We start from the raw sequence: 71128 nt of genomic DNA on the forward strand, positions 1-71128 counted from the left end.
TTCTAAAGGAACTCAGCTCCATCTTTGTGCTAAGCCACAAAAAAAAAAAAATTGAATACAGTAGAAAAAAATCTTAAATGGGCTCCCTTCAACAGGAACCGAAGTCAGCCCCTGGAAAGCTTTCTGGAGTTTCCTGTGCCTCCTCAGAAACTAACAGCCGCACCAGTGTCCCCTCCAGCAGGACGGCGCCACCGGGGGCTCAGCCCCGGATCTCAGGCGGGGATGCGACGGGACAGCCACGACCAGCGGCCTGCCCGGAACACCCTGGCGGTGTCACCCGGCAGTGGGCACAGCAGGCGTTTCTCGGCCTTCATAGAAAAGGGCTGATTCTCCAGTCCTTAGGGAAGTGTGCGACAGCAATCCGCAACGGCAGGGTGGGCTTCTGAAGCCACCAAACTAGCCCGCCGGGACAGCAACGCTTTGGTCAGGACGCACAGGTGCAAACAGTGAGCTCGGCCGGGCTCCGCCCACTGCATCAGGCCGACCGCTTCCGCCGACCAAGTGGGCCGCCTCGGGGACACTGAGGCGCTGGGTCCCGCCATCCTGCGAGACCCAGTCTGCACAGTCTTTCGGACGAGGCCAAGAATGCCGGTAGAAAGCAGCGTATTATCTGTTTCACAAAAGACAAAATTCAATTCTGGATGAACACCTTTAGAAGATTTCAGTCAGCTTGCAGGATTTTGATAATCTGCTGTGATACTCCAGACAGAATTGTAGGGTATTTAAATCTGGTACAAATGAGATGCACAGCCTGTGAACAGGCAATGAATCAGCGGGACGTAGCCAGCACAGCCACGGCATGGACACATCCCCCACTACACGCACACCGTACACACATCCCCCACTACACACACCACACACACACTACACAGACACACACCATATACACACACTCGTACTACACAGACACCATACACACACCACACACACCATACACAACGTACACACACACTACAGACATCATACACACATACACATCGTACACTCACCACACACACACCATACATTCACTGAACACACACACACACACACACACCCCTATACACACAGGCAGCGCATACAACAGGCTCATCTAGAAAAGAAACACAAGAAGGAATAATTAAATTACAACTTGGTAAGGAAGGAAAATACAGGAGTGAAGAATCAAAACAGTCCCTTTAAATTCTGAGCTTCAAAAAGATTTAATTTTCCCAAATTAAAGATTTTCCTGATTAGGTACCAGGGAAGGATAAGGGCTGGTCACACCTCAAAATCCAACTTTTTTTTTTTGGGCTTCACAAAGTCCACAGAATAAAAAGGTACAAGATGGGCCGAGGATTTTGACCTGGGTTAAGCACTAAAATATATATCGGTGAAATGTCTGCTCGGTGACGAGCGAGCATTTTGGATTTTCAACAAGGAATAAGTTACTCAGGAAGAGAATTCTGTATAAAAACTCACCGAACAGAATGCCAATGGATTCAGGGCACTTTCTTTTCACAATTCTGACACCATGAACCCGAACCCGAACCCGAACCCCCGTTTTCAGCCCACCCGGTGGTTTAAGGAGTGGTTAAGTACACTTGTAAAGTAACGTTACTTGGATTTTCAGCTGTGTTACCTACGGTGTTACGTATACATTTAAAACCGGGAATCCTGGCATTCTCTGCATGCAGAAGAGAGGCTACAGAGATACTGGTGGGGGACAAACACCACCCCAAGCGAGGCTCACGGCAGCTCGGAGCCAGTGCATCAGGGGGACTGTGGGCACCGGCGCTCTGCTGGCTGCTCGTGTTTCCTTTGCTAAGCAGCGACCGGAGCGCGTCTAGTCTCTCTGCTCGCGGTCCCTGCTGGCCGTGGAGAAGTCAAGAGGATTCCTTCTCTTTCCTCCTCCCTCACTGGGCCTGTGAGGAGGCAGAGCTTGGTAACTCATTCCTCGGCCGCAGCCTCGGCGTGGAGCCCCGGGGGCCCTGACAGGTGAGACCAGGAAGGCAGGAGTTCGTGTGTCGCCCTGGCCGGGAGCAGGTTTGCAGGCCCCGGGGTCCCACGGTGAACCGCAGCCACAGGGCAGTGCTCAGCATCCAACACTCAGCAGGTCTCCAGCCCCCCGAGACGACGCACACATCGGCTCAGGGCTTAGTGTCCAGGAGCAGAAGGGCAGGGACGAGCGGGAGCCACGTGCAGCCTTGTGGGTGACTGTGGCTGACTTTCCCCGGCGTTGTGCTCAGGAACCAGAACTGAACGGGAATGGGGGCGTCCCCTCCCTAACACCAGTTTCCATTTCGGTGTTGATCGGGGGCCGCCACGGGCCGGGTGCCCGCGTGAGCTACACTTCACAACGGCCGTGGGGTAGGGCTCGCTCCTGCCGGCCCGTCCAGAACCTGAGGCCCCGGGCCCCGCCGCAGACGCGGGGGCTGAATTCAGTCCTTTTTAACTTCAGGTTCAATCCACACTTGGCTCTGTCATTCGAGAAAGTACAAGAGGTTTGGTCCCGATCCACACAAGTCCAGGAAGGAAGTTTCCTGGCATTGTGTCCTATCCATCCTCCCCTCCCTGGGGGCAAATCCTCTCTCCTGAAGCCTGGAAAAATATGACGTAAAAATGAATATTGGTGTACAGTCTGGGGTCCCACAAATCAGTCCACGTCCTCTGTTCGTCCCGGCCACAGCCCTTCCTGGGTTGCATTTCTAGTGCGGCCCCTCGAGTCCTAGACCGGCCACTCAGCAGCCTCTCCCCTTCTCAGCCTCCTGCAGGCGCCTCAGCCGGCAACCCTGGGACTCAGACCTGCTTGGAGCACAGAGGACAGGGTGCTCGTGGCAACAGGAGGGGCAGAGGGAAATGGGGGGCACCAGTCCCCTCTCCCCGATGGTGGGTCTGCAAACATCCCCCAACTCTTCCAGTTTTCTCAGCCAAGAATCCTTGGGCCCCTGCTCGGCGGCGCACAGGTTAAACCAACCCAGACAAACGGGCACGCACGTCCAGGAAGACGGTGCCCGGCAGGCCTGCTGGGCCCGCACTGACTAAGGGGAAGAACATGCATCTGCGAGGACGACTGACCCAAAGCAGCACAAAACCATGTGCCTTTGACAAGAGAAACCGGCAAAGTGGGTCTGATTCCTCGGATCACCATGCAGAGTCAACACGCAGGACCAGGGTCAGTCAGCAGGGAAGGCCATTCCCTCCCTGGTTCTCAGGAGGCCCCGGCCGCGGTCCCCACCCCAGCCGCGGGCCCCACCCCGGCCGCGTACACTCTTGCCACTAAGGTGCCGTTGAAGAGACAGACCTCAAGCCTTGTTCCAGAGCCAGAGAGAGGCTCCAGGTGGGGCGCAGGTGAGCCGTCCTGCCCAGGCCCCCTGTCCCCGCTCGGGGCTCAGCGGATGCTCGGCATCAGACCTACCACTGGGACAGCTTCGTTGGGGAGCCAGGACAGATGTGCCAGAGGTTTTGGGAAAAGCCGACTTACGTTTCCACCTTCACCTCTAACTCACACGGCACTTCACATTGCTGCCGTAACACGAATTTCTAGAGACTTCTGTCGCAGTCAGATGCAGCCTGGGCACCCCAGAGCCAACCACTGGACAGCAGCCTGAGGGGTGGGGACTGACCGCAAGGTTGGGCACTGAAGGTGGGCCATCGGTGCAGCGACCCCCACTTCCCTGTGACAAGCCACTCAGCCACTGCGACCCAGGGACACGCACAACCTGGAACGGACACCGGAGACCCTTCCTCTGTCCAACACCCGACGAGCTGAAGACGGAGGGCAGACACGTTACTGTGGCTTTTCCACTTCCATCCACAACGATCACCGTCCCAAAGAACCCAGAACCACTTTTCACGCCGTTAATGCCGCTTACAACCCCTCAGAACTTGAACCGCTACGCGTCTTGGTTTAGAATGCAGAGTTTGAGGTATCTGAGGTTGTTTCAATTCTGTAAAAATGAGAAGGGAGGCCAGGCAAACACCGAACCTTGGGACACAAACTCTCATTGCTCTGCTGAACCACCCTGCAAGGTGAAGACAAAAAGGCACAGGCCGCCCTGTGAGGGAGGCGCTCACAGCCAACTCTCTTTCGCGGTTCCTCGTCCCAGGCCCGACAGACGGTGGAGCTCCTGGCAGGGGCGGGGTTCGGGGGCCCACCACGCTTTACTCTGGGCCACAGACGTTCCTCAAAAAAACCAGCCGACACACAGCTGTTTGATGGGAAGGTTAAAGTGAAGACCAGATCATTTAATGAGGCAACCGAGACCACGCTCCTTCACGCCGGGATTCCCGGGCGTTCTTTCAAGTTCACATGCCGCGGAGGGAAGGTTTTCGGTGTCAGAAAGGACCTCTCCCTTCTGACACCCACAAGGAAAGCAGGACCAGAAACACCAGTCCATCACAGAAGGAATCCCAGAAGAGTCCAATTTGGAAAGAATTTAATTAACAAAATAAGATGGGGAAATGGTCCCAGATGGGCTCCAGGGAGAGAGGCTCCCCACCCCTGGCCGACGCCCGGCCCCGCCCGGGCAGAACCAGCCCCGCGCCGTGTGCCGCCGCCTGCTCGTGCCGCTCCTCATTACACATAGATTTAAAAAACCAAATGACTGCAGTGTGTCATGAAGTGGCTTCTAGGCCCCTGTGCTGGCTTGGCACACGGACACATGCAAAGCAAGATTTCAGGGCTTCACCAAACAGTTAATTTTGGCAAAAAAAGAAAACAAACAGAAAGCTAAAATTCATAAGCAGAATTAAAAGCCACTGAAGTGAAAACAATGTATTTCTCAACAGTATGGAATGAGGCTACAGCTACAATCTTTTTTTTTTTTCTTTTCAAGTCTCTGCCATCCTCTCCCCCAGCTCGGGTCAAAGTTCATAGCAGCATCACTTGAAGTCCTCTGTCAAGCCAGTGTTCTCTGCCTCAGGGGTCGAAAGAGTTCACAGGTGGAGCTCAGTCCGTCCGCAGAATCATTGGAGGATGCTCACTGTCCTCCTCCAGCCGCAGGGCGCTGGCTTCATCCTCCAGACACACGCCGCCCGCCGCGCCCAGCTCGTCCGCATAGGCTGCAGAGAGACAGCAGGGAGTTCACAGCCCACCCGGGAGCTGAAAATGTCACCTCTCCTCTGAACAGCGAGCTATTTGCAGCCGCACGGAGCTCGAGATGGAGCTGGTTCCTTCCTAAGACCCGCAATCGTCAGAAAGGACATTTCTGCACCGTGACAGGGGCTTCCCAGGGGACAGGCTGCAAACTGTCTTGTGAGCGGGGGCTTGAAGTGCTCAAGCTGCTCAGCAGGGTGCTCAGAACAGGGACGGGGACACTCAGAGATTCCCGTCACCAGAAGGGCCCTTCCCCTCAGAGTCAGAAAGGCGAGTGGCTACAAGTGCGCACGTGAGCGGAAAGACAGCACTGCCCGAGCGGGGTCATGTGGGTCTGGGGGAAGACGCCTCGTGAGGAGTCCCACCGTGTGGAGGGCGCGGCCCGTGGGGAGGTAAGCTTAAGGACATGCACTCGACAGGGCCAGGCTCAGGGCAGGGCCTTAGCCAAGAGGCAGCAAGCAGGGGACAGTCACGTGCCCACCAAGCCTGATGACTATTTCTGTTTGAATTTGGCCTTGAGAGGCCTCGAACACTGGGCTTTGCCACAGTTCCCCCGAGCACGGCTGCTGCCCCACCCAGAGCCAAGTGGCAGGTGGGCAACCCCAGCAGGACACATGAGAACCACTCGGGGGCCTAGTGGGCGTACCTTCTGGGCTGGCGTCCCCGCCCTTACCGAGTGTCGTGGGAGACGAAGGCACGTGAGCACCTTTGGCCGCGGCCGTGCTGTGGGCCTGAGTCACCAGGGGGCAGTCATGGGATGTGGAGTCCAGGATCTCGTTGGTTGTCTCCCCGCTGCCATCCAACCTGGGGACGAGAAAGACCCACAGCAAGGCCGGTCAGGGGCGTGAAGACAACACGGCCGGCGGGCAGCTGGGCCAGACCTGCAGCACAGCGCAGGGGCCCTCGTCAGAGGGACGGCCACGCGCGTGCCCTACACGGTGGTGACTGGGGGTCTGTTCACTGGGACTCTGATGTGCTAGGTCTGATGGAAAAACTTACACCTAGCGAGGCAAGTTATCTCGCTTCTAAGACTGATGATCATGATACAAACTACTGTGTACTGAATAAACAGCAAGGCCCCCTGTACAGTGCAGGGGACTACGCTCAACAGCCTCGGTGACCTACGACAAAAAAGAACATGGAAAAGAACATGTGTGTTTAACTAGAGCACTATGCTGTACACCAGGAACACATTACAAAAGTCAACTAAACTCCAATTAAAAAAACAACTAATGATCATAAACAGAATTCGCTATAAAAACCCAAAATCACCCCCATGTCCATTGTGATTATAGGACTATCACAGTACCACTGTTCAATAAAAAAGCAAAAACAAAATCCACCTGCACTGCCTCCCAATTAACAAGCATTAATTCCTTCTCTTCAAAGGGAGAAGCTGTACCCGGAGAGGCAGCCAGCTCTGGAAGACCGCACACCGCGTCGCGGGCGACCCCGTGTGGGCGTTGCGCTCCTGTCAACACTGGGCCGCATCCTTAGTGGACGCAGCCCCGGGAAGAGGGACGAGCGCTGCACCCGGCCCCTCCTCCTCCATCTCTGCCCAGCGACTGAGCTGGGACGTGGGCAGGCGCGTGGGCGAGTGGGGTCTGCGCCCGCCCCAGATTCTGTCTGGTGAAGCAAAGCTCCCAGCTGGGCACAGGCAGTGGCCCTGGGATCGTCCCTTTGCGCCCCTGGCGGTCGGGGAGCGAGCAAGCCTACGGCAGGCGCCATAGCAGCCGACACACGGAGGCGGCAGGGCCGGCGGGGCCCACTTACTTGTGCTGCTTCATCAAGGTGCACTCGCCTCCCTCCTGGGGGTCCAGGTTGTACATGTATAAGTACCCATCGGACGCTCCCACCAGCAACCGGGGAATCTTCTGGATTCTATGGCAGACAAAAAGTATCAAATTCTAGGACCAAAACTTTCACAAGGTTCTTACTGAACCAGCAGCCCTGCCTTTGGCCCGGCCAGGAAAACCCCAGCTCCTCCCGCCCGAAACGAGCACAAATCCAGTTCTGTGCACTTGATACGTCATCTCTGTGCGAGAGGACGGACGTAACGCCCGCGGTGCTGCTTGACGCCGGCACACCCAGACCACGGGGCGCCCGGTGGGCACACACACACAAGCCCGCAAGAGAACAGGTGGAGACAAAGTCAGCTCTGATCGCTAAGGGTAGACATCTTCCTAAACTCTTCAGCTACGCTAGCTGGAAAAGGAAGTGAAATAATGTCTCAAAGATTCATGGAATCACACACAGGTGCTGTCACTGAATTTCTGAGACCGCCTTTCCCCGCAGGGCTGACTGTGGACCATCCCAGGGAGGTGCATTCTGAAGCTGCCTCGGGCTCCTCAGAGAGCCTCAGACCACGTGAGGCAGCTGCTGCTGGAGGTCCCTGCGGGTTCTGTCTTGATGGTTTCTCATGAACCTTCTAAATGTTCTCAACAAAATCCAAAAGGAAGATCTGGGGGCTGAGGCAGAAGCCGGATCTACAAACAGCCAGGGCACGTGGTTTCAGGGTCCCTCTGCTCCCCTGTGACTCCCGATGAAATCAAAGGTCTAAGCTTTCGGGTTATTCTGAGGCCACGGCCCCCGTCCCCGGCACCCTGGACCTGCTCCTGGCCGGATGTGCGGGGGCAGGGGCGGGTTGGTGGCGCCTGCATTACTCACGTGGCCAGCGCACAGATGTTCTTGTGGCCACAGAAAGGCAGGCGGACCGTGGCGAAGGCTCTGCCCTGGTTGAACATTTCTGTCACTTGGGAGGGCAGGTAGCTGGTAGATGCCATGAGCACCTTCCCGAAGTACCCCGTCCAGGTGGTGGGCTCCTCCTGAGGTCTGGGGAGGGGGGAAACGCCACCAGATGCACAAAGCTGGACTCTTCCATGAGAATGACCACGTCCTGCTCATACAGAGACAGGTATGAGGCCTGAAACTCAAGGGGCAGTTCCCAGACTTCAGGGAAGAGGGGCTACAGAAAACGACGCCTCTCGGGACCCTGGAGACGTGACAGAGGGTCCTCAGAAGGTCTGCAGAGGGGCCCCCAGGTCCCAGAACCCAGAGAAACCGTGCTCCTCTGTAGTGGCCACCTTAGATCGGAGCAAGTGGTCAGCGCCCTGCTAAGTAGCAATTGTGAAGACAGATGCCAAATTCAGGACCTGTCTGCCCAATCCTTCCACGAGGAAGTCTCCAAGAACCTCCTGAGCACAATCTCGGTCGTTACTTTCCCGTAGCCCCACTCTGTTGTTGTTCACCTTGTGCACGTTTGTAAATTGTTCTGAACGCTCCTTAGAGTGACACACGGTACAAACAAACACCACCGACCCCAGCGGGATGCTCGCGCCAAGGTTCAGAGGAGAGAACCCCCCGCTTCACAGCGCACACCCACTGTGCAGACACACCGTAAAACGACTGCTGTGAAAAGGAAAGCGGCCTCTGGCAGGAGGGGACGAGCCTCCCCGCCCACGGGCAGTCCTGAGAAGGGCTCTGTGCGGGGGGGGGGGGGGGGGGGGCGTCGAGAGGGGACCAAAGACACGCGTCTCCCCGCTCCGTGCCTCCTGCTCCCCGCACGATCCCCACGAGAGCACCGCCTGGCCCACCGCGAAGCCCAGACTTGGGGACGCTCCCCCTGCAGCCAGCGCCGGGTCTTCATGGGCAGAAATATCCCCAGGCAGGAGCGCGCCTGCGCTGGTGTTTCCACCGTCAGGGAGACGAGCTTTGTGCTACACTGAGCGAACACATCTCTGCAACTCACTTTTCTTTCACAGTCTCGAGTTTGAAGATGTGCACAGTCTCAGTGTTGCTGGACGCGGACAGGAACATGCCATCCATGCTGAAGGCCAGCGAGCAGATGCTCACACACCTGGGGACGGGCGGGAGGGGCTGAGTCAGGCTGTGCCCTGCACACACAGCGAGGGCCTACCGGCAACCCTCCTGCAGGGGCTTGTTTTGAGGAAGGAGGGTGTCTGAAAGGTGATACCCTGTCCAACCCATTCTTTAACATAACCTCACAAGGCCAATTTTCTTTGCAACTCCAAGTAACACCCGACTTGGAGTTCCTCCTCCATGCCCTTTGGCTACCTGGCCACTGCAGGAAGTCAAGGGCGAGTTGCAGACAAAGAAAACCCAGTTTGCTTTTATGAAAGTGTCCCTTTACCTACCACGACCAGACTCTAAATAAAACCCCACCTTGGCCACCCATCTGGGCTGAAAATGCTGGTGAACTGGGGTCCCCAGTGTCTGGGGTGCCACTGCTGATCACAGAGAATATGGACCTGAAACCCAGACAGAAGCTCCAGAATTGATTCTGGGGATTTATATACTTTACCTCTTCACTCCTCTCCGGAACTCAAAGAGTTTTTGTCCCTCTGGAATGGAAAACACCCTAATCACGGTCCCCTGTGACAGGGAAAGAAGGAAAGACAGGAATTTGAGCCGAGCGACATCTGACTTGTTCTTCTTCCATGCTGAGAACTGAGTGGACAGTGTGGCTTGGACCCGACATACACACCACCTTCAGACCCTTGACACACACTTGCCAGAGCATCCCCCATTCCTCGTCTACTTAATGTTACATCAACCCACTGTAACTCACTACTTATTCTAAACACTATTAGTCTCAAAGTCAAAGCTGAAATATAATAGTTCTGTATTTCCTAAGTTATCTGAAGTTTTTTTCAAGAACTAACCATACACCCTTAAGCACTGCTCCACGTCAGGGAGCACCACCTAGCTCGACCCTCCTGGAGCTCTGAGGCCCTTCTGACATCCTTTCCTCCCACTTCAAGTTGAGCTCCCAATGAGAGCTGATTAACAACTGAGCAGCCGGCAATGTTACTTAATTGCCTAAAGAGTAATAAACCCAAACTTACAAAATGGAAAACCTATATAAGGTCAGTTCTACGACTGAGACACAAGAAAATGTGACTAAATGGCGAGTTACGGCATATACCCTGCACAGGCATGAAACAGTCTGAAGAAGGCGGTTTCCCCACCACGCCTCTATTTCCCACCTCCTCCCAGATCCGTGGGCGAGTGTGGATGGGGAGACAGGACCAGAACGTCTGGGAGAGTAAACAGGAGAAAACAGCCATGAACGTGAGAGTGAATACTTTCAACAACTGAACAGTAAAAGGAAGCTAGGGGCTAGACAGAATACAAACTTGTGGTTGCCGGGGCCGGGGGTGGGGGGCAGACTGGGAGTTTGAAATTTGTAGATACTGACTGGTATATATAGAGCAGATAAACAAGATTATACTGGATAGCACAGGGAAATATATACAAGATCCTGTGGTAGCTCACGGTGAAAAGGAATGCGACAATGAATATACATATGTTCATGTGTAATTGAAAAATTGTGCTCTACACTGGAAATGGACACAACATTGTAAACTGACTATAACTCAATAAAATAAAATTAAAAAAAAAAAAGAAAGCCAGGAGCTACGGTAATAAAGTGACACAAAGAGAAGCAGACTGACCGAGTGGAAAGTCTTCACATAGGTAGTGCTCTAAGCCTGCGGGGTAGGAAGAATTATTCAATATTTAACCTCATACCCTACAAATTTTAGAAGGTTCAAACCGTTAAATATAAGAACCATTAGGATTATGTCGTGTTTACAAATAGGAGAGAAAAAAAACCCTCATCTACAGACAGCGCAAACGCAGAGCAGCAGGAACTGTTCACAGAAGCCATGGTAAAGTCACACAGCGGGAAATGTGCAGCCATTAGGAATTAGGCTGGGATAAAACAGGCTCCTTTTTGAAAATATTACAGAAGACAGTGGTTCTCTCTGGCTTAGAAGGACATCAACCAAGTCTGTGATTCTTGAGAATTAAGGGGATAAAATAATTAGTGCATTCATATCCAAAAATTACCATGGCAAAGGTTTTGCCATTTGCAGCCTCAACTTTTAGGTTTAGAGATACTTTCGATGGCACCTGCTGTGCAATGTAACTAAGTAAGGGCTGCGGTCACAGCGTGACTGCTGCTCCCAGGAGGCAAGGCTAAGCCACACAGCTCAGCGAGGCCACGCACCCGGCTCGCGGCGGGGCTGAGAGCGCCGAGCCGCTCTAATGCCAGGAACTCAAAGTATTCTGTTTAAAAGCCAATCAAGAGTTTGCTTTTTATAGTCTGGGAAAAAAACTGTTCTATTTTTACTGGCCATAAACTCCATAAAGCACTTTAGAGCATTTTAAGATCTAATAAAAACCACAAAGATACGACTTCGATTAATCAAGGGATAACAGTCTCAGGGCCACTGTGACCCTCCCAGGGGAGAAGAGAAGGACGAGGTGGCACTGGCACCATCCAGCACAGTGTCTGATGTAAAATCAAACTTGGAGTCTAGTTCTTTGCCGCTGCCCAGATGGGTGACCCTGGGATGATGACTTAACCTCTCTGAGCCCTCAATATAAAGCAGGAGGCTTCCCGTGCAAGGGGGTCAGAGGTGAGTATCAAGGGGCTAGTGAGTGGTACGTAAACAGGTATCACAGAAGCTGCGGGTCAGTGGTGAGAAGACCCCACGGGAAAAGTAAAGACGTGAGCTGACTTTCTTGTACCCCACTGGGGGGCTGGTTCAAGGGCAGAGACAACTTAGGAGGGGAAGCCACTTTGGATTTTCGGTGAGAAAGCATCGAAGTACCACAAGGCAGCGGGTCCCTGAAGGGCAGGCACCACGCTCAGCGGGAGGGACAGGCCAGGAGAAGGAGCGGGAGCCCCAAGAGATGCCGGGCAGGGGCGGGGCCGTCTGGAGGAGAGCAGAGCCACAAGGAAGGAGAGGGGAAAGGAGGGAGCACCCGCCAGTGTCCCGGGGCTGAGGAGGGCCAAACGGAAAGGACTGTCAAAGCCACTCCGTCGTACGTGCAGGGAGCTTTAACGGGCCATGTCTTCTTAACCCAAAAATTCTCACCGGAACTCAAGCCAGTATTTAGAGATGCATGTGAAAAATTTACACATAAGACCTAAATCCACATATTGAACATACGCTCTATGTTCAAATTATTATTACTAATACGTATCAATATATCCTAAATACTGGAAACAATATAAATATCTCCAAAAGATGGTTAAATAGACGCCAGCTGAATACTGCACAGCTATTCCGAGGGCTTAACTCCGGCGCGCAGGGCTGTGAGCAGCCCCTTCTGCCTCTCCCCGGACACACGCTCCGGGCTGCACACCTGACAGCCTGTGAGTGGGCTGATACAAAACTGCCCTGGTGACTTGCCTGGGTGGACAGAGGGGAGAGAGTCTGTTGAAACCTCTGACCTGGCCTCCTCCCGGCTCCAGCAGACTCACCTTCTCGGAAGCAGTGGCGAGCTTGGTTCCACTGGCATCAAAGGCCAGCGCGGCTAACGGGCTGTCGTGGGCCGGGATCATGTTGGCAGCTCTCTGGAAGGTAAACCGACAAGGTGACTGCCGGCCGTGAGGCTGAAAACACCCACCAGCTGCTGCTAAGACACCAGAGCGGTTAATAGACCACTAAATCCATCTGACTTCCTTGGGGAGGGGGTCCAAGAAGATGCTGCTCCAAACCATAAAAAAAGTGAAGTGATCAGTCTCCGCTCCTTCCAGCACCCCGGTGGCCAGACGCTCGGGGCTGGGGGACACGGGAGCACAGCCGGAGGCAGGAGGACCCAGACCTGCTTGCCCACAGACAGCGTGGCCGTGAGCGCTGCGCGGCTGGGATGGGGAGCAAGGCTGCCAGAGGCCCCAGGGCGCTGGTTTTAGGAAACGGGAGGTTTTCTCAGCGAGCTCCCCAGGGGCGGAAGAAACCTCACCAGGTTGATGGTGTCGAAGACCTGCACCTCCCCGATGGTGGCGCTGCCGGGGTACGCCAGGTAGCAGTGCTCGTTGCTGATGGACAGGGCGCACAGGCCTGCGGGCAACGCACGGAGGGCACACGCGGGTCAGTGCCAAGGCCTCGCTCCGCACGTGCCGCATAACTCAGCGTTGACCTCACCGAGAATGCAGGAATCACGCTGAGCCCCGGTGCAGCGTGGTCGCTGCCCACCCCCCAAACTGCCACCTCAGGCGATGGCAGGGTCACAACAACACATGGAGGGCCTTGGGTCGGGAATGATCAGCAACCTCAGAACTGGAGGCCGAGCAAACCGACCTGTGTGGCCACAAGGCCAGCGTCAGGGGATGGCAGCCTGGTTTAAGATCAGTACTTCTAAACCTCTGTCTGTGGAACCTTAAAAAAAGAAAGCCTCTCCCCTACGCTATCTTTAAAGGCAGAGTCACGGAGGAGACTGCCGCGTCCCGGGGGCTTACCCGCGGGGTTCGGGGGCGTCTCCCGGATGGTGTGCAGCACCTTCATGTCCCGGATGTTGTGTATGTACAGGGACTCCTCCAGGCACACTATCAGCCTCTGGGGAAGAGACGAAGCACAGAGGGCCAGCCGTGAAGGAGGAGCCAGCGCCACACACTCGCCCCCGACGCGGCGCTCTGTGCCCCTTTAGAGCCCCGTGCACACTGGACCCTTGTGGCACAGGTACCGGGCAGGCCCCTCACCTACAGTCCAGTGGCGCCCAGAGCCGGCCCGGCTGCCCCCACAACTATTTCTGCCACTCGTACTAGGACATCTAATGATGCAATTTAATTCAACATAACAGAAACGAGTCAGCTCTGGCTAAGAAAAATTGGGCTTGTTTTTGTCTTGCTCTCAGCCCTCCCTGCATGAAAACCAGGTTGAGGGCTCTGGACAGACCCAGTGAAGGCGCACTGCTCTCAAAAACTGATGCTGAATGCGGCTCGGCAGGGCGACAGTAAGACCTGGGGATTTTTTTAACATATAAACATTTATTCTGCACTCAGATTACTCAGCAGGTGTCTAAGTTCTAGCTCCATGTTAGAGAAGAGGGACGTGCAGCTGACGAGCCACGGGAATGGTTCCCTGAGAGGGAGACCTGGCCCGCCGTGGCTTGTAATTTGCCATCCTAGCCCACCCCGTTCCCACCACGCCAGTGGGCTCCGCTGTGACAACTCCGCCAGACCCGACCTCTCAGACCCCTGGCCGTCACTCCTCGGACCCACGGCAGTGCACAGAACCCTGGGCTGAGGGCAGAAAAGGCTGAAGGCCCTTAAGGGCAGTGCTGTAGTTGTGAATAAGGAAAAGCCACGAGACCGTCTCGTGAAATAAACTCAAGGACTGGCCACCAAGTCCACACGCCCGGCCACACATTCTTGTGAGTTTTGAGAAAGATACAAAAAAGTAATAAATCCTCCATCTTAAATTAAAAGTTAAATTAGCAGTTGAAAAAAAGGGAAAAGATGCTCACAGATTTTTTAAAAAAGTAACCTTTATAAAAATGAAAAGTAAATAAATGATGATTCCACTCTACGGCTGAGCATTCAGACAGAGCAGCGGGGAGGCCGCGTCTGGAGGGACGGGGAAAGCACTGGGCAGAGGGGAGGGCAGCGTCAGGACGGAGTGGTCTGAGCAACACTCCTGAGACCAGGAAACAGCACCGGGTCAGGATGGGGTGAGGTGAGCGGGCACCAGCCAGAGGCCGAGGGCCCAGAAACACCAGCTCAGGACCATCTGCGTCTTCCGGAGAGGCGCTGGAGGAAGGGGCATGGCGGGGACAGCCACAGAGAGCCACCCCGAGACACCTGCGGTGGGCCGGCACCCAGCCGTGCGCAGGTCGGAGCGCCGCTCACCTGCCGGTTCAGCCTCACAGCCAGGATGGTGTTGGAATAGCTGTAGTTGCAGATCTCGGTGCCCTTCTTAAAGTGGCAGACTTTGAGCTTCCTGGGAGCTTTGAGGCTCACGATGGCCACTAAGCTGCTGGAGAACAACCTTTCCACGATGCACACGTCTTCAGTGTCAGCTGAAGGGGGAGAAACAGACACACGTATGTACCCGCGTCAACAGCACGACATGTTCGCGGGCATGGACCGTGTCACGTCCGCCAAGCAGAGCACGTGAGGGCCGTGGGGGCGCCGGGGACAGACTGGGTCAGGTTCACGGCACACAGCCCAGACAGGTCGCTCTCAGGTCGCCCTGCTTTCTGCAAGGAGGGCTGCCCCCCAACCTCTGTCATAGGGAGGCCTCCCCACTCCACGCCCACATCACCTTGTCACTGCCCCTGTGGCTACCTGTGATCACCTTCCTCCTCTGCTCACCAGGGGCTCCATAAACACTCCGGATGTGAGCCCCGCCAGGACAGAGGCCTTGTTTCCGGGTCCCAGCTGGACCCTGGCACTTAAAACAGCAGCTGACACGTGCCGGGCCCCCCACAGTCCTGGAAGGACTCAGTCCTGGGAGGCCTGCTTTCCTCGCCCGTCAGTGGGGCTCACGACTAGTCCACACCCTCTCGGGAGGGGCTATAGTCAGCACTCTACCCCGTTAGCTCCCTGCCCCCCGCTTCTGGTGGGGGGCGCCCCACTCAGAAGGCTAGGTTCTAAACCACATGTGTGCGCATCCTGCATGGAACAGAACAGATCCAGGAGACCCTCTGCTGGCAGGACTTTACCTGCCACCTTCGCTGACCGCCTGCACACACCCCACCCTCCCTCCTCCCCGTTTTGTTTTACTGATAATTAACCTGAGGCAAGTTCAGATGGAGGGGCAGAGAATTCCGGAATGGAGGAAACTAGAGCCGAGAATCTAGACTGCCCCAACACGTGGCCTGTCACCAAAGCTGCAGAGGGCTCAGCTGTGCCAGGCGCCAAGCACGTCCCCACTCATGAACCCAACAATGACCTGAGCGTGGCTCGGAGGACAGAGACACCCAGGAGGGCCAGCCCAGGGGTCCTGAGAGGTCTGACCATCCGGAGCCTCGGGAATGTTTCCACTGTGGACAAGAATGCCCCTCTGTGACAACTCACACGAAAGACAAAGGACGGAGCTACTCGAAAAGACTCCTTCCAGTAAGCCCCGACACTGAACTTCACGGTGTAACTTACAAACCAGCAGCATCTCGGCGGAGCGGCCAGTCCCTCCTGGGGTCTGACGCTCAGCTGACGAGCACGGCGCAGAGTGACCACGAGCATAGGAGGATGGGGACGGCCTGCTCGCCCTGGCTGATGTACTTAGAGCACCTGACCCGCAGCCAAACTCAGAAGAGACTGGCATCACCCAGGGTGCGACTATTTGCAGCAAAAGCTGCTTCCCTCAGGACCGACCCTTGCATTCTCTGATCAGCCCCTGCCCCTCGGGAAGCTGACAGGGAGACCCAAGTACACCCAGGGAGAGCCAGCTTGGTGAGCAGTGGATGCGGTGGCCTGGGTGGAGCCGGGAGGACCATCTGCGAGGCTGCAGTCCCCGGGTGGCCATGAGTGTTCCAGTGGGGTGGCCGATGCTCGGGCCCTGGGCTGAGGGGCCTTTCTTCATCACTGTCCAGCATCTCGCTCTGCTGGCTCTCGGTTTAGTGACCCCACCTTTTCTTTAGGATTAGTAGCTGTCTGGAGCTGCATGGACCTGACCAACCGCATCCTCTACATTCCCCAGGAATGTGGACCACAGCTCGGCAGTGTGCTCCCCTCAGGCCAGCCTCCAAAGACAGTGTCTGCCTGCCCACACGGCCCCCCACCAGGGCTCACACCACCTGGCACACTGAGTCTGGTCACGGACGTGATCTGGAGACCTGGACAAACTGACGGAACGGTGGAGGCAGAATGAAATGTGAACGGGGGTGAGAGAGAAGTGGGGGGAGGACTCGGGGAACCAGCAGCAGCAGCTGTGTCGTGAAGAGATGGGGCAGGGGCTGGAGGATGCGTGCGCTCCACGTGGACGGTCATGTGTGTGGCTTACGGTCAAAGGGAGCCTCTATCTGAAATAAATGGGCTACGAGGTGTACTGATGGAGAGACGACAAGGGAACAAGGAGTGAACTACTGAAAACCTGGAGGGCTGGGCTTTAACAGGACAGGGATCCCCCTTTCCCATCTGAATGGAGGGAGACGGAGGACGGGGCCGATGCAGGCGGGTGAGTCATCTGAGGGAGGAAACAGAAGGGAATTCCAGGCTGAAAGCGTCAGTTTCTCTCTGAAGCCCGCAGAGTGGGTGCTGCTTTGTGGGGCACAGAGGTGGAGGTTTACTGAGTGAGGACAGGATGAGCAGTCATCTCAGGGAGCAAGTGAACAGCTACAGGAAAACGCAGGACCATCAGCAGGCACTGGTCAGTCCCCACCGGAGGTCGTGGTAATAAATTAAAATGCAACTCAGTCAGGAAAATCGTATCGCTGCAACAGCTGCAGAAAAAGCAGAACAAAATCCAAAGCCTATTCATGGTGAAAACGCAGAAACCTCAGGATGGGAAGAAACGTCTTCAATTGAGAAAGGATATTTACGAAAAATCTCACTGCTGGTACCACACTCAATGGTGGAAATACTGAACCCATCCTTCTGAGGCTGGAAACCAGGCAGGCTGCCACGCGCCTCTCTTTGCACGGGACGGCGTACACACGGCGACAGGCAAGAAGGAGATAAAAAAGGCACAAGGACAAGAAAGGAAGATGTCACTCTCTACTGCTAGCTCACAGAATCTACCAAGCAACTACTGAATGTAATGAATGAATTTAGCAAAGTCACAGGATGCAAAGCTAGAAGACAGAAATCAACTGCATTTTTATACACCAGCAGCAAACAACAGGGAAGTGAAGTAAAGAAATTCCACTTACAACACTCTCAAAAACCAAAATATTAGGAAAACACTTAACAAAAGATCTAAGCCCTCCATAAAACCCCACAGAATATTACTTAGAGAAGTTGAAGACGATCTGTGTAAATGGGGAGACACACCACGCTCACGCGCGGAATACCCACACTGTGCAGACATCAGTTCTCCAGTGGACGTCCGGGTCCCGCACAATCCCAGTCACAACCCCAGCAGACGGTTCTGAAGACAAACTGATTTTAAAGCCAGAAAGGCAAAGCGGCCAGGGTGCCCAAGCTACCTTGAGAAAGAACCAGGTCGAAGGGCTACGTCACGTGGCCGCAAGCCTTCACACAGAAAGCCACAGTAGGTCCGACGCGTGCTTCTGACACAAAGGCTGACACGCGGCCCACAGGAGAGCAACGCCGCCGCAGACCTGCACCTGGGGGCTTACCGTGCTCCATTATCCCAGGACTCAAAGGACTGTGCTTCGGTACCAGGGCAAGCCAATGGGGGAGAAAATTTTTTCCCACAAATTGTGGAACGGGAATTCATAAGGAAAAAAAGTTAACCTGTCTCAAACCTCACACCACGCCCCAGAATTAATTTGAAAGGGATTACTGAACGAAACATAAAAGCTGAAACTATAAAGCTTTCAAAGAAAACACAGGAAAATACCTTCACAACTGGACAGTAGGCAAAGGTTTCCTAGGACACAAAAGGCCAAAATCATCAATGAAAAAGAACAGATAAACCAGACTACGTCAAAATTCAAAATGTTCGCTCAAAAGACAAGCCAAGCCCCAGACAGGGAAAAAATATTTACGAAACATATCTGACAAAGGACTGGCATCTACGCTATCCAACGAGCGCCGACAGCTCAATAATAAAGAGACAGAAACAACCACACTTAAAAAGGGACAAAAGACCTAACAGACATTTCACAACAGACATTAAAAGGCCAACAAGGACATGGAAGGGACCAAAATCACTGGCCATCAGGGGACTTCAGACTGAAACCACGACGAGCTATCGTCACACACGCATCAGAACGGCTGCAACGGAAAGGACCGATGACACGGACCCGCCAGCACCGCGAGCACGAAGCGGGCGGCCAAGCAGAGCCCGGGGCGTCTCACAGAACCAAAAACGGCTCCACTCCTGTCTACCCAAGATAGAGGAACACACGTGTCCACAGAAAGATCTGTACGGGAGCGTTTACGGGAGCTTCATTCATAACAGCTAAAAAACTGGAAAAAGCCCAGATTTCCATCCACAGGAGAATGGATAAACAAACAGTCATACACTCAGATACCGGGCAACTGAGACACAACAGTCTGGGCAAACCTCAGAACCATCACTTGGCGCGAAAAGCCCCCTTACTAACAGCACATGCTGAGTGTGCAGGATGGAGAACAGGCAAAACCAGGCCACAGCAGAAGAGCCCAGAGCACTGCTTGCCTCCGAGGGGTGGGAGGGAGCTGGGAGTGAGGAGGGTCGGGGAGCAAGCGGGAACTTCCTGGCGTGGTGGTGAGCCTTGCTAGGAGTCCAGGTTACACACACGCAAGCACCTGTCAAAGCACAGAAGGTTTACGCGAGACCAGTGCTTTCCACGGGCGGAAAATACTGCCTCAAAAGGGAAAAACGAACACACTGAACTCTGGTCACTGACAGTCACCCTGGAGTACGTCAGGGGCTGTGTGAGGATGTCTGCAATGTACCTAGAAATGCAGACACGAGAGAGGATGGGTGTGTGGCTGGGAAAGCAGAGAGCTCACGACAGACTCTCGGTGGTGGGCACGTGGCTCAGCTGTAAAATACTTCCGCCTTCTCTGTGTTTGAAAACTTTCACTAATAAAAGGGTGGAGATGAGTCATTCATTTGTTTAAACCCAAGGGTAGAGACAGTGAAGAAATAATAGGCTTAGTTTAGGGTGTTTGCCGATCTTTCCTACCCAACTGTAAGTCTGAATTTAAAAAAAATTGATGAAAAAAAGCAAAGGAGACTTCTTTAAGAATTTTAAAAACAGGGGCAGTGTGGTGTGAAGACAGCAAAGCTATTTTCAACCGCAAATATTCATAAAAGCCAACACTATGATGGACCTCCATGTCCCCGTCACGTAGATTTAACAAATACCGTCTTTCCACCATTTAGCTTCAACTCTATTTTTCCTCAATGAAGTTTCAAAGAGGGGCTCATCACCTTGACATTTTACCCCTAAATACTTTAGTAAGACCTCTAAATAAGGAAGAAAAATGTCTTTTCCAGGTCATGAATAAAAGTGAAAAATGTCTTACAACAACATCAACTCCAGGTGGATCAAGCATTTAATGTAAAACACAAAACCAAAGAACCGGATGACGCCATCAGCGGACGTTCGCGCATCCCTGGAGCGAAGGCCTTCCTAGTTTTCAGACACCTGACAAGAAGCGGTGGATACACTTGAACACACAAAAAGTCAAGACGTCAGAATGGCAAAAAGACCATAAGCAAGGTCAAAAAGCAAACAACCCAGAAGTATCTGCAGCCCACAACAAACGGCTAATCTGCTTTAAGTCAGTAAGAGACAAACAATCCGACAGAAGAGCAGACAAAGGGGGAGGAAGCAGTTAAGGAAAAACAAAATGACCACAGTGACTACATGAAAGTTTCATCTCAGTTATGATTCAAAAAAATGTAAAAAAGACCAGTGAACGTTTTTTAAAAATCTCAGACTCATAAATATTAAAATGTCTGACAATGCCTCGTGGTGCAGAAATGAGGAAACAGGCGCCAGACAGCGTTAACAGAGACAGGAACCCGAACTGCCTTTCTAAGGGCAACTTGGCAACATCCATCAGCTTTAACGTGCGGACCTACTGACCCACTCTTCCCGGCTCTGGGAGTCTCTCCTCCAGCTGTGCTCACAACTGGGCAAAACGAAGATGCTCACCCAGCTCACACCTACAGTGCCATCTGCTCGAGAGAAGTGCAAACACAGGCCCGCTCAACACCTGCACACAAGCGCTCACAGCAGCACTATTTACAACAGGAAGGGGCTGGAAGCACCCCGGGGTCCATCAACAGCACACGGCACACCCTGTGCTGTCACGTTGCTGGGCTAGAGGGGCGACGCACAGACAAACGCGTGAATCCCAACCTGCTGTAAGTGGAAGACGCCGCTCACACGTGGGCCGTTTATCTGACTCGTCCAGAGCAGCAGATCCGAGGCAGGGCGGACATCAGCGGTTGCCCAGGGCTGAGGGGGTGGGGGAGCGGGGAGGAGTCACCCTGCTGATGGACTCAGGGTTTCTTTGGCTGGGGTAGGGGGGTGTGTGTGATAAAAAATGTTTTAGAATTGGATTACAGTAGCCTGCACGGCTCAGTCAATAAACTGAACGCACTGAACTGTACACTTCTAACAGGTGACTTATGGCATCTAAATTACACCTCAAAAAAGGTATTAAAAAAAACACACACAGGCAGACTATTGCATAAATCTGAATTCTAGCCACAAACTATTGCATAAATTCAAATTTTGGCCAATATACCAAGATCTGACGTAAGGATAGGGCACAGGGACTTCAGATTCAAGTTGTGCTCCGGTGAGAGCAGGAGTGATGGATGGGGGCAGAGCGGCGTCGGGGCTGAGGGGACTTCACCGCCATCTTCTCTAAGACTGTGGGGGCCTGCACCCCAGAGCACACACACGGCCTGAAGGGCCCCCTCAAACCGCCGAAGTCATACACTGAATATCAGGTTTTCTCTGGGAAATACCTGCCGCTTGCATCAGATCTCCAAAGGCGCCAGGAACCGGAAAAGGCTGAGGCCGTGTGCAGAAGGCACGTGAGCCGCCAGCCACCCGGGGCTGACGCCTTTTTGTCACTACACACCAGGCAGAAACAGAGGACGGTGCACTTCAGCCCCGGCAAGCGACCCACCTGCCTTCTCGGTGGTGCACCCAGAAGGCGGCCCGTCTCCACGCGCTGTCCAGGTTTAGGTTTGTTATTCTTCTCTGTGTCATTTCAAGAAGCTCTTTAGCGTCTTTATATTACTCCCCACTCCCAAGAAAAGTTGGAGGAACAAGCATAGAAGAGCCCACACGCCCGGAGTGGTCACTCTCCACTGAAGTGAGCGCACACAGCCCAGCCTCCCGTGACAGGAAGCAGGCCGGTCACCGAAGGGCAGAGCCGCCACACCGAAGGACGCCGGGCAGCGGGCACGCAGGCCAGCCAGGGAGGGCTCCGTGGCCTTGCTCTCCTGTCTGTTCTGGGTGGGCTTGGCCACAATTTCTGCCACACTTTCTTCCTCACGATTTCCTACCCAAAATTCAATTTAAGAAACTGTTTCACACTTGAGAACTACATTCAATATCTTGTAGTAACCTCTAACGAGAAAGAACGTGCAAGCGAATGCACGTGTGTGTGTACGACTAAAGCACTGCCCTGTGCACCAGAAACGGACGACACTGTAAACTGTCTATACTTCAACTAAAAAAAAAAGGAGAATGTTGTTTTGCTTCTGCTGGTGCAGTTTAGAGCTAGTGATGATAAAACTTCCCACAGTGGGAAGGGGGAGGGACACAGCCAGTAACTAACCCAGCACACTTCCCAACGGGACGTCTGTGGTGCCCGGAGTAACAGAGAGGCGCAAGTTAAGAGCCGAGTCGTCCTTCACGACAGATTCGGGCAGAGGGGCTACTGGGAGGCCCACCACCATGCGTCTCACTGCAGCGAACGCCCCGGCCAGTGCACAGCCAGCCAGACCAGAGCCACGTCAGACAGGCTGCTTATGCTGAGCTGCAGACCTGAACGCTTTGTGGGGTGTGGCGTCCTAGTTCAGACACATAGATGCAGAGATGACACAGGATGTCGACTCTGCAAAGGCCAGTTTCTCTCTAAACTTCTGTGACATTTTACAAATAATAAACACAAATAGTTTACAAATAATTAGTCCTTTATACTGCCTAACAGGGTAGGGTTTCGTTGCAGTACTATTTCAGGGAAAAGAGACCACATATTTGCACATAATATATTTTAAAATAAATAAAAAAGGACACACAGGGAGGGAAAGAGAGAATGATAAATGAGGCACTCCAACGGGCAGAGCATACATGGGAGTCCTTGCAACTTTCTTGTAAGTTTGAAATGAGAATATAGGGTTAAAAAAAAAAATCTTCCAATGCTGCTGGGCAAAGGGTTTTTCATTTGTTAAAACAAGCAGAACAAGTAGATGTCGATCTTGTTTCTCCCAAGACCAGCTCTGGTTCATTCTTTCCGTAACGGCAGCGGTGAGCGACAGCAAAGATCTGATTTCACGATGGATGGTCAGGAGTCAGGAGGGAGCAAGCCGGCTGGGCCTGGGCGAGATGCTGGGGCAGTAAGCTCCACTCTGCTCAGAATCTATTTGTGGAAAAATCCCAGAAAACAATCTTGACTCGGCAGCTAATCTGTTTCCTAAGAGACATTCTTTTACCTGCTCGATAAAAGACTATGAAAAAGGTGGGTAACGATTAAGGACCAAAGGAATTTAACGTCTTCAGTTTCATGAACTAACCCGAGGGGGCAGGTTCTGTCCATTCTGTCCTATTCTGAGGGGCCAAGTTCACTGAGGAGGACAGAGATCTACAGACCACCTGACCGTGCTGGTCAGCAAATGCCCACTCTTTTAACGATGCTGTCAAGACATCACATTTTGTTCCACAAAAAGCCTTTCAAAAATGAGGAGCCAAGAACCAGTAAATAAACTTCATGGAAACAGATCAGTCAGGAACCTGATTCAATCTGAGGATGAGTCAAGACAAGGCTTTGGGACTCTGACACCCTATCGGAGCACGGGCTCTCCAAAGAGGGGGGCCTGTGATTTCCAAATCTGTGACTCTCATCACTGTAGCAACAATGCAACAGCACGATTCAGGCACTCGTGTGGACGTGGATTTAACAAACGCTTCAGCCCTTCATGGAAGCCCAGTGGCATCCTTTTTCTAGAGAGGGATTCTCTTCCCTTCTTTGAAGAAATTCCCTGTGGAAACAACCCTACGTGGGACCGAGTCAGGGGAGCTGACGTGGAGACTCAGAAACACTCGCGTGAGACAAGCAAGCACGTCAGTTCACAGCGAGCGCAGCACCCAGATCACGTCTTCCAGCTACATCCTGGGAGCAAGGCATTTCAGAAGCGTTGGTAAGCACCAGGAGGCAAGTCTGAGGACAAAGAGGAGTAAAGTCTCAGGCAGGAGCCATGAGTTAGGGACCCTTATTCTAAGAATTCTGGGTCTAGCTGTGTCCCTGGAAGGGGCCTGGGCACCGGCCTTTGGGGGGCAGCAAGGAACAGGGCCTCGTGGGGAAAGTCAGACACACTTGGCTGATGGAGGGGAGGGGCACCTGAGTGCCCGCCCCTGGATGGGAGAGGCCAGGGCCCGGGAGGGAGCCCGGAAAGCCTCTGACCTCGGGCGCCACGGGAATCCCACAGCTGCAAGTGATCACCGTTTCCCCTGGTGCCCCCACTTATGTTAATGGAGGCCGGGGTGCGGGGCAGTACTTAGGTCTGTGTTTGCTCAACACTCTGTCCCTAGCATGACATCCGACACAAATCCCGTCACTTGTCCTTTGTCCTCCTCCATTTAAATAGAAGTGTCACAAGAACAGGAACTCTGTCACCACTGCGTCTCCACACCAGAACAGGGCTGGCATGTAGCGGGTCCTCAAAAAATGACTATGGATGAACGGAATCAAGAACGAATACAACACATCTGCTCACGTTAACTCACTGAAGCTCCCTTCTTAAGACACGTTCACAGGTGAAGGAGAATTCCAAGATGGAACAGCGACCACAGTGAAAGCAAAGCTGACAGCAGTGGAACACTCGGGAAGGATGGCCTGGCATCGCTAGTAAGGAGAAAGCTCACTTCCCCAAAACTGAGTGCTGGTGTGGATAATTAAATTGCTAACTATGAAATCTCTCCTTGAATCTGTTCCCCCATGTGACTAATTACAAGAAGAATCCTGAACTCCCCAATTCTCTGTAACAAGAATTCTTAACTAGGTCACGGCCGTCATCACGCACAGAGAAAACATTTATAAACCATGGATCTGACAAAGGACTAGAATCTAGAATATAGAAAGAACTCTCAAAACTCAACATTAAAAAAAAAAAGAACAAATAATCCGACTAGAAAGTGGGCAAAAGCATGAACAAACATTTCACTGAAGATAACATACAGATGGCAAATAAGACAAGGAAAGACGTCCGTCGCTGGGGAACACAGACTAAACCCACAGCGAGACAGGCCCGCACACACCCAGCAGGACGGCTGAAATAAAACCAGCCGTTACCCCCAACGCTGGCAAGGGTGCTGAGGGCCTGGCTCGTCGCACATTGACGGTGGGAATGTGAAATAGCACAGCCACCACAGAGGACAGGTCAACAGGTAAAAACACAAAAACACCAGCACAGGACACAGCGATTACACTCAGACATTTACCCTAGAGAAAAGACAAGCTGCCTCCACACAAAACCCTGTGCGCAAACGTTCACAGCAGCCATCTTTTTAACAAACAGCCCAAACCTGGAGTCAGCCCAGACATCCTTCAACAGGCGAGGGTCAAACAGTCGGCTGCACCCACGCGGGGGTCAGCCTCGGCCACAGGACGGACAGCGCTGCCGCCGCCCGCAGCCAGGGTGAGCTTCCAGGGGACGCTGCTGAGTGGAGAAAGCCAATCTCAGAGGGTCACGTACTTCCATCTAGGTAACACTTTTGAAATGACAATATTTTAAAAGCAGAGGACAGATTAGTGGCTGTCAGGGTTTAGGGATGGGGCGTGGGAGGGAGGCAGGTGTGGTTATAAAACGGCAACTGGAAGGATCCTGTGGTGTCAGAACTGCCCAGTAACTAGGCTGTGGTGGATACGGGAAGCTGCGTGGGTGTTAACACGTACAAGACCTGCACGCCCCCCCACACCCACTTACAGAACCTACACACGCCCCCCCATGCCTCCACCATATACACACACCCACACCCCCTTACACTCCTGCCCACGTACAGAACCTACACACACACCCCCACACAACACACCCCCACGCCCACAGAGCCTACACACCCCCCGACACATACAGAATCTACACACCGACACCTCCCCACACCCCTGCCCATGTACAGAACCCACACCCCCCCACATAAAGAACCTACACCCCCACGCCCACACCCAGAATCTACACACACATCCCCACCACGTACAGAACCTACACACACATCCCCACACCCACGTACAGAACCTACACACCCACACCCTCCCACACGTACAGAACACACACACACACGTACAGGTAAGACTGGTGGGGGGACCTGAACATGGGGCATGGATTACATCAATGTTACCTTCCTGGTTGTGACACTGTACCATAGGTTTGCAAAATGGTACCACTGGGGGAAACTGGGAGAAGAGTAGAGGCGTCTGTATTATTTCCTAAAACTGTATGTAAATCTACAATTGTATTAATGAGAAAGAAGTTACTGATGTGGGAGAGTCAAAGCTTTCCATCCTATTCTCACGGGGGTGCTGTTACTTACTCAGCAAGCTCGCTTGCGCGCTCTCTCTCTCTCTCTCTCTCACACACACACACACACACACACACACACACACACACACACGAAAACCAAAGAAAGTGAGGTCCAGGGACAAAGCCAACCATATAAAGCCACAGTAAGTGACTGAGCAAGACGTCAAAGCTCACGACCGTCCGCAATCCCGCAGGCCTCTGACACGCAGCTACTCAAATGCCACAAAATGCCAACTGGAGGACATAAACCATTCCCAAGGGGATGCAAAGTTCCCAAGTTTCTGGAAGCCCTCTATGACAGAGACCTGCATGGTTTAAGTGGCATTAAAAAGGGGGAGAAGTTACAGAACGATGCATATAGTACGATACCATGCATTGAAAAAGACAGCCCGTAAAACAAGTCTTTATGCACATTTGTAAGTGTGCAAATGCCCAGGAAGAGACCTGGGAAACACATACACTGTTGCTCAGTCGTCACCTCTTGGTAAGGTGACGTAGGATTATTGGTCAAGGGGTATTTGGATCTTAACCATCATGTCTGAATTTAAGAATGCAACCTAATTCAAGTATAACTTGTCTGTTTTAAGAAAGGGGAAAAATAAAGCAAACACTTACTGCATTCATAGATCTGTTCCAGTTTATCCACAGAAGAAAGGGAGAAAAACTTATAACCGGATTTACTACCAACAGCTAGAGACCTGCAAAAAAGCCAAATTCAGACATAAGAGCTGATACGGGTGGGTATGATGCACAGACTAGCTCCACGTCACCGAACAGTCACCGTCACCTCTACCGGCAATGAACACAGACCGTCTCGTGTCATTTGTACCCGGGGAGTGGTGGCGGAGCAGGGACGAGAGGGACAGAGGAAGACATCACACCTCATAGCCAGGAAAAGGTGAATGTCAGCAGAATAAAGATAGGCGATATTCTTACTGAAAACCTACAAAACGGTAAAGATAAGCTTGACATAAAAATAAAAGTAATTGGCCCTAAATTAACGATCACCTCAAAGCAAAGTGGGGTTTCTCAGGTGATCTGATAGACAAGCATGGTGTACCTGAGAGTCCAAAAGGTAAGATAACATTGTAAATTTTAAACAAAGATCTACAGCCTCAGCAGAGGACACCGTCTTTCTGCATCTCAGTAAGGCCGTAACAGACGCAGCTCAGTCACCTAAGCTAAGCTACGGCTGAGCAGGGGATGGAGCTAAACAGACCACACTGCTAAGGTACAACCTGGCATGAACGGGAAGATTGCATGACACTGTTGGCCTGGAAGGAAAAATCCCACCAGCCTTGCGTGTACGAGTCTATGCGCATCACTCAGCACCGCTGCTTCTGCTGAGAGGATCGGAGGGACCGCAGAGCTCCCCGGGGCCCCGAGCACAGGAGAGCTGCGCCACTAAATGAAGCACCTCGCCACCGAAGATCCCTAGTTTGCAGAACGTGACTGACCAGGGAGGGGGGAAGAAGGAGAAAGCACAGCTTTCCGAAAGAGGGGATGAGAGAATAAAGCAGGACACGGTGGGATGTGCGAAGAATCAGGGGCTGGGATCACTTTGGTATCTACTGTCTGGGAGAACATGAGAACAAGAGGAGCCAGAGGATAAACTGGAGGATGAGAAATGAAAACTGACGTTTCATATTATGAGTATTTGCACACCAAGGTACAAATCAGGGCTCCTGTAATGGTCATTTCATCTATTAAACACTTGAGGTTCCCAAACTCTTTCACACTCGTGGAGAAGAAATACATTCCAAGAACAGAGCTGCTATAATTACTGTTAAACTTTTAAAATTGCAATTGGTTCATCTTAGCATAACAGAAATGAAACTCTTTCTACCAGCCCATATAATTTTTCTCTGCAAAAACACTTCACTGTGTTGAATTAATTCTATCAGTGAAGTAATTAGGCACTGTTACCTGTAGATATTTTGAGAAGCCATAAAGGAACCAACAAAAATACAAGAATATCCAGAAAAGCTAAAAATAAAACAAAATCTCAACAATTTATAACCTCTGGAAAATGTTTTCCAGATAACTAAGGGTTGCTATTTTAAGCACCAAAACCTTTTCCCCACCATTTCTGACTTAAAAAAATAAGTCATTCTTACACGGTCTTCTGTGTGGGATGGCAAACCCCCAGCATCTGACTGGACTCCCACCACTGCACATTTACTGTCGTGACACAGTGACCCTCTCAGACTCTAACAAGGAGCTGAGGGCTTCGTGTGCCTACATCAAATGGCAGGCTGCAGCGCGGGGCTACAACGGTATTTTCCACCTTCTGTTCTGCTGTCAGTTGTCACTGCGCCCGGAGCATCCTACCATCACTAACAGCCGCTTCCTCTTTCAAATTTCTTGCTGACGTGGGAACCAAGCCACCAAGCTTATTAGTTCCACGTAAACGATAGGCCTAGAGAGGGCTCCTGTATGTGCAAAACTAACGAGCTTTAATGAATTAACGAGAACCTGGATTTTGATCTATCCAGGGTCCTAGCTGTGCTTCAAACAGGTAGAATTTGTTAAAACTGATCAAATATTAGAACTTTGATGTTCCTCCAGATATTCAGAAACTGATGTAAGATATTAAATGTCTTAGCTAGACTTTTAATCTCATGGTTTACAAAACATTGTGCACACCCATCAGTAGGAAATGTAAGCAAAAATACACCAAACATTTTTGGTATGTACATGTGGTTAGTATGAGCATACACTTTATCAATAAAGGCAGACTTTTTTTTTAAATGGAGGTAGTTGGGGATTAAATCCAGGACCTCGTGCATGCTAAGCATGTGCTCTACCCCTGAGCTGTACCCTCCCTGCAAGGCAGGCATTTTTAAAGGATGATGTGAAATATAAATGGGTTTGATATTTACATCTCAAATGCCTACCATCAGGTTCACACACTCTCTTGGGAAAGTCTGCTTTTAATGACCGCTCCCGAATTGCCTGACCACACACTGGCAGACATGTTAACAGGAGGAGAGCAGGTAAGAATGAGATTCCCCTAATAAATCATCACATCCCCCAGTCAGTGTTTATGTGGCTTTTTAAAAAGGTAACACAGTGACATCTCTTACTGACAAAGGGGAAAACAGAAAAGAGGATACATTCACCTCATCTCTACCCCAGTGCTTCACCCCTGCCTTCAACTGGGTCTGGTGTCAAAATCTAGGGACCTGTCTGCTGTGCCCTCTGGAGACAAGGCCTCAGTCCTTCCCTTGGGGCAGGGGAGACAGTGCCTGCTTCTCAAACACACTTGGGCTGATCTCTTTCCCAGCATCACACCTGCTCTGCCCCAGTGGGAGAGCTTCCGGGGAGGCCGCCCAGAGCCTTTGGGGGATTCTGCGGGTTAAACTCGGCTGGTTCTCTGCTTCCTCCACCGCTAAGAGAGGACTCACCTTCCCTCACCGCTCGCTAGCTTCTAAAATTTTGTTGCTACTGTCTCCTTTCTCATTCTCCTCATCCTACGGGTTTAAGCCTTTTTCAGTATCTTTTTGGCATTTTATTGACTGACATTTTATCAGGGTTCTGAGGGAACCAAAATAAGTGTCTGTGTTTTATCTACCATCTTTAACTGCAAGTCTGTGTCACTGATTTTAAACTTGAGTGGTTCAACATCTAAAAGACAGTGATTTCCACCAAAAAACAAAAGTGTTTTAAAAAGCATTAGAACATTTAAAATGAAAAAATCTTTTTCTTAATTCCCTTTTCTTTTCTCTACTCTCTGAACAGTGATCAGTTCACTAAAGTTTTCTCTTTTCACTACTTTCATCAAAAGCCAGACTGGATGATGGGGTCAAGTGGAAACAGTCCACACCCATAAAAAGGAAGCCACCTGGACTGTTGCTGAGACCAGGCAGGCCCCAGGGCCCTACTCAGAAAGCTCACTGCCACGGCAAGCCTCCCCTCCGCTCACATCCTGTCCACCCCAGACGCCACTTGGGTATCCCTAAGGCCCTTGATACTTAATAATTGCGGAGGCAGAGTTCATCTTTTCCCCTAAATGGAATCCCTCTCTGATCTTTCTCCCAAAGTATTTTATCACTGTTCATTCAGAACCCAAAGCTGGAGACTGGGGAGTGACCTTAACTTCTCCCTTTGATGCATGTCACTCATCCCGTGGGTCCCGCCACACCCTGATGGCCCCCAGTCTTGTTTCCATTGGCTACTGCTGCTGGACAGTGTCCTCCTCAGGGACTGCCCTGCCCTCCTCAAACACATCCTCTCCACAGCAGGCAGAACAACCTCCAACTTTAAGGTTGAAGGATCCCTCAAGACTATCTACTCCCAAGCCCTTTGATTTACTGATAAAGGAAAAGGACCTTCTCAGAACAGCTGCTGAAACCTAGAAGAAAGCCAGTCAAAGGAAGCCATAAATTCAGACCAGAGCTTCCTTACTGTCTCTATGCCCATAACTTTCAGACACATACAACATCAATGCTACAAATGGAAGACTTGGGAAATCAAGTCCCAGTCATCACTCTATCCCTTTTAGAAATGTAATTTCTAAACGATGCATACATCGCTACACCTCTGACCTCCCACAAGCTGAGTGTCACCCCCTGGACCTATTCAGTCCCTGATGCTTCCATTTAAGACTCAAGTGACACTCTGCCACTTACTAGTCAATGTCAAAAAAAAAAAAAAAAAACCACCCCAAATTCCTCCAAAATAAGCTTTCCAAAGTGTTACTTTCAGAAACTAGGATTGAAACTAACCAGTTGAAAGAGAGACAAGGGGGACCAACTTTTCTTGATGTCTTTTAACCAATTCTGGTTAAAAAAAGAAAAAGAAAACGGTGAAAAAAAAACCCCCAAAACATTGTAAAATGACTATAACTCAATAAAAAAAAAGTTAAAAAAATTCACACTTTCAGAATAAGAATCATAGGAAAAAAATACAATATTTGAAATCATATACCAGGACAAACAGAAAGGACAGATACAGTTTGCTATGGAAGGAGTATTGCTGCTCCAGTGTTACTAAACACACAACATGTGTTCTATTATGTGAAATGGCTTCCAGATTTTCTCACTGAATACCATGAACATAGATCCAATATCCTTTGTCTTGTGAAAAATTGTGTTCCTTTATTAAAAGGAACACTGGAGATAGACAAGGGGGTAAGGAGTAAACTGTAGAGCCTCCGTCTAGGAACATCTGTATTGCTTTCAGTCACTTTAATCAATAACCTTTCAGTATAATCCTAACTTACTTTTTCGTACAATTTATGCTCCTACTCTCTCTCTCAAGGTCTCCTTGGCAAGTCAAAATTATGACACAAATCTTGTCTTGAACTAATAACTTTAGGGCCAAGGGAGGAGTGGGAAGGAAGGCACACGACTTCCAAGTACAAAAAGACCTTATTTCAGGCCAGAGTGACAGCCTTCTATTTACACATAGGGAAATTGGTAGCCCATTTGAGTAACAGCAAAAGAGAATGCCTTCTCATATTTGACTTCCTTTCAGTATAAATGATGAGCAGTGAAACACTGAAAGAATGGTAGAAAATGTTTTGGAAATTCTCTATTTTATACAAGACATTAAAAAAAAAAACAAAAAACCCAAACCATAAAGCTACCATTCTGACGGGTCTCAAAATACTAAGCACTTAAAAACCAAGTCACAGCTGGTTTGAAATGTCCTCCTCCCTACCTGGATTAGTATAACATAGTCCATCTCCGTCATAACCACCTGCAACAGGTTGTCCAAGTTGTTTCTGTTGTACTGGCTTTTGGTCACAAAGAACACTACAGTAATTGATAGTTTTCATATTTAAAGATTGCTACAGTTAGCTTTCTAGAGTCACTGTCCTCAAAATCCTACAAAAGCGTGTCAGATTGGAAAGAACAGAAGAGAATTCAGGAAATCCTAAGTTCTAGTCCTGCCCCAACTCCACTATTAACCAAGTATGAGAGCCAGGCTCTGCTCTGACCCCTCCTGGACTTCGGTGTCCCCCCTGTAGTTGGAGGAGGTGCTCTGCTCCCTCCCAAGTACAACACAGCCCTTGTGGGGGTGTCTGCACCACTTTCACAACTTTGGGAGGAACTACTGAGCACCCACTGCACACCACTGACTTGCTCCTTGCCGTTCTGCAATTAAATTTTAATTTAAAAAACAAATCTCATTTACTACCTTGCCCATTCCATTCAACCAGTAACAACTCAACCAACCACTTACTATGAAGCCAATGGACCACTCCTCCTTCCCTCTGACATCACTTCCTCTTACTCACTTCCCAAGATGGCTCTCCTCCCTTCCAGCACCACAACTCATCCTTCCTTCTCCAGAAGCCTCATCTATTATCTATCCTCACACATCACCTCAGAGACAGGCTCTGAAGAATCGGCTTTAAATCCATACGGGTTTGGACAAATAGCATGTCAAATCCACGGGCTGGCATCAAGGGCCTCTCTTCCCCTAGAAGGACGGCCCATTCCCTGAAGGGTCAAGATCCCCTCGGGTGTTTCTGACACATCCCCCTTGGCTCTGTTTCTCCCCAAGTCAAGAGACCAGGATTCCTGCTAAGTCTCCTTCTTGCTCGATGAGGACATCAAAGTTACCTGCCGAAAAGAACAGCGAGACAGGGAGAAAAGGAAATAAAAGGGACCCTGAGATGCTGAGAAGCCGCGAAAGGCCCGAAGAGGGCAAAGAGTGGAGGAAGAAGGCTGAGGGAAAAGGGGGAAGCGGAATATAAGGAAGAAGCCCACTCCCACCGCTCCGGAGGCGGCAGAGACAAGTCAGGCCACTAAGTTCTGCCCCAACTTTGTGAGAAGTGAGGTCCGAAAAGAGAAAGCCTTCCCGCCGGTGGGAAAAATACCTCCCTTATAGCCATCACTTTCCCGCCCGGAGATCGCATCTCCAGGGCAGCGCCCCGAGGGTCCCCAGGGACGGCGCCCCTCCCTCCAAGCCCCGGGCCCGCCCGCGCCCTCCCGGGCTCCAGGTCCCCGGCCCCGGCCCTCCCACCCCGATCTCCGACCTCCGACCCCCGGCCCCGACCCCCGCCTGTGCCCGTCCTTACGTGACGTCCTGGTTGAAGTTGGCGAAGAGCAGCTGGCTGGCGCCGGCCTCGCCGCTCTGACTCGCCAGGTTCATGGTGGGCGCGCGGCTAGTGGGCCCGACCCTGGGCTCGCGCGCGGGTGGGCAGGTCGGGTGAGCTCAGGGTCGGCGCCGAGCCCCGCTCGCCGCCTCGCTCGCCCCCACTCGCTGCTCGGGCATCAACCGCCGCCTCATCCCGACCCCTCTTGTTTATGCTCCATAGCCGGGGCACCTGGCGCGCGTGCGCGGCCCCGCCCCCTCGGCGCACGGCCTCTCAGGGCGCAGGCGTACTGTGGAGGTCCCACCCCTTCACCTCCGGCCCGGGCCCAGGTTCCGGCGAAACACGCGCACGCATGGGGACACGCGGGGGCGCATGGGCCGGGCTTGCGGGCGCGTCAAGAGCCGCGCATGCGCATGGGGGAGAGTAGGCGCTCCGTATCCCCCGCCCCCATCGTTTTTTTCGTATTAGAAGGGCCTGCCGCGGGCCCATCCCTGCCGAGAATGTGCGTTATCTTGTTTGGTACCTATAGCAACCCTCTGTAGAGAATGTTGCATTCCCATTTTACGAATTTGCAAACTGAGGCTCAGAAATACTAATTTATCTGCTAAGGTTAGATCTGAGAGCCGAAACCCCATTTTTTCTCCAAGACCCACGCGTTCTAGGTCCCTGGGAGAAGATTCCATTTTACATTCACTCTTTCATTCAAGAATATTTAGGGAGCTCCTTCCTTGTGAACTTAATGGGCCTCCTCCTTTCTCACAGCGAAGTTACAGTGGGAGAGATACTTAAACACAGTTACAAAGCCGGGGTGCATTGAGAGCACGTCACGAGGACACTTAACCTAGACTTCAGGGACGGGGACTGTGCAGCCAAGAAGGCTTCCTGGAGGAGATGAGACCTGAAGTTTGAGTCGTAGGTAAACAACCTAAGGGGATGGAAGCATTGTGTATGGCGAAGGTCCACGGATCAGAGTGTGACCGGGCCAAGGAACTCTATGCTGTGTGTCTGAGCTTGGAAGGGGACATTAGATTCAACACAAAATTTGGCTTGAGAAATAGGAGGTGACCAGATCAAGCTGGGTGTTAAGATACATTAAGCAAGAAGTTGATCTATACTAAGAGGAGTGCTCCACCATTGAAAATACTTAGAATGGTATAATCAAGTTTGTTAATTCTAGCCATGGAGTTAAGAATGCATTGAAAATCATTGTGGAAAGAATGGTCTTTCCCATAAAAGATGCAGGAACCCCCCCCCCCCCATACCATACTCAAACATTAACTTGAGATGAATGGTAGGCCTACATGTGAAAGGTAAAACAAAAAAGCTACTAGAAGAAAACAGGAGAATGCCTTAATGACTCTGGTGTAAACAAAGTACTTTGAAAAGTACTAACCACAAAACAAAAGATTGGTCTTCATCAAAATCAAGAACATCTGCTCATCGAATGAGATCATCAAGAGAGGTTGAAAAAGCAAGACTCGGAATCAGATACATTTATTTGCAGTACATATTTTTGACAAGACTTATTTCCAGAATATTTGAAGAACTTGTGCAATCAATGAGGGAAATACCAACAACTCATTTTTTTTTAATAGGTAAAATACTTGAGCACAGGCACCTCACAGAAAAGGATACCAAAATGGTTAATGAGCACCTGAAAAAGTGGTCATCATTAATACTCATCAAGGAAATGCTAATTAAGAGCAAACAAGATAATACCAAGCATCTGTCAAACAGGTTAAAATTAAAACAATGGGACAATACCAAGTGCAGACAAGAATGCAGAAAAATTTCAACTCTGATACAGTGTGAGTAGAACTCTGAAGTGTTAGAACTGCTTTGGAAAACTTGGGCAATATCTACTAACGTTAAACATATATTCCCTGTGGCTCAGCCATTTCACTTCCATGTATATACTCAGGAGAAATGAGTGCGTCTTTTCCCCAAAAGACAGGTGTAAGAATATTCATATGCTTTATTCATAATAGCCCCAAACTGGAAATAACCCAAACATTCATCTACAGCAGAATGAATAAATAAACTGTGGTACATTCATAGAAAAGACTACTACATGGCAATGAAAAGGACATATACCCTTGGATGAATCTCACAGATACACTATTTGAGTGAAAAAAGCCAGATGCAGAAGAATATATACTGTGTGAGTCCATTTATATGAACAGCATAGTGGCAGCATAGTGGTTACTTCTGGTGGGGGACTGGTTGGAAGGGGGCACGAGGAACCAGCTGGAGTGCTGGAACTGCCCTATGTCTTGATTTTAGTGGTTGATTGTATGGGCAGATAACACGTGTAAACGTATAAATATACATACGTAAATGACCATCAAGATATAGGGCAGGAGCTTTGTCTTTATGTGGTTCTGTATTAGTTGGCACAGTTTCTTTTGGTCCATTATTATTGATCAAAGGCACATAAAGGAGTCCCCAGGTGAATCCCCTGGGTTCTAGACACAATCCTTGACTTCATTTTTAAATGCCACCCAGTTTCCCCTTGTTCATCAGAATCTATCAGCCCATCCAGGAGAGTAACACCTTCTCTCTCTACTGGTTCAGCAAATAAAGATTCCTAAATGGCCAGAGGGTTGACTGTTTCCAATTTACCAGAACCAAGACTGTATTCCCTGGAGTAATAGGTGATTGGATCACCTCTAAGGTGAGCTTAGAGGTGTGTGAATGGAAACAAAATTTTCTTAAGTGAGTAATCAGATGTAATATGCAAGAAAACACTACCACCTCCACTCCTAGTTTGCAGACATGTCTGCATGCTGTAGAATGGCACCCCAGCCTCACCGGGCATGCTCTTGTAGCTGATACCACAACTGAACAGTCAGTAAGCCATTCCATCTTCTGCTGAGTAACAGGGCACATGATGAGGGTGGTGAATTCCAAGAGCATGAGCCTGTCATCAAATCTCCTTCACCTAAATGTGAATTACTTGGACAGAAGACATGTGGTATGGACACCTGGATAACCTTATTGAAAATGGTAACCTCCACCCTTCTACACATTTCCTATTCCTTTCCTTGTGTTATATTTCTATATAGCACTTATCGCATCCAATATGTCATAAAATTCCCCCCTCCTAACTAGAACATAAGCTTCATGAAGGCAGAATTTTTGTCAGTGTTGTTCACTCTGCGTTCCCATTACCTAGAGCATTGCCTGGGGGAACTAACTTCCACATCTCCATTCCTGACGACTGGGATGGGCTGGAGCTGAGGGCTGCTGCCCATTCACCTGGTTTTTGTTTCACTGCTTTATTATCTGCTTGGTATTGAGGAACACTGACAAGCGTTGCTGGAAAGTAGGCTAGATTTGTGCCAGAGAGCTCGACCTGTGTGTGACTCAGCAATACACCCTCATGTCCCAGCTCACCTGGCAACAGCACGTTCTTGATGGCATGTAGGGCAGAAGAATGCTAAGGAGTTTCTGTCGTCATTTCAGAATTCCTCTAGGTGACTGGCCTGATGTCCATCCCAGGGAGAAGAGCTTCCCTTCTTCTTTATCAACCTTAGAGCAGCACCATCACCAGCAAGTGCTTAGAACATTCCTCAAGTATCATTCTTGTGTGCAACATTCAGAGATGAGCAGTCTTCCTGCAGGCAAGTTCCTAAACATACTCATAGGATAAAGAGCTGGCATGGAAGAGGGAACTAAGGGCTGGAGAGAAAGGGTGGCGTGCACCTGGCATGAGGCGAGGCAGTAGGAGGGAGGTTAGGATGTGTAGAAACCTGAAATCAGACAGTGGCTCAGATTCTTACCAGGCATGTGTCCTTTGATAAGTCACCTAACTTCTCTGGGCGTCCGTTTCCTCAGTAATTACAAGGGCTAAGACAAATCACCTCCTGAGAGGCGCTATAAAGAAAGACTCAGTGGATGGGAGAAGCAATTCCAAAACAGTAGAGCAAGAATCTCTGAAAATCGTTCCTCCATAAAAGCAAAGGGAACAATGACAAAAAAATTGTCAAAATCAACTTTTTTTCAGAACTCTGGATATTAACTTAAGTCTTGCAACAATCCAAGAAGGATTTACTCAAGTAAAACAGCTGAATGTCAGTTAAGAAAAAAAAACTGTAAGCTTTGTGGTGTTTTAATTTGTCCTAATTTCGTCTGTCTCTCCACAGTCCATGGTAGCCTTGAAAACCATCAGCCATGCAACCGTGGTAGATGTGAAAACAAGCAGCCTAGCAGCTACTGGAGGGAGCCCCCCAAAAGCCCTGTCCTCACAGAGTCGTCACTGTTTGACCTGTCTGGCAGTTTGCTGAAAAACTCAATTCTCAAAGCTTATCTTTATTTGATTTCACCAAGAGTTTGCCAGTATCTGTGTGGACAGCCTAATCCCCGAGACATTTACCCAGAACAATCAGTGACAATTGTTTAATATTGCAACTGCCTGAGGCAGCATTACCAATTGGGCCTAAAAAGGGACCCACCAAAAAAAAAAAAAACACTTCAAAGGAATAACTGTGGAAAGAGATGTCCATAGTAGACTTTGGAAGGCTCCTGGAATATTGCTGAGAATCTAGAGGGTTATGCATATGTGCAGGAATGTGCAGATGCCAAAGAAAGACCTGAGAAGGTCCTAAAATCTCACCTCTGGCTGTTCTTGAGGTCCTGCAAAAGCAGTAAGTGAACGCTAAGGCAGAGCTGTACATTGCCTGCTGGAATGTTGAAGGCATCCCCCAACATGCGCACAGAGCCCCTTGGTGAATGCCAGGAGGCTTATTGATTCAAGGCATTTAAAGAAGTCTCTGTTCAATTATTGACTGACCGCTAGGATAACTGAGCAGAGACTTCACTGGTTGCACACAACAAAGAATACAGACTTCATAGAATTAGTACAGAAAAGTCACCAAAAAAACCCAAACAAAAACAGGAGCCTCAAACCTTAGGGTAGGAAGGGTATCTGATTTCCAGAGTTGCTATATGATTTTATTTTAAATGTCTAGTTTTCAACAAAAAAACTATGAGACACACGCACACACACACAAAACCCCCAGGAAAATATGGCCCCCAAATGAGGAAAAGCAACTGCCTTTGAAGGGGCCCAGGTGGTGGATTTAGAGGACAAAGCTTTAAAACCATCTATTATAAATACATTTGAAGAACTAAAGGAAACAGAATTAAAGATAGGGTATGATGGCAATGCTGCACCAAGGAGAGAACCTCAATGAAGAGGTAGAAATCGTGAAAAGAACCTAGTAGCTGGGGTTGAAAAGTACAATAATCAACAGGAGATATTCACTAGAGGGGCTCAGCCGCAGATTCAAGCTGGTAGGAGGAAGGGTCAGCAAACTTAACGATGGGTCAGCTGAGAAACCCTAGTCTGAGGAATAGAAAGAAAAAAGATTGAAGACAAATGAACAGACGCTCAGAGAGCTGTGGGATACCATCAAAAAATATACACTTATGCACAATGAGATTTCCAGGAGAATAAGAGAAAATTGGGCAGAAAAAAAAATAATTGAAGAAGTAAAGCATGTACATTTCCCAAATTTGATGAAAAACACTAACCTGCACATCCAAGAACTTCAATGAATGCCAAGAAGAATAAATTCAAAGTGATCTACAACTAAACACATCACAGTCGAACAGTTGAAAGTCAAAGATGAAGAGGGAACCATGAGGGCTGCAAGAAGGAAGGTGGCTCATCACAAACAAAGGATCTTCTTAAAATTAGCAACTGAGTTCTCATCGGAAAAGATAGTCACCAGAAGGCAGCGGGATGACGTATTCCCGTTTGGGGGGAGGGAGAAGAAGACTGTCTATCAGGATTTCTATATCCAGCAAAACTACTCTTCAAAAAACGAAGGAGAAACTAAGGCTTGATAGAGAAACACAAACTGAATTTGTCACTAGCAGATCTGTTCAAAAATTGTGAAAGGCCACCAGGCTAAAATGAAACAACAGAAGACAGTAACTCAGATCCACAGGAAGAAATAAAGAACCCAAGAAAGGCTACTACGTAAGTAACTATAAAGATGGTATAAGTGTATTTTTGGTAACTTTTCTTTTATCTGATTTAGAAAACAATTGTGTAAAAAGAAATTATAAAACTGTGTCGACAGGCTTATCATGTATCAACATGTAACGTGTATGACAATTGTGCAAAGGTCTTTAATTTCTCTCAACAGTGCTTCTTAGTTTTCAGTATACAGGTCTTGCAGTTCCTTTGTTAAATTTATTGCTAAGTATTTTATTCTTTTTGATGCTACTGTAAATGGAATTTTCTTGGTTTCATTTCAAATTGTTCATTGCTGATGTGTAGAAAACAACTGACTTGTGTGTGCTGATCTTGTGCAACCTTGCTAACCCTAGTGCAGTAGTCTCCAATAGTTTTATTTTAACAGATTTTTCAAGATTTTCTATATACGAGAGTACGTTATCTGCAGATAGATAATTTTATTTCCTTTCTAATCTAGATGCCTTTTATTTTATTTTTTTTTTACTTGACCAGCTGCCCTAGCTAAAACTTCGGTACAGTGTTGAATAAAAGTGGCAAGAGCCGACATCTCTGTGCTTATTGCTTATCTTAGAGGGAAAAGAAGCATTATGTTTTCCACTGTTAGGTGTGAGGTTAGTTGTGGGTTTATGATAGATGCCTTTTATCATATTGTGATGAAGTTCTCTATTCCTAGCTTGTTGAGTGTTTTGTCATGAAAGGATATTGGATTTTGTCAACAGTGTTTCTATATCCGTCGGATGATCGTGTGTAGTGTTCTTTATCAATAAAGTGTCGTACATTGATTGATTTCCTTATGTTGCATTCCTGGCTTGAAGAGATGAGATGTCATCTCAAAGCCAGGCTTCCAGGAGGCGCCACTGAGAAGGAGCAGCTTCTTGTTCAGTGCCTGTCGGTCAGGACTTCTGGTAAGCCCTGAGCCAAGGAGACTTCCACCTGTTTGGATGGGGCTGGGTGCGGCGTGGGGACCACTTTCCGGCTGCACTTAATGCTCCTGAGTGGCCACAGCCTTCCCGACCCCCAGGGTTGCCTGTGGTCCCAGGAGGGCTTTCCTTGACTGTCTGTTTCTCCGGCTCTCAGACTTCCAGATGTTCCTCGGATCTCCACTAAGATGTGCAGCGTCTCCTTTTCAACTCTGGGTTCCCTGTAGCCATCTCAGGCACAGCAGCTGCGTTCCTCGTCCTCAAGTCTTGCCTCTTCCTCCGTGCAGAACCCTGGGCCACTTCACCTGAAGCAGGGATGCGGACCAGCTCTTCCTGGAGTGACGCGTTTGCTCTACAAGTGAGCACTAGGGGTGGGCGGGTGGGCTGGCGGCCCCTGGTTTCCTCCCCTCGTGCCTCTAGGCATGGGGTGAGCTGGGGTGGGGGCGACTGCAGCCTCAGTGTTCTCAGCAACGCCTGGCGCTCAGCTTCTGCCCTCTAGCGAGGGCTGGGTGCAGAAGAGAGGTGGGGTCCTCCAGGATGGTCACGACGGCCGGACTAGAGCTTCTGCAACATGGGGTGGCGAGAAGCACTGGCAGCACGTCCCTCCAGGGGACGCAGCTCCAGACTGAGCTGGAGCAAGAGGGAGCCCCATCTTCTTGGCTGCACCAGCCCTCGGTAGCGCTTCTGTGACATCGTGCTGGGAGTGTGTGATGCGGGGGTGGGGGGTGTCAAGGTTTAAAAGCCACAGACTCCTGCTCTTCCACAGATTTAGCAGACTTTCTTGAAAGAATGTTGCTCTATTTGCTGTGGGCCATGAGGACCATCTCCAGAGGCGCCGAATGATTGTTTTGGAATATTTTCACCAGTTAAATTGTTGGTTTCCTGGAGACAGCGTCTGCCGGGTTCCCTACTCCGTCTTTACAGACGTCCAACCTCCATATCTTGTTTTTTCACTGAATGACAGACCCTGGGGACATTTCCAGGCCACTTCAGATTGAATACAGTCTTTTCTACCAGTTGCACTTGGTTCCGCCGTATGTCTGTCCCACGGTATTTAAAACAGCATTTCCCAGTTGATACAAATCTAGAGTGTTTCCAGTTTTTCAGGATATGGCATGCCTTCTCTCATATCAGCATATTTTTGACTCTCAGATGTCTTCCTTCTGCCCAGATGTCTCCTCCCCACCCCACCCCCACCACCACCAAGGCTCCAGAATGTTGGAGCCAACTCTCCCCTTGACAGGGAGTGCCATGTGGAGCTCTCACGGGCACCTCTAATTTCAAAACCCAAAGCAAATTCTTGGTTTCCCCGAAGCCACTCTGTCCCTAGGCATTCACCTTCTCAGTCAGTGGCCCCTTTCTCTCTCTCACACCTGTGGGGATGAACAAAACCACACAAGTGAGGACAAGGAGAGGCTATTTATTCAGCCCTCGCCATAGCAGGAGAGTTACCCACCATCACTTGCGTTTGGCAGAGACTCAAAGGCAGACAGAGGGATGAAAGCTTCCTGGTGAACGAAGAGGTTCCCGGTGGGTCCTGCCTGGAGGCTGTCCCCTGGGGAGGCAGAAGGCAGGCTCTCTAGGAGTGGGACATCCCTTGTGACTGGTTAGGGGAGCGCATTTGGTTTTCTCCAGCTGGTCCTAAGTTGGAAGTGGGGACAAAAGTGGGGGAAGTTGTCTGATTGATCACGTCCCCGTGTCTGGGGCTGATGGCTATAGAGTTGGTTGTCTGGGGTCCGGGACCAGCTGCTGCAGATTGTGGGTCCGAGTTCTACCCTTACACGTGGCCTGGCCCTTGTATGACTGAACAGTCAGCCTCCCACACCCTCAGTAAACAGTGCAGATTCTATTTCCAAAATGCAGTTAGAAACCAACCACTCCCCCCTCTCCATCCCCATCAATATCCTGGGACCATCATCTCTAACCTTGGGGTGAGAAAAAGCTTCCATCCGGTCTCCACGCTTCCACCCTGGTCCCCTTTAAGCCTACTGGAAGAATCAGAACAATCCAGAAAGGCGATGGGCGCACGGACACTCTCCTCACCCTCTCTCCCAACAAAATCCAATTCCTCACCATGGTCCCCAAGCGCCTGTTCTGGGCAACCTCTGGCCACTTGCATCCCACTGGGGACCACCTGCCCTCTCCCCCAACTCTCCAGCCCCATCGTTCTTCCTCCAAACTCCCTCTTCTCTCTTTCCCACCTGGAAGCCTTTCCCTTCGCCTGGAACCTGCCCCGCCCCTGACTCCCACCTTTCAGGTCGTGGCTTAAATCGAATCTCTTGGGACCAAGGTGAACAATCTCCCCGATTATCTCAGTCACCAAGTCCCGGTCCAGCTGTCTTCTCTGCTCCCCTTTTAGCACTTACATTTTTTTTTAAACTGTGGATATTTTTGCATACACCAAAAGCAGAGAGAAAAGCACCATAGATTTCCATCCACCCATAACCCAGCTTCGCCGATGATCAACAGTTTGCTTTCCTTCAGGTGCCCTCCCTGACATCTGATAGAAATACTTGAGAAATAAATCTCAGACACCGTTTCATTTCACCCACACGTCCTTCAGTATTCAACTCAGAACGCCCCCCTTCCCCCTTGCACACGGCCGTAACGCCGTTACCTCAGCTCACAGGATGATCGCTCACGTCCTAACGTCATCCAGCTCCCTCTCTGGGGTCCATCTCTCCTGACCATCTCGTAAAAATCTGTTTCCAGTGGTTTCCTTTGAACCAGGATCCAAACAACGGCTCTGCATTCATATTGGTCGCTGAGCCTGGAAGCCTCTTTCTAATCAAAAGTGCCTCCCCCGCCCCCCTTTTTACGCCAGGTGCCTGTGGAAGAGGCAGGCCCGGCTGCCCGCAGACAGCCCCGCACTCTGGATTCAGCTGATGACTTCCCTGCGGTTTCTTTTCCCACGAGAGTGAGGCTGTTTCTCTTGCCTCTTTTACTGAGATCTGGAGGAAGTCTGTTTCGGCAAGAAGATCTCATCTCTGATCCCCAGAGCCAGGGGCAACGAGTCGAAGGGTCCGTGCATTTTAAGTTTTGGCATGCACTGTGGGAAGGCTTTTCTACACCACGCTCTGCAGCCCGGCCCCGATCAGAACCAACCTGCAGACTGCCATCCTTTTTAATGTGTGGTCATTCCGCTTCTGTCCACAAGAGGCCAGCAAGGCCCGGACATTGGACCTAAGGGAACCCCCCCCCCCCCCCCCCCCGCCACCGGCCGAGGCTAGATCCTGGGCTTTGGGTCCTCCTGGGGCGCCCAGTAACCAGGAGGTGGGGAAGTGTGGCAGATGGGGCGGGTGTGGATGAGGGGCTGGGCACGTCAGAGAGAAGAGCGGACCTGACGTTCAGGGCTCGTGGTCAGCTCCTGGGAATTCGAGCCCTGAACATTTCTGTGATTAAAAAGGCGTGTTAGTTAAAGTTGATAATCATCAATACAGCAGCAAGCAGGCCCATGAGCACCCCCCACTTGCTCTCTACCTTTCACACACACAGCAGTTACAAAGACGTGGCTTTTTTGGGTACTGTTACATATATTTGAAATCTTTTCAGTCTCATTAAAGTATAATTTACATACAGCAAAATTCACTTTGGTGAACTGTTCAGTTCTATGAGCTTTGACAGATTTACACAGTAACCACCGTCACGAGTGAGACAGAGAAGGCTTCCGCCACCTCCCAAAATTCCCTCGTGTCCCTTTGGCACCAACTACTGCCTCTCCCACCGGCGGGCCCTAGAAACCACTGACACCTATGAGTTAATTTATATATACGATGTGAGATATGGAAGAAACAATTTTTTTTGCACATGGATGCCCAATTTCTTCCCAGCACCATTTGCTGAAGAGACTATCCTGTGTATCCATCCCCTAGGTACCTTTGTCAAAGATCAGAGGGCCTGTCTCATCCCATTGATCTGCGTGTGCGATCCTTCCCCGTCTCCATCATGTCCTGTTCACTGTAGCTTTAGAGTAAATTGAAATCACGTAGTATGATTACTCCAACTTTGTTCTTCCTTTGGCATTGCTATACTTTAATTTTATTAGTTTTAGAGCTGGAATGCCTTCGTCTTAGGTATGAACACTCTGAAGCCCCGAGAGAGGGTGAGTTTTTGATGGTGACACAACTGTCAGAAGCTGGACCTGGACCAGACCCCCAGCCTCCTGCTTCCTTCCCTATCCTGATACCCGTGGGATTGTCAAAACTCAGGACCAGTTGTTCCCAAGTCATAAGTATTAAGAAAATCACAATCAGGACCTGTCTAGATAAAGCTTAAATGTAGTGTTTTTGTATGTGTGGAACAAAGCCAAAAGTTTCAGAACCCTACTTAGCACTTCATATCAGTTTTTGTGAATATTTTGAAAGTGATATTTTTGTCTTGGGGCCCCAGGTGAAATTTTAAATAAAAATCAAGAGGGCAGTAACCTCAGATGGGGAAGTTACCTCATCCGCTAGCCAAGACGTTTGGAAATCTTATGACAATTTGCGTTATTATTATTGATACCGCTTGCCTGTTTTTTCTTTTTAAATTACCCTCCTCCTCCTGCTCCCCCCCTTCCTCCATCTAAGCCCCCAGGTCATTGGAGAGCCTGCATTTGAATTTAGCTCCATTTTCTCAAAAAGTCTCTCCTGCCCTAGTGCCCTCTTTGAAAATGAGACCAGTTTCACTTGAAGGGTGCCCTTGGGCACTTTGCAAATGCAGAGATTATGCCGGGTGTCTCCTCCTAAGGGATTTGGACAGTAACTCGAGCGGTCACACTATGCCGAGATTAAGAGGTGTCTGGAGGACAAAGACCCCCTTCCCAGCCTCCTACCCCGCCTCTAGCCCGCAGCTGCACCCGGCTACTGATGGATGGGGCGTAAAGAAACCTCTGGAGGGTCTCCCCAGCTTCGGAACTCCCCCCGGGCCCGCTGAAGCCACTGTTAAGAGTGCCTCCCGCCCGCCCTCTGCCCCTTCCTGCCTCTTCCCCCGCCCCTGCCATCCACTCCAAGAATAGTTCCTTAGTAAGCCTCCTCCCGCCAATCTCCTCTCAGAGCCCGCTTCATGGGAACTTACCCTGGGAGGGACTGCTTTCCTTTCTGGGAAGATCTGAAGCTGGCTTGAGGGCCCAGGTCAAGGCTGGAAAGGAGGAAGACCCCTCCCCACCCCCCAGCCATGGATTTTCTGGCTGAGCAGCTCCATCAGGCTCAGGGCCTGGCACATGGTAACCCGAACAAGGAGTGAGCAGTCTGAGTCCCAGCTCTGGGTTATGACACAGAACAGAGGAACCCGGTTAGACTAACACTCCAGTAGTTACACGTATGCATACGAAAGAGAGTCTGGAGTATATATTATACAATCTGAGACATATATGTATATACGGACCTTTTTATATTGTTTCCTCTATATAAATGTATATGTGTATGTATGTATATACATATAAATGTATACACATATACCCACCCACACTCATATACACGTACACCATGTGCGTGTATACATACACACACATGTACACACATGCACACTCACATACATGTATATACATCTACACACACATCTACACATGTATGCACATGCATGTATTATACACACACGTGCACACACAGACACGCACACATATATACCATGTGCACATGTATACATACACATATACGTACACACATACTATGCACACTCACATATATGTATATACATCCACACAAGCACATACATGTATACACATACCTGTATTATACATGCACATGCGCACACGCATATGCACACATACAGACACATGCATGTATACACACACATAGATGGAGAGATAAGGTGCAGGTTTAGATATTGATACAGATGCTATGTGAAGGTACTGGATCATGACCAAGAGCGGAAGGAAACTACGGGGACTTCTGAGAGACAGTGACACTTGCGAGTTTGCAGCTCCAGGTCTGAGGATGCTCCCCCAATCCAGTAACCTTTCTGCGCCGTGGCGCTGGCCGGAAGGTGGCACACAGGGAAGCAGAAGCTGCTTTTTCAACAGCTCTCGCAGAGACCTCTGATCTGGGTCCAGGCGGTCCAGGCAGAGGGAACTGCGTCTGCGTAGCCACAGCAGGAGAAAGCCTGGGGAGTTTAAAGCCCTTTACTCACTGTGTTGCTGGGTGAGGCTGGTTTATCTTGATTCCATCCTGAGGGCAATGGAGAGCCACTGAAGGGCTGGAGGGAATGTGGCTTGATCTGCTTTGTATTTTAGAAAGACTGATCTGGTTGGTGTGGGGGGTGGCTGGGGGGAGGGGTTGTGGCCGGGCAGGGACTTTGCTGGGCCCCTGAAGCCCTGCAGGGGAGGGAGAAGTCCTGGGCACGCTGTTCTTATCCCCATCTCTCCTGCCTGGAGTGCCTGGGTGGGCCTGTTAACTCCCTCCCAGGAAGCTTCCCTCCGCTGGGCCAGCCTGGGGTCCACAGCATCCCCTCACCAGACCTGGATCTCTGGGGCCCTGAGGAAATAAGTGATCAGCAGTGGTGCCCCTAGGGTAGGACCCAGGCACACCAGGCAGCCCCACCCTTGCCTCGGGACGGGTGGCGCAGTGGTTAAGCCCTGACCTCAGGACCCATCCTCCCTGAATTTTGACTCCTGACTCCTCCTGTTTGCTGTTTGACTTTAGGCCTGTGATTTAACCTTTTTCGTACCTCAGTTTCCCCCTTTGTAAAACAGGGAGTGAAACCTACCTAGGGATGCTGGACGGGTGAGATGAGTGAACGTACGCTAAGCGCACACCTTGCAGGTAGTCAGCGCTAGGTTCACACTGGCTCGTACTGCAGTTCCCATCTTAAGCCTGAAACCAGGGTGTGTCTTAAAAGTCCACGACCTCTCAACACTGGAAACAGCCCAGGTGTCGATCAACTGTGGAATGGCTAAACTGCCGCTGGTCCACCCGCGCCCTGGGGGACGACGCAGTGAGAAAAGGAATGAACTACTGATCCAGGAAACAACTTGGATGGATCTCAAAGGCATCATGCTGAAGATCAAAGCATATCCAAGGACATTAAAGGCGTTCTGCTGAATACAGACTGTATGATTCCATTTACACGAAGTCCTAGAACGGGCAAAACTAACCAGAACAGGGGCTTTCCCTGGGAGCGGGGGTGGGGGGTTGACTGGCTCAGGGCAGGAAGGAGCTTTCTGGGGTTCTGTATCCTGAAACATCTGACTTACATGTGTGTATGCATATCAGTGAATGTTTGCCCGGATTTGTGTTTCGTTCTTTGCAGATTTCCCCCTACAGAAAGGGCCATAAACATATATTCAATTCTAGTTAATGGTATGTCCACTAGTGTCTGTTAGGATGTCTGCAAGCTACTTTGCAATGCACCAAAAAAAAAAAAAAAAAAAGATGGGATGATGGATCAAGGAATAGATATGTGGCAGGACCAGATATTAGCGGTAGATTCTGGGTGGTGTGTGTGTACGCATGCTCAATGTACAGTTCTCTGAACTCCTCTGTGGGCTTGAAAAAGTTCACAATCCCAAGCTGGCAAAATTAACTGCCAGCGACTTATCTTTCTGAGTGGTACATGAGCGTACACGTGACAGTGGATGGTGTCCTAGATTTGATGGAACGTGGCATTGTTGTTGAGAAGCTGGGTCTCAGCTGGGAATTGCGGGCCACCCCCAGTGACTCCCCTGCCCCCATTTCCCCTTGAAGACATGCAGATTCTGTCTCCCAGGATCCCTACCCTCTGCTCCCTCCGCTCAGCTGGGTCTCTCCGCTCCTGCCCTAAGAGGCAGCCGCTCCTTTACAAACATCAACGCTACCTCCTTCTGCAGCGTGGAGGTCGGTGCTCACTCACTCCCTTACTTAAAATCATTTGCTTCTCCAGTGCCTAGAGGATAGAGTGCAGACCCCTCACTCAGGTTTCAGGAAGCAGCAGGACCCCAGTCACACCAGGATGCTCCGTGCCACTGACCTTTGCAGATGCTGTTTGCTCTGTGACGCTTCCTGGCTGCCCCTTGTCCTCCTGGCTAATGTCCAGCCATTTAAAAAGCCTCAGCTGAGAAAGCTTCCCTGACTTCCTCCCAGCCCTGGCCCCCCAGGCAAATTGCTTCTCCTTCTTGGCCACGCCCCCGCCCAAGTCCTCACTGCCCCTTGGTGCTGCGTTCACCAGGTCTGCTTCCCGCATCCACCTGCGTACCCCAAGCAGGGAGGCTGGGATACAGAAAGGAAAATTCTGGAAAAGAGCAGGGGGGTTGGTGTGAGGTCGACCTGGGTTTGAGATCCGTCAAACCAGCCATCTCTCCAAGCCTCAGCCTGGAGTTGGTCGGTTGAGTGGGAATCACTGTCTGGTTGTTGAAAGGATTCATGAGATGATGTCTGTGAAGAATCAGACAGGAGAACTTTACTCACATTTGTCGACTGAGTGAATGAACCAGTGGTTTGCAATTGTCTTGTGTCCCTTCCGTCACAACGACCCCAAGCTCTGGGTGGCCAGGACTGTGCCTTCTTGTAGCTCCCAGACCCTGCTGGGCACATGGAGGTGCCTGTCTCATACCTACTGTTGGGGATTCAAGTTGCCAAGAGGGAGGAGGGGGAGGATCAGGCCAGGGGTGCCATGGGGAGCCATAGGGTCCTAGGGACAGGTGGCAGAGGCTGGGCCCATGGAGGGGAGGAGGCTGGTGATGTGGTCAGGGCTCCAGGGAAGGGGCAGGAGCATGCGCGCTTGGGCAGGTTTTATCTCACCCACCTACCTCCCACTCTGCCCCTTGGAAGAGCCGGAAATGCAATAAGTACTAAATCAATGTCTGTTCAATAGTGTAGGGGCTTTGGGCTTAGACAGACCTGGGCTTTATTTTCAGTCGAGCTGTGAGGCTTGCTGGGTGCCTGAACCTGGCTGAGCCAGTTTCCTCATCTGTGAGTTAGGACAGGCAACACCTGCCACGTAGAGCAACAGAGAGGATTAAAGGGGAAGCAAACTTTCCGTCATAGCCTCAGGACCAGGCTGCCTTTGCTCCTCGGCAATCCTGCAAGAGGGTGTGGTCACCCCTATTTCACAAGTGGGGAGACTGAGGCTCGAGGGTTAGCACCTGGCTGATGGCACAAATCTTGGCCTTGAGTCCCAGGAAGGCCACCATCAGAGCTTCCAATCTCTGTCCAAACTGGCCCAGTGGGGTGGTGCTGGTGCCACCTTGAGGGGGCAGGGGGACCGGAGCGGGGAGCCACAGAGGGGGAGAGAAGATGGCGAGTGGGGTCTCGGCCAGGTGAGGTGGAAGGGCTGATCTCCTTATCCGCCCAGGAGCTGTCACTGTGCTGGGGCTGCGGGGCCTATCTGGAGATGAGGCATGTCACCTAGGCCCAGGGGTGGTGGAACCAGGCTTTGGTGACAAGGCTGGACTGAGCCTGAGACCGCAGAGGTGGCAGGAGGTGGGCCTGCACCAAAGGGAGAAGCTGTCAGGGACCACCGGCCATGGTGAGGTGAGTTAGTGGCGAGCAGGGCTGGACTTCTGATTTGGGGGTGCAGGTCCTAAGGTTGGGGACCCTGCTGCCCCTGAAGCCCACCTGCCTTCTCCCTCACACGCAGTCCAACCCCAACTCTGGCGCAGGAGTCAGGCCCTCGGTTGCTATAACAACTGGATCCCGGCAGTAAAAATAGTAACATTTTTTATTCAACTTCTTTTGCTCTTGGAGGAAAGGAAAATCCATTTCTAGGCTTGTGTTTCCTTTTAGGGGGGTCGCCTCTGGGGCCTTGCTGAACCCACTGCCAAGATGTACTTGAAGGTCATTTGCGGGCCGGGGCCAGGAGGCAGCCAGCAGACCAGGAGCCCGGGGGAGCCTCAGACCTGAATCTGCGGCCCTGCTTGGCCCCGGGGGAGCTGTGGTTACCAGCCGACACCCTGAGCCTGGCCTGGCCACCCAGGGAAGCGAGGAACTCTCACCTCTGAAAAGCCAGCAGGGGCCTTTTTTGGAAATTGAGGTTGAGGACTTTGGAGGACATATGGCTGGTGCTTGGGGACAGGTGTGTCCTGGCGTGGCTGAGAGTGAGGTTGGGGGGAGTGGGGTCGGGGGGTCAGAGCAACAGAGATGGAGGTCAAGGTCAGGGAAAAGTGCCATGAAATGCAGGGCTTGGCCTTATCTGCCTCCATTTGACTTTGGGCTCCTGGAGATTTAAGAAATCATTAGAACAGGAGTTCTCTGCTGGCCAGTGAGCTCTGGGCTCCCAGGCAGTTCCCGCCCCGGGGATGTGTGACCTTAGGAGGGTCCCTGGTCTCTCCCACCCTCACTTTCCCCCCTCTATACAAGGGGACAGGAGGCGCTAGTCACCACGGCCGTGAGCCTCGCGTGTCTCAACCATGACTCCCAGTAAGAAATAAATTTTCCATTCCAACCAGGACCCCAAATGTATACCAACGAAAGTTTCCTGATGGTGACTCGGTTCTCATTGTATCTCTTCTACTTCACTTTCTTCACTTTAAAATGCTTATCACCAACCACCAGGTTGACTCCATGGTCTGCTAGTGTCCGGCTGTCCCACAGAACTTTCCATGACAATAGTCTGATACAACAGTCCTTGGAATACACGTGGCTTGAGAACTTGAAATGTGGCTGGTGTAACCAGGAAGCAGCATTTTAAATCGCATTTCGTTTTACTCAATATATATGTAAATAGGCGCATGAGGCTGGTGCTGTTGTATTGGAAGTCACAGCCCCAGCAGGGCCAGATGAGCAATTCGAAACCAGGGCTCTAAGAGATCTTTCCGGCTCGGCTCTCGCAGCCCCTCCTCACGGGCTAGGCTTGCTGCCCTGCCAGAGCCTCTGGCCCACATGGCTATCCCTTGGCCTTCCACTCATGCCAACCTTGACCTCAAGTTCTAGGGCCAAAACCCAACTCATGACCTCTCCTGCCTCCCTACTGCTCCTCCTCTGGTCTCCTGCTATTCCCCCAACCCCCACCAGGTGGCACCAGTACGCACCCAGCAGGGCCAGCCAGAAACCCAGGGGTCATCCCCCGCTTCTAATCCTCCATCAACAGGGCCTGGTGGATTTGCCCCCTAAGCATCCCTGGATCCCTTCTTCTGTCCTCCTGTCTCCGCCTCAGCCCTGCAGTGGCCTCGAAATGCATCCACCTGCAACCCTTCTGGTCCTCACCAACTACAGGTGTGTGTGCCCACCTGTGCCCAGCATCTGGCGTGCAGAAATGAATTTGATGGAATCCCTTTGTCTTTCTCCTTCCTCTTGTTCTAGCTTCTTTTGGGCAGACGGCGTGGGTGGGGTTATTTTCTCAATGTGTAGTAGGATCTCAAATAAAGCTTGTTATAAAAAGTAGCAGGGAGCTGGGGCTTGGGAAGGGATGGGAAGGGAGGGGAGGAGGGGGAGGTGTGTGCGTGGGAAGAAGGGGCCTGTCCTTCTGCTTGGGGACCTTCCTTCCACGTTGAAGGCTGTCCTGCCTCTAGCAGCCCCCCAAGGTGTCACATCTTCCAGTAGGTGGTTTGGCATAGCCCATCACCCAGGCCAAGGTCCCCTAAAGGAGAAAGCTGAATTTTGTAAAGCTCCGGAGGGAGGTGGGCAGATCCTGGGTACCTGGAATCTGGCAACCAAATGCGTGTGCCCCTGTCTTGGGGTCATGAGGGTCCCCAGAGTCACGGCCTTTGGGAGTTGCGGGAAGGTTCCTCAGAGACTGCGTCCATCCCCTTGGGGCCGTCGTGCCTGGCAGGGACGCAAAGGTTCCAGGCGCGGGCGGTGTGGGAAGCGCGAGCGACAAGTACACTCAGGGGCCGGCCATGCGAAGTGGCTGCAGGGCCGGGGCGCGGGCAGGGTCACCACGCTTGCAGCCCAACCCCCGCCAGGGGGACAGCGGGGCTCCGTCTAACACGCCGTCTTCTCGGTGGGAAAACTACGGGAGGAGGGGGCCTGGCCAGGGAGGAAAAAGGGGGTTGCGTTCGGAAGCCCCCTTCCCCGCCCAGGCCCCCATCCTTCCCCAGCGCCCCCGTCCTCTCAGCGAGGTCAGGAGGGGTCCGCCCCGCGCGGGGAGGGGGCCAGGGCCGCGGGGACTCAGGCGATTGGCCCGGAGCACCCCCGCCCCGCCCGCCACCATCTGCTCGGGATTTGGCGTCGGCGGCTCCCGGCTCGGCTCCAGCCCGGCTCCGCGCGCCCCCGGCCGCCCCCGCCCCGCGCCCGCCGACCTGCTGCTCCCGCCCCGCGGTCTCTGCAAGTTGCCGCGGCCTGAGCCCCCGGCTGGAGGCTGATGGAACCGCCGCGATGTTCGCTCACCGGCTCCCGGATTTCCAGAAGACGAAGTACGCGAGGTGAGCGGCGGGGGCGCGCGGGCGCGGGGCGCGGGCGGCGGCGGCGGCGGCGGCGGGGGCCGCGCGGCGAGGGTGGCTCCCTGCGCCGCCCCGAGAACTCGCGTTGATAAATGGACCTTGTCCCCGGCCGGAAGAAACCGGACACGAGACGTCGCGGTCTTTGTGGGAGCCTCCTCGCGCAGCTCTGCGCCCCGGACCCGGGGGTAGCGCGGGTTCCCGGCGCCTCCGACTTAGCTGGGTGCCGCGAGGCGAGTCTCTCCACCTCTCTGAACCTCAGTGTCCGGGTCTGTAAGGCAGGGATAGAGTCCCCATCTCTGCGGTCCCCGCGAGGATTAAGTGAGATGATCCCTTGAAAGCACTCTGCTCGGCGCCGAGAACAGAATAATCGCTCCATCGCTCTCTGGCGTTTTTGTTAATGATAAAAGGCGTTGGCCCACACCGCCCCCTGTGCCCCCCGCACCACCCCTGTCTCCCTTGACCACCTCTGCCCACCCTGCACCGCCTCTGTCCTTCCGCCACCACCCTGACCCCCGCACTACCCCTGACAGCCCTCATAGAAAGCAGGAGGAATGGGTCAGTGCTCTTTTTGGGTGGGGAAACTGAGGCTCAGGACCAGAACAGCTGCCTGTACATCTTGGCCTTTTCACAGTGTGAAGTCTGTGGACCTCTCTGAGCCTCAGTTTCTTCTAAAGTGGTGATTTCAGATTGCTGAGTGGAAGCCAAGCCCCCGTCGCTTTGAGTCCCAATTCAGGGGCTGGGTGGGGAGATGGCAGAGGGAACTGTTGTTTCTCTGAGATTTGGGGTGGGGATGGGCTTGCCTGCAGGAGGGTGTGCAAACCTGTGCTAGACCCGCCCCTCTGTCCCCAGGGGGCCTTAGGTGAGGACAGGCCCTGCTTGGAGTGCGGCCCGGGCCCGGGGCTTCTGTCCCCTGTTCCCAGCAGGGGAGGCTTTCAGCCGCCCTGCCCTGCCCCTCCCCCCCCCTCGCCTCCTGGGTGGGGTGGGCAGGTGGTGAATCGAGCTGGGTTGGCATCATTTTTGCTATCCACGCCCACACGGTTCATTGTCTCCAGGTGGTCGTGAAGGTCCCTGGTCCCACGAAACCTCTGCAAGATCCCATCAGGACCAGCACAGCTTGACCCCAGAGGCTGAGCATGGCTTCGGTGCAGGGCAAGTGGGGAGGGAGGACTGGGTCCCTTCTCCTCCAGTCCCATCTCCCTTTCCTGGGGGTGGGGCATTGTGTCTCCTTCATAACGTTGGAGAGTCCCACTGGAAAGGGGATGCTGGTGGGAAGGACAGGGTGGAGTTGCTCTTGGTGGGAAGGTAGGAGGGGCTGGCTGCACAAATCAGCGAGGTCTTCTCTGGTGTGGGCACTGGGTGTTTCAAAGGCTGTTCTCCAGAGTCCTGTGTGCTGGTGTGAGATGTGAGTTGGTGGAGTGTTCACTTGAAGGGAAGGGAGAAGCTGGGGTCTGGAGGCTACAGATGCAGACACTCGGGGAAGGAGCTCCGACCCACACCTGCTGTGTGATCTTGGGTGGGTGTCTCAACCTCTCTGGACCTCTGTCAGTTGATCTGTGAGACAGGAGGTTTGGTCTAAATGATCTCTAGATTTGGACAGCAGTGCTGCCCTTGACGTAACTGGAATAGAGGTCTCCAGCTGGGCTGAGGGCTGGACCTGGGGTTCCTCCTTTCATGCTAGGGCTGCTGGCATGTCTGTGGGTGATGAGTCCATTGAGGAAATGGAGTGGGTTGACTAGAACTATTTCCGTTCCCTTCCTCATTGTGTTACCCTTACTGCTGTCCAGTCCACAAGTGAGGTCCTTAATCAGGGCTTTGCGATTGAGTGAACTTAACAGTATAATCCAGTTCTATACATGCCACAGGAGTTGTTTTAAATTTTCTAGTAGCCATTAAGCTTAATGTGTGGCTAATTTCCCATCTCATTGTCATAAAAAGGTAAAAAAAAAAAGTGAAATTAATTATAAGAGTATATTTTAGTTAACCCTTTATATCCAAAGTGTTCTTTTTAATACACAATCTAGGGGGAGGGTATAGCTCAGTGGTAGAGCACATGCTTAGCATACACGAGGTCCTGGGTTCAATTCCCAGTACCTCCATTTAAATAAATAAATAAATAAATAAACAAACCTAATCCCCCCCCCCCCGCAAACAACACAATCAATCTAAACAAGTTGTTCTTGAGATATTTTACGATTTTTTTCCACCACAGATCTTCAAAATCTGGTGTATCTTGTACTTACAACCCATCTCAATTTGGACTAGCTGTATTTTAAGCGCTCAATAACCACATGTGGCTAGTCTCCCTTGTCTTTCATAATTGCTCGCAACCTCAGTTTAACGCGTGCTGAATATTCCATCTCATCACCATGCCCTGCATTAATTTATTATTTCCCACTTTGGGACACTCAGGGTGTTTTCTGGACTCCCCTGCTGTGAATAACACCACAGTTACATCTCTGCAGCTCATACCTGTCCATTGTCAATGGACATTGGGTGTTGGCCTGGCCCCATGAGTCACCAGGTCCCTGTGATGCTCGCCGACTGCCCAGACTACAATGACCAGGTTGAGGGCTCCCACGGAGATTGCCCCCACAGCGCAGTTCTTGCTGTGGTACTTGGAGTTGCTCTGAAGGCCAAAGATGGGGTCCCACTCCTTCCACGGCAGCGTCCTTGGGAAGTGGAAGTTGCTAGGAGCTTGTGCTGTGTCCTTCTCTTTGCTGGCTTCTCTTGGGCAGGTGGCATTCACTGAGCCTGGCTTTCCTCCTTGTAAGTGAGGCTGCTGGGTGGGGGCAGTGAGGCCCGCAGTGGCCCTGGAAGGCCTTCTGTAGGTCTTGGTCCCCGTCCTGCTACCTGACATCCCTTCAGAGCCACCGGTCCTTCTCCGGCCGGAACTCTGAAATTCTGATGGTTGCCAGTTTCATAAATGTTTGTGGTTCTTAAGGTGATTAAGATAATGTATGTGAAACACTGAGCATGGTACCTGGCATATAGTTGGTGCTCCAAAGTGGTGGTTATTTATGTCATAGTTATGTTGTTATTCAGTCTGTCTCTTTCCAGAGAGGACTGGAGGCAGTTTGTAAAAAGCAAGTTTCTCGAGATCCATGGGGCTGTCAGAGAAACCCTTTGGTCTTGGCAAAGCTGTCTCTGACTTCGGCAGGTGTCTGCATGGATGGGGAAGGGGTGGGTGGGCCGGCGGGGTTGGTGGGCACTTCTGTCCTGCTGGGTTACCGTGGGAAAGGCCGGCACAGGGCTTCATGCAGTTGAGGAAGATGCCCCCAACCATGTGCCCAGCTTTGGCAATCAAAGCGCTTCCCGTACGTATAACGTCTCCTCTGATCCTTGGTCATCCCGGTAGTAGCTGCAGTTTTTATTGCTGTTTGGTTTGCCTGAGGTCATAGAGCAATTGGTGGGATTCACACCTGGCTTCGTCTGGACTCTGCTTTGCTTTTCTGCCTCCCACATGATCGTGAGGAATAATAACAGTCACAGTCACCTACGGCTGCAGAGGACGTGTCACACCGCGCCTCACACGATCGCCCGCTCCCCAGCGGGCGCGCGGGCTAGCGTTCCCAGTCCTCCCTGCTGCCCACGCCCTCGCAGGCACTGGCAGGGCTCTCAGAACACACCGTCTGTGCATCCGCCTCCTTCATTCATTCGCTGCCAAGCACGCCCCAAACGTTGTGGGGCTGGAGTGATGTCCGCTCGGAAGCCCACCTGCCGATTGTCTGGATGTTGAAAGTGAAAAATCAAGCTAACAAGCTTTCCCACGAAGTGGGTTCTGTCCTTCTTGACAGGTGTACCTCCACAGGGATAAAACTGAACGCTGTGAAATTGAAGGCTGGCCGGTATCAGAGACAGCTGAGGCTAGGTAATTTTTACAGGTGTTTTTGGTATTTGCTGCTGGGTAGTGATGCTTGGATGAGTGATACAATAAAGACACATACAGTTTATCCATTATTATGCATGTCATATGATTTATTTTTCTTGACTTCATTGCAGCAAAATCATGGTTATTTCTAGTCAAGATTTTCACTTAAATTTGGGTTCTACTGACAGTAATAATCTGGTGTTCTGTCAAGGACTGTAGCACTAGCCACCTGCAGCTGTTTAAAAGTAAATTTAAGTTCATTAAAGTAAAATGAAATTAAAGAGCTTGTTCTTCTCACTAACCACATTTCAAGCATTTGGTAGCCACTTAGGGCCAGTGGCTACTGCATGGGTGACACAGACGTAACATTTCCTTCACTGCAGAAATTTGTCTCGGGGAGCACTAGTCTAAAGGATTGAAGTGAATGATATAATACAACCCTGCACCAAATATAAATTAAACCAAAGGTAAGAAACCGAAAAAAGTTTAAATAATTTTTAATCCTAAAATCTTCAAAAATTTCTATGAAATGTCAAAGGTGAAATATAAATTAAGATTAATAAGTATAAAATTTTGAAGTCAAAAAGTATGTCAGTCAAGCTGAAATATTTTATTTGATTTTTGGGGGAAATATAATTGAAACATATTTTAGGAAAATGAAACTGCTCACTTCTAGAGTTCGGTGTCCACCTAGTTGCCAAAGTGAAGAACAAGACTCTCGCCTGAGGCAAGTTACGTCTAGTCCTGCACACATTCAAGTTCAGGAGTCATGCGAAATCATTAATGTTTCACATGTTCCTCGGCTGCCACGTGCACCTGCTGGGAATTCCAAGGCAATTCGTGAGTATCTTTGAAACCTGAAACTGGAAGAGGAAGAGCACCAAACATGCGTGGGATGCCTGGGCTGTGACCCTTTTTTGGGCATATGCGCCTGTGGCGTTCATGCTCCCTTGAGAGGAAGGCTTTCCCAGGTGAACTCCAGTCATCCCTTGGTGCCCCGGGAAGGATTGGTCTCAGGACTCCCACGGATTCCAAAATCCGCGGATGCTTACATCCCTTTAAGTTGGTCCCCCGTATTCGCGGGTTCTGCATTCGCGGGTTTTGCGGATTGGTACTATTTTCTGCCCGCGGTTGGTTGAATATGGGGGATGGGGAGCCCATGAATACCGAGGGCTGACTGTAATTTGTCTTTTCTCTTATCTAAGAGCTCCTGCTGCTCACATCCTCCCTGTTTCCAGTACCAGCAGTGGCATCACCCACAAACCTTCACAGCATTTGCATGCAAAGTTTTTTAAAAAAGTGTGGCAAAATATGCATAATGTCAATTTTACTGTTTGAACCATTTTTAAGGGTACCCTTCAGTTAAGTACATTCACCTTGTTGTGCATTTATCACCACCATCCGTCTCCAGGACTTTTTCATCTTCCCAAACTGAAACTCTGTCCCGGTTACACACTAACTCTCCATTTCCCCCTCCTCCAGTCCTTGGTACCCACTCTTATACTTTCTGTCTCTTTGGATTTGATTACTCTAGGGACCTCGTGTGAGTGGAATCATACAATACTTGTCCTTTTTTGTCTGTCTTACTTCACTGAGCATCATGTCCTCGTTTCATCCATGTTGGAGCAGGTGCCAGAATTTTCTTCCTTTCTAAGGCTGAATGATATTCCATTGCATGGACACGCAACCATCTTTTGTTCCAAGGATGAAGGACAGGGGATGTGGAGAAGTACTTGCCTGGGGCCTGCCCATGTTATTCATAAAGTGAATGTCCAGAGTGACAGCTCACACTACCAGGGATGAGTGCTGGATCCCCCATGATCAAGGTGCTCAAGGGCTCCTTAGCAAGCTTACTTGTCTGTGTCTGTGAGAGCAGGACCCTCTAAACTCTGATCCACAGCAGACTCCACACTTTGAAAGCGCTGGCATCATCTAGCACTTGTTAGAAGTGCAGAATCTTGGGCTCCACTCCAGACCTATGGAGTCAGAATCTTCATTTTCATAAAATCCTTCAGTGATTCATGTGCACAGGAACATTTGAGAAGCAATGGATCCAAAGGACAGGCTTAGGGACAGAGTCCCTCCTGTGTAAGGGTGGTGCTGCCTGAACATCACTCTAACAGATTATCAGATACACAGCACACCTGGTGCCAATCTCCCTTTGTGCCTATGGCAGACATCACTAATCAACTGTGGACAGTGCAATCATTCTTCCCAGTGAGCAGAGGGAGCCTCAGATGCCTCAATGTGGCACTCCTGGCCAACAGAAAAGCAAAGCAATCATGTGGCCAGGTAGGTGCAATAAGAAGTGTGGATCGAGATTGGGTAGATGAATTCCCCAGTGCCCCAGACTGCCTCTTTGCCACTAATTTTTTTCTTATTAATTGCTACCACAATAATGCTATCTGCTGTTCCCCGAGTATTTTATATGTTCTACACTTTGCTCTAGCTACCACATGCCAGGTAAGAATTATTAGCCCCATATTACAGATGAGGCTGGTCCGATGGCAGGTGAGAGGGACAGCCAGCTCTAAACTCAGATCTGTCTGACCTCAAGTTTGAGATTTTGCCCGTTCCTTCCTGCAGGGAACCCAGCCCTCCCTGCAGAGATCCCCAAGCTGCCAGAACGCCCAGCTGAGGTCCAGACCTCTGGAGCCCCTTCCCTGGGGGTCCCAGCTACCCATAGCCAGATGAGCAGCAGGAGGGCCACTGGACTTGACCACAGAGTGCTGGCTCAGCCCACAGAGGTGTGAGTGTGGACAGTGCCCACCATGGCTACGTGAAGTTGCTTAGACAGAAGGGCCCCTGAGCTCGTCACTGAGTTTAGTGCGCTGGGGGCTCCACGGGACTTGGGGCTGGAGGCCAGGCGGGAGCTGCAGCCTCTGCCCCTGCAGCGCCGTCGAGTCAGTGACTCTCCGGAGGAGGGCACGGGAATGTTCACTCCATTCTTTGCCCCGTCTCTGTTGCTTTTCTCTGCCTCCTGCCTGCAGCTGCCTCACAGTTTCTGCTTCCTCATAAGCTCAGTTCCGTCATCCCTGTTGCTTGCTGTCTCCATCCTGCCCTGTATTTGATTTGCTCCCTTGGCCATCTCTCCCGTGAACCTGGGGGCAGGGGAGTGAGCAGGTGTATCTTCTCTGTGTTACCTGGCAGTGGACAGCACATGGTGAATACTAGAGAACTGGGAAGGAGAATTGTTCAGTCCCCAGCACCTCCTTTAAAAAATAAATAAGTAAGGGGGGAGGGGATAGCTCAGTGGTAGAGCACATGCCTAGCATGCATGAGGTCCTGGGTTCAATCCCCAGCATCTCCATTAAAAATAAATAAATGAATTAATAAACCTAATTACCCCCCCAAAATTTTTAAAAGTCTCAAAAACTAATCCAAGTACCAAGTAAAAAGTTACTTACCTTACAGGAGATTTTGGTTGAACTGAAAATATAAGTATTTCGTTGTGGTGTGCCTGAAAAGGAGAGATAAAGAACACATTAAAAGTGCTTCACAGAAAGTTCTGGCAAAGTGTGACATGTTCTTTAATGAAGGGTAGTGTACTTACAGCTCTGTGATGGACAAAAAAGTTATTGGCATACCCACCAAAAACAATGACTTCTGCCTCACAGACACAAGATGAATGCCAAAATTTATATTTAAAACAAAAGTTTGAGTTTTGAAGTCACTCAAAACACCAAATTGATAATTTATACTGCAGATTAGAAATGGTGAAATAAAGACTAAAGATGTTTAGTGCAGACCAAGACATAATGGTGAGGAGCAGCTGTCTCAGAGAAAAGCAGCAGGAGCTAGACAAATCAACGTCTGTTTTATCTGAATGTTATCATTTTATCTCAGTGGTCAATTCCTAACTTACGCAGCGAGGTGTTTGAATTGAATGATCTGCGCTCTAGGTCTTTGTTAGCGATAAAAGTCTTATGCAAGATGAAAAAAAGAGAGAGAGAGTGAGAGACCTCCTGAGTCTGTTCCGGGGCCCCTCTGTTTAATGGCTGTGTGATCTTGGGTATGTTAATGCATGTAAACAGTGGGTGCCAATTAAATGATGGGTCGGTACTGCAGGACTGGGGCTCTTGCCGCTGTACCAGATGCTGGGGGAGCTGTCCTTTCAGCACCAGCAGGTCTCGTCTCATTGCCCTCTGCCTGGACCGGAAACCTGAGCTGACAGATATGCAGGGGGATGTAGGGAGTGAGATTTGTCCGGAAACTCCACTCCAGCAGCAGTGCAGAAATGCACCTTCAGATTCATCCAGACTCAGCCCAGCCCTCCAGATTTGTCCCAGGTCCCAGTCTCCAGCAGGGGAGCATAGGGGCAGACAGGTCCTGTGTCTTTGCTCGCCATTCCCCAGCCAGATCACAGGCTGCTTGGACCAGCAGTGGGCTGAGGGCTGTTCAGACCCCCTGTGTGCCCTGAGGGGTCAGTATGGTCTGGCATGTGGTGGGCATGCCAGACTTGTCCACTGGTTGGGCACCCACAGTTGGTTAGTTGGTTCACTGACCCATTCAAAACCTTGCTGAGAGTCGTATGCAAAGCTTGCCCCCTCCCCTCCAAAAGCTCATACTTCAGAGGCAGACTCAGCTGCTAACAATATGTGAACAAATGCATGATTGAACTGGTGATAAACATGCTGGGAGTGTAGGTATGGGTTCTACTTGAGTGCCTGGGTGAGGAGGGCTTTGAGGGTAACTTTGGGACTTCCAATTATAAGTAACTGAAGCCTCAATTTGAACTGAATTGAGAGAGAGAGAGACGGAAGGAAAAAGAGGAAGGGGTCAGCAGGGGAAGTGAAAGGGGGAAAAAAGAAAAAATGTTGGTATTCAGAAATTAAAAGTATGTGGGTTCAGGTACAGCTGGATCCAGGGTCTCAAAAAGGACCATGCTGTCTCTCTCCATCTCCAGGCTCTGTTTCCTGTGGTGGCTCCGTTCTCTGGACTGCTCACAGCCCTTATGGAGAGTTTCCTGCAGGATCCTTCAGGATCACCGTAGCCCTGGAATTGAGTCTCCTTGTCCTGGCTTGGATTGCATGCTCATTCTCAGACCTGTTGCTGAGGTCAGGGGAAAGACTGCGAGATCTAGATCACAAGCCCTCTCTTGGAGCTTGGAGATTGGAAGTCAGATGTGGCTTGGGGTAGGGATGGGGTGCAGCTCCACCTGAACCCGATGGAGTGAGAGCAGAGAAGGGGTGACCTGGAACAACAGCGGGGCCATTGATTAAGTAGGGGATACAGGTGGACAGGCAGAAACCACAAGTACCCACTGTAGGACAGGAGAAGCTGCAGAGAGATTGGGGCATTTGGGTGGGTCCTTAAAGATTAGTGGGAGTTCTTCAGGGAAGCTGGCAGGTGCACGGGAGGGGAGGACGCAGTTGAAGACAGACCCCTGCGGATGCTGCTCCAGTCCACGCCTCTAATGGGTGAGGGCTGCTTCTGGACCCACCGGACCCGCACACCTGGCAGCGCGGGCAATACCTCCTCGCGCTGCTGAGCGTGTGATGTGCGGCTTGTGTGATGGAGCAGCTGAACTGTCCACTTTGTCTAGTTTTGGTGAGTTTACATTGACTTACCCACCCCTGGCCCATGGCTGCCCAAGTAGCCCGCACAGCTGCAGAGGCGGATTACCTTCAGGGTCGACGTCCTTGGCAAGAAAGGCAAGGCACGTGGCCTTGCATCCCCCACGGGAGGCACGGAACATCTGACGGTCCCGTTCTGGTGATGCCGAGGTTGGTCTCGGGCCTGCGCAGTGACGCTGGGCCCCCTGGATGTGACTGTCCCGTTGCTCAGCAACCTCTCACCAGCCTTCTCCGCATCCGTGGGTTGCCCTTGTCTGAATCAATGATTGCATCACGGTTGCAGTTTTGTGATTTTCAGGAGCCTCTTAAGGAAGAAGACCCTTACCCCCGCACGTGTCTGCTCTTCGTCTGCCACGGTGGTGGGGTCTTCACGATGACGTGAGACAAAAACCAAGGCTCATTTCTTTCAAAGGAGGAAGCCATCTCAGAGGAAGGAATGGCTCGCTCCCTGTTCATAGTGGAGATATTATTAGGATGTGTGGATGGTGTTTTGGGCTCAGTGAAGCTCCTAGGGTTGTGTGCACAGTGTGTGTGCGTGGCTTTGGGGGCGGGTTTGTGTGTGTGTTCGTGTGTGTATGCACGTATGTGCGTTTTGCTGCAGAAAGCTGTAGGTCTCTGGGGAAATCTGTTTCTCCCTGAAGGCAGCTGCCTTGCTCAGGAGTTGATGCCTGAATCCTGGTCCTCGGGGATGGAGCTGGGCTGGAAACCCACTTCGGTGGATCCCAGAGCCCTCTGCTATGGAACTGCCCTGGCTCCACCCTGTTGTAGGCTGGCACCCTGGACGCTTGGCCGTGGGCAGGGCTGGGCTGTGCCGGTCATGTGGCCCTGTGTTGGCGGGGATGGGACATTCCAAGGCCTCTGCCATGTTCCACGGGCCCTGGGGCGGCCCCCCCTTTCCCAGGGAGTAGTAGGAGCATGGAGAAAATGCTTTGCTGTGAAAGGATCGGCCACTCCCGGGAGCCCTGGCTCTCTGGCAGGAAGATGGGCTGTCGAAAGTGTCCCCCTCATCTCTGGAGTTAGAGCTGCTTTGACTCTCTACAGAGGGAGAACCAAGGGCTAAAGTTACCCGGGGTGTGGGGGTGTTGAGGGGGTGGAGAGAGACCATATTTACTGATTTTCTTAAAGTTCCTCCCAGTGGATTCCAGTCTGGGACGGACCTCTTAGACTGCGTGTTCTGGGTGTGGCCCCTGAGAGGAGGAGGAAATGTTCAGGATCGTAATCCTACCATGGCTTCAGGGAGGGGAAAACCGCGGAGATGGGAAGGGGCAGGGAGCCCACAGCGACCTGGGTTTAGAGAGCAAGGGCGGACGGGGTGGTGGCCTGTCCCTTCCAGAGGTGGTAGAAGCCAGGGCGGGTGTGAGTGAGCCTTGCAAACTGTGAAGTGCTGTGCCACCCGGCCTGCTGGGGTTGGCAGCATCCTCAGCTGGGACTGGAATAATTCAGAGCAGTGCTGCTTCTTGCCCGGTGCGCTGGGGGCCGGCGCCTGCGGGGCTCTATCCTTAGCTGCCAGATTCTGCCTTAGTGTGGGTTTCCCCAGAAGCGGACCCCGAAACAAGGTGCAACGGCGAGTGGTGTGTTTGGGAGGAGCCCCCAAGATACAGCAATGGGAGAGAGTGGAAGTGAGAACAGGAAGGGCGCACGGCCACTAAAGGGTCTGTGAAGGGCCAGGTTGCTCTGTGGGCGCCCAGAGCTTAATTCTTCTTGGGAGACAGTGTGCAACGGGGCGGAAGTTATCTCCACTGAGGGCAGAGGAGCTGGGGTGTCCATCTGTGCCCTGTGAGTCACTGATGGAGGCTGATTCCTCGGAGCAGTGACTCTTGGGCTCCTGCAGTTGCAGCGCAAATCCCCCAGATCAGAGCTGCGGGCTCGGGGTCTGGATATGCTGAGATGGGGGACGGGCACCCACAGCATTGAGGCAGCGGGGCAACCACTCGGGCTGGCATCAGCCCCTCGTTACAAAGATTGTGGAGGTGGGGGCCCCACCCCGGGTTCTGGTTCGAGAGGTCTGGGTTCCCGTGGCATCTCATCACCTGTTACCTTCTGGGAGCTTCCGGTTAAGCAGGGAGGATGGGGTGGTCCCTGCTTCAGAAGCATGGACCCTCATTATCCCAGAGGGGAGGAGATTCCCCAGGGAGCAGAGCAGGGGGTGCAGGGCTGGGGTCTGGCCCCAGCTGTGTCAGGCAAGCACCACTAGGATCACACCTCGGGGGGGGGGGGCGCCACTCATGTGGAATGCCACGTGTTCTCTGCCAGAGACCTCAGCCCTTCTCCCCCTGCTCCCTCTCCTCCCAGCTCCCTCGCCTTCCCCTCCTGTTCCGGCTCTCTCCCCCCTGGGATTTTGATCTCACAACAATTCCGAGCTGGCACCGGCCCATGGACTGTTTCTCCCCTACTCTGTTTCCCAAAGACTGAGCCAAAATGCTGTCTGCTGTCCGGGAGGAGCTGTGAATTCATGAATGGACACAAAGAAGTCGCCCGGGGCCAAGCTGGAGAAAGGGAGAGACTCTGACGGCCCCGGGCCAGCTCTGGCCTGGGCTGCCCTTGCCCCTGTGGGACAGACAGACAGACCCCCCTTTGTCTCCTGGACAAATATCTTTAGTCCTCTGCCCCGGGGATTCGGGGCTGCCACCGCCAGGCACAAGCCCAGCCCAGCAGGGGCGGCCTCTGCAGTTTCCCTGTGTCTGCGCTCATCTGGGAGAGGAGGCCTGCTTCTCTCCGGGGGCTACAGACTCTGGCAGGGCCCAGGTCAGAAGGACAGGGAGAAACTATAGAAGCTCTGAGGCTGGGGAGCTGGAGGCGAGGGTGAACACCTGGGGTGCGTTCAGCCCAGGCCCAAAGGGAGGCAGCGGTGGGGACAGGGCAAGCTTATGCCCTACCTGGGGCTGCCTGGAGAGACCCCAGGGCTATGGTTTAGAAAGCACACCTTTTCCAGACCCCTCCCAGACCTGGTCAGTAGGAGCCTGGGGCCACTCCATCTTTAAAACTTTTACTGAAATATGATGTCCAGGAAAGTGTGTGTCTTGCCATTATGGCTGGAAATCTGAACGCGCCTACGGGATCAGCACCCAGATCAAGTCACTCAATGTCACCAGTCGCCAGAGACCCCTCATGGCCCCTAGTCACTGGCCCGTGCTCCCAAAGGTTACCACTGTCCCAGCTTTTATCCTCAACGACTCCTGTTGCTGATTCTCAAAGTTTATAAAGTAGAATCGGAGAGTGTATCCTGTTGTTTGACGCCATGAACGTGATGCCCCGTGTCTCTGAGGCAGTGTGTGCTCACTGGTTCTCTCTGCTGCCTCGGTCCGTGGGGGACCCTCCGCAGCGCATTTCCATAATACTCTGGATGGACAGTTGGGTGGCTTCCAGAACTCTCTTGGGGACCAGCCCCTCCCCTCTCCCAGCTGTAATGCTGTAGGTTGGAGGACGAATGCCTGGTCTGGGAGATTGATTTCCGATGTAGACTTACATGTTTGAAACATTTTGTTTTAGAAGATTTTAACAAAATTATTGAAGCAGTAAATGAATACGGTAGCCAGTCAGGCAGCACAGAAACAAAGAAAAGAAGTAATATTTCCCTCCTCCCCGGGCGCCCCGTGGGGGTTTCCTTTCACACTTCCCACTTTTCTAAAACGGCAAACTGGCCCCGTCCCTGGAATCATGTGACCGTGGGCAGCCGAGGTACTGGCTGCGTAGACCTATGTCTCAGGAGTCTGTCTATTCCAAAGTTTCTGAAGGTTTTGAAAGACTGAGACTGTTGCTGACTTGCTACCTGGAGTCTGAATGACTTAATAAATGACTGGTTATTTGCCAGGCATCACCTGTTTCCTGTAGGCTCTGTGTTGATACCAGGAAGATGAAGATGAATCAGGGCCAGTCCCCAGGTTTGCAGTCTTCGGGCCAAGGCAGACCCAGAAGCACCCAAATATATATCATCTGTGCTATGATAGAGGTTGCACAGGCAGCTGTGGGAGTCCAAAGGGAAGAGCCACTCTCTCTGCCTAGGAGTGCCCCAGGAAGAGAAAGGAGGGAAGGAGGTTCCCAGCAGGCAACTTGAGCAGTGGCCCGGAGGTGAGAGAAAGCAACTTACAACCCTGTCTGGATGGCGTATGAAGGTGGGGATTGAGGAAGATTTTTCAGTGCCAGGGGGCCATTTGACCTGGGCTCTGAAGGCTGAATAGGAGTTTACCAGGTGGAGAAGAGGGAAAGGGACTTTTAAGCAGAAGGAACAGCGTGTGGAAGGTCCAGAGGCATGATGACTGTGGGCCATGGGGAGCGCTTTCCTGGGGTGGGGGGAGACTGTAGGGACTGAGTCAGGGATGGGAGACAAAGGAAGTAAATCCCCTGGAACACAGAGTCTTCTAGCCCACGCAGAGGCCGCCTGGCATTTTTGTTCTTGGCCTTGGCACAGGCATTAATGCTTTTAGTCCTCCAGGGCATTGCCTTGGGTGGTGGGACGTAGGAGTCTCGGGGACCTGAAAGTCTTAGTGTGAACTTTCCAACGTGGGAGGGACTGACAAAGCCAGGGTCCAGGGGGACTGGGGATCATGAATGACTTGTGGCCGGGGCCGCTCTGACCACTGGCCAATGAAGTGCTGGTTTCAGGGTCTGGGAAAGGGCTCTGTCCCATCTCTTCCTTTGCTTCCAGATCCATAACCAGTCCTCCTGGAGAGGATGACCAGATGCGTTATGCCACATACTTCCCACGTCATTATACAGGTTTAAAGGCTGATTTTCAGTTATACAAGTAAAACCTGAACATCATCTTATAAAAATTCAAACACGATAGGTCAAATTATCTTCCACCCAATCCTGGAATTTAAAAAATGACGAGAGGAAGACATCCGTGACCAGCACCCCCAAATCCGTCCATCCCTCTTGATTTCCTCTGGCCTCTTTTTCTGCGTTTACCATTCTTCTGTTGTTAAGCATTCAAGTTAATTCCCGTGACTAGTGTTCGTCCCGCTCTCTGTGACTTTTAGTCACAAGCCAGGTTTTTAATGAATCTAACTCAGTGCTTCTCACCAGGGAACTTTAGAATTACCGATGCCTGGGTCCCAGCCCCAGAGAGTCCAGCCTGTTTGGTCGAGGGCGTAGCCTGGGCATCGGCAGATTTAAAAGCTTCCCAGGTGATCCTTTTACTTGGCATTAAAAATTGCCAAGAAACTGACATGACAAAAATCAGCTATTTTAAAGTGAACTGTCCAACGGCATTTAGTACATTCACAGTGTTGTGCCACCGCCACCTCTATTCAGTAAACGTTCCCACCACCCTGAAAGGAACCCCTGTACCCATTAAGCAGCTTCTCCCCCCACCCCCAGCCCCTGGAGACCCCTAATCTGCTCTCTGCCTCTATGAGTTTGCCTGCTCTGGACATTTCATATAAGTGGGACTACACAACACGGGACCTTCCGCGTCTGGCTTCTTTCACTGAGCATTGTGTGTCTGAGGCTTATCCTGATGGTGGCAGACGTTATGGCTGAATAATATTCCGCTGTATGGTTGGGCTGCTTTATTCATCCATCCGTCCATTTCCTGGGTGGTTCTTAATGTGTGGCCAAGATTGAGAAACACTGGCCTGACCTCTTGTGAGTCTCATCTTCAAATTGGATTATTCGTAACTACTTTGCAGGGATGTTGAGGGAAGTACCTGAACTTCCCTGCAAAGTGCGCACCAGTAAGAAAACGGTGCCTGGACTCCCGGGGGAGCTTCCCGGGGAGAGGCGAGGACACCCACTCTCTGAGCACCGCCGTGTGCCAGGTGCCCGCATGGGCTCTGGAGCCGTACTGTCTCCTGATGCCTGCAGGCTACGGCTACAGTCTCCTTTTACACACAAGGAAGCTGCAGCCCAGAGACGTTAAGGCATTTCCCCTGTGTCACACAGCAGCTAAGGGACCAGGCAGGGATTTTCCACCCGACTCTGCCTGACTCCCGAGGCCTGCCCCCTCCAGTTCAGGAGGAGAGTCAACTTTCTGTCCTAATCTCCCTCCCAGCTCAGTTTGGGAGCCCTCCACGTGGAGTTGCCCACCGCACCCCCATCCAGTGTCGTGGCCACTAAGCGTGGTCATCTGAGTGGCAAGGGTTGGCCACAGAATGGGGATTCTGTTCTCCTGAGAGGAGCAGAAGGCCCACTTCCCTCCATAAGTTGAGCCAGCGGCAACCTGCTAGAAATGCCGACCCTTTTAAGAGAAATTTCCCACTGTCTTGCAAGCTGCCTAGCTGACTGCCAGCTCTGGTCCAGAACATCCTAAATTTCATCTCTGCATTTCAGCTGTCAAAAATCATTCCCTTGTGCCTCTCCTGGGGAATGGGTAAACAAGCCATTATACGTCTTGTACACTGGACTGGTTCCCACCAATGAGAAGGAAGGAACCACTGGTCCAGGCAGCAGCATGGATGGATCTCACATGCATTAAGCTGAGAGAAAAAAGCCAAACTCAGAAGACCAGGGAAAAAAAAAAAAAGGCTGGAAAGGTTGAGATGATGGCCAAGAATGGTAATGTTAGGAGAACTCAGTTTCTTCTCATATAAACCAGGTTTGCCTTAGATACGTTTTCAGTAGAAAATAAGTGAATCCCTGTTTGGCATTCAAAGCACAGTTTCTTTTCACCTAAGGATACATTTTGAGGTGGGGAGGGTGCAGCTCAGGGGCAGGGTGCGTGCTTAGCATGCACGAGGTCCTGGGTTCAATCCCCAGTCCCTCCTTTTAAACAAATAAATAAATAAACCTAATTAACCCCCCAAAGAATACACTTTGACTTTATACAATCAATCCTCTTTAGATATTAAAATAAAAAGATCTGCAGGGCTGCAGTGTGACCCCGTGTATGTGACCCTCCTGGACAGGCAAAGCTGCAGGGACGGGGACAGAGCGGCGGTCATGGGGCTGCGGGAGGGACTGGGTACAGGCGGCAGGTGCGTGCTTCGGGGCTTGGGGTGGGTGATGGACCTGTTCTTAATCTTGCTTGTGGTGGTGGTTACCCAACTCTCCGTTTGCCAAGACTCGTAAAAAGCTGTAGTGGAAAAAGGGAAAGTTTACTGAGTGTAAATTGAAAGGCAAATTGAAACTGAAACAACGAATTCATTGTCCTCATCAAATGCCTGCCTAGAGGTTCATGAAGAGAGAAAGGAGGCCACAAGGAGTTAAAGAAAAAGTTCTTGGTTCTTGAGGGCTGTGGGAACTCTGTTTCTTGGGTGTTTGCCCCTGGCCCCGAGCCCTGTCCCCCTGGCCCCCCCCCCTCTCTTGCCCTATTCAAAGTAGCTGCAGCTTGGGTGGGAGACAAGGAGAGTTTTGTGGAGCCCAAAAATAAATAAATAACCGTCCACCCTGGGTCGCCATGGCAACCGTGACATCACCCTTGGACCCCAGTGGCTGGCACCACCGGTGGCTTGTTGGTGTTTGTTAAAGGGACAGAGGAGAGGGCAGCCCCGCAGCAGGTGGGGGGGACTTGGCGGTTCCCCCCCGGGGGAAGGGTGTCCGCCACGCCCCTTCACAATGGACCTCTGACCCCCACCCCCATCCCCCTGCCCAGCTGGAGGGACTGTAAATTAGCACAGCCTCTTTTGGGGGCTTTTGGGCAGAATCCATCGAAGTTTACACTGTGTGTACCTGTGGTAGTGTGTCCAGGGCAGTGTAACCAGTGAACACACACTTAGTGCCCCAAAACAACAGAAATTTGGTCTCGCGCGGTTCTGGAGGCCAGAAGCCCAAGGAGCTCCAGCCCCTCTGGGCGGTGGTCCCGTGGGCGTGCACCTGTGTAAGACCCATCAGGCTGTTCCCTGGGGAGCTATACTGTGCGTCAGTTTTGCGTAAAGAAAATTGACAACAGGAAGTGAAGAGGATGCTGCAGCCCAGTATTTAGCGAAGCACTTTGGGGATTAGGCACAAAGTGTGGGTAGTCCAGGAGAAGTGTACTAGAGGGAGAAGGTGTGAGGGAGGGAGGGAAGAAGAGGCGGGAAACGGGAGGGGAGGGAAAGAGGACCCCCCCCCATCACCAGCAGGGGGCCGAGGTCTTCAGGCCTCCTGGGAATTCTGTGACTAGCGCGGCTCCCGGCTTCCCGGCCAAGCTTCCAGGAACTGTGTCTCCTTCCAGGTTTATGAACCACCGAGTCCCCGCCCACAAGAGGTACCAGCCCACGGAGTACGAACATGCCGCCAACTGCGCCACCCATGCTGTGAGTCGGCCTTGAGGGGCTGAGAGCTGAGGGGGACACTTCCGGGTGGGGGTCGGGGAGGCAGCTTCTTTGCCCGTGGAGAGATTCAGGGTCTCCATTCCACGGCGATGTCCCAAGCGGCCTGTTCCTCAAGCCTTCCGTGGCCCTAGGAAGAGTGAGTGGGACCTCGAGGGAAGACAGCGGCCCTGAGCGTGCCTCTCTTTTGCTTTAAGATGTAGACTTACGTTGTCCAGCTTGGTAGCCACTGGCCTCGTGCAATTGAAATGCGACTCATCTGAACTGAGGTGTGCTGCGAGTGTAAAATACGCCCCAGCTTTTGAAGACTTAGTGTGAAAAAAGAATGTAAAACTCTCCTTAATAATTTGTATATTAATTACTAGTTGAAATGATATTTTGGATCTATTGGGCTAAACAAAATATGTTGTAAAAATTAGTGTCACCCATTTAATTTTCCTTTTTACAAACGTGACTGCTAGGAAACCTGCCATCACCTGTGCCACCTGCATTACGGTTCTGTTGGCTGGAGCTGCTGGAGCCTCTCTCTCTAGAAAACATGCCCCTAACACCCAGAATTGGGCAGACCCTTCCAGGGGCCTCCTGCCCCCGGTGCTTTGCAGAGTTCTGAGATTTCTCAGGGGGAACATTGGATAAACCACGATTTGCAGAGTGGGGGGTTTTCGAGTAGACATGGTGGGAGGGACGTATTCTTCAGAGAGAACCACATGTGCAGCAACGCAGCGGCATGAAGCAGCCTGGCCTGCCTGGGGATCTTGAGATCAGGGCATCAGAGGACACAGAGGGTGGGGGCAGTGGCCAGAGATGCTTCTTGAAGACAGAAGATTTGGTTTTCCATTTTCCCACTGCATCCTCTAGAGCTATGCTGTCCAGTATGGTAGCCACTGGCCTTGTGCAGCTGTTGGAATTGAAACTGAAATCAATTACAATGAAATAAAATGAAAACTTCAGGTCCTCAGTGGTACAAGTCACATTTCAAGTGCTCAGTAACTCCATGTGCCTAGCGGCTCCCATATTGGACAGTGCAAGTCTAGAATGTTTCTGCTGTCGTGGGAAGTTCTGCTGAACAGGGCGGGTCTG

The 71128-nt window shown here is 51.4% G+C and overlaps 1 protein-coding gene and 1 long non-coding RNA gene across 2 annotated transcripts; one reads left to right on the plus strand and one right to left on the minus strand.

Annotated features, from left to right (window-relative positions):
* Positions 1-4380: 4380 nt before the first annotated feature.
* WIPI2 (WD repeat domain, phosphoinositide interacting 2) lies at positions 4381-33479 on the minus strand. The gene is made up of 12 exons (XM_031471341.2): positions 33221-33479; positions 26806-26888; positions 14718-14887; positions 13329-13425; positions 12833-12930; positions 12351-12443; positions 9378-9448; positions 8805-8912; positions 7724-7888; positions 6830-6937; positions 5730-5860; positions 4381-5022 (listed from the first exon to the last, which is right to left on the minus strand). Exons 1-12 carry the CDS (start codon positions 33292-33294, stop codon positions 4910-4912), a joined length of 1311 nt encoding a protein of 436 aa, XP_031327201.1. The 5' UTR covers positions 33295-33479; the 3' UTR covers positions 4381-4909.
* A 20092-nt stretch (positions 33480-53571) lies between these two features.
* LOC116158481 (uncharacterized) lies at positions 53572-57047 on the plus strand. Its single transcript, XR_004142755.2, has 3 exons — positions 53572-56283; positions 56667-56750; positions 56960-57047. It is a non-coding gene; the product is annotated as an uncharacterized LOC116158481 (long non-coding RNA).
* The last annotated feature ends 14081 nt before the right edge of the window (positions 57048-71128 follow it).

This window comes from Camelus dromedarius, chromosome 24 (assembly GCF_036321535.1).
Source record: "Camelus dromedarius isolate mCamDro1 chromosome 24, mCamDro1.pat, whole genome shotgun sequence".
Lineage (NCBI taxonomy): Eukaryota > Metazoa > Chordata > Mammalia > Artiodactyla > Camelidae > Camelus > Camelus dromedarius.

What these genes read in the sequence shown, in the direction of transcription:
- WIPI2 (XM_031471341.2), bottom strand. Translation starts at nt 33,294, where the DNA reads ATGAACCTGGCGAGTCAGAGCGGCGAGGCCGGCGCCAGCCAGCTGCTC. An exon ending in AACTTCAACCAGGACGTCAC is followed by an intron (nt 26,889 to 33,220) that starts GTAAGGACGGGC and finishes GCTTTTTTGCAG; the next exon opens with GTCTCTAGCTGTTGGTAGTA. An exon ending in CTGTGAGGCTGAACCGGCAG is followed by an intron (nt 13,426 to 14,717) that starts GTGAGCGGCGCT and finishes TCTCTTCCCCAG; the next exon opens with AGGCTGATAGTGTGCCTGGA.